This window comes from Pinus tabuliformis, chromosome 5_2 (assembly GCF_031772625.1).
Source record: "Pinus tabuliformis cultivar Carrire ecotype Pingquan chromosome 5_2, CPIR1, whole genome shotgun sequence".
Lineage (NCBI taxonomy): Eukaryota > Viridiplantae > Streptophyta > Pinopsida > Pinales > Pinaceae > Pinus > Pinus tabuliformis.
Window position 1 is genome coordinate 11,468,310 of NC_142306.1, and position 72,089 is coordinate 11,540,398.

Consider the following 72,089-nt stretch of genomic DNA (forward strand, 5'->3'; position numbering starts at 1 on the left):
TCTTTTTTATCTTTTTGTGAGCTGGTTTCATAACACACCGCATCTCAAAAGTTACCAGCAAGAGGTATGGAAACTAATCTCAAACTTCCAAGCATTTAACATCATTGTTGTACCACGTACACGTAATGCAGCTGCAAATGCTATGGAAAATGCATCTTCGATAATGTCACCGATTAGGGATAGATTTACTTCTGAAATTTTGTACAAACCATCTATCCCAGATAACATAACTAATTTATGCGTGTTTAATGATGATCAATAGATACTGCATTTCATGGCCAACACTCACACCTTAAAAGATGCAGTGATAGATGATGATGAGCACGAGCACTCTCTCCAAGCAGAAGTTATCGTTGTTGAGAAAGACCTGCATGAAATTGGAGTCATCAAGGATGACGAGTCAACAAAGGACTCCAAATATGCAAGAAGGAAGTCCCAAGTGATGATGAGCAAGGGTAGTGACAAGGAAGCAACAGATATTGATACCCTCACTCCCCTGGTCAAGAACTTGGCCACAGAAGTGTCTGAGCTCAAACAATAGAAAACAGACACATTTGCAAACAGCCATCTGCCCAGGCCAAGACAAGCAAGCTGCTCATCAAGCAGTGACCAAGCCACTTCAAAAACTGCGTAGATCTCTATCTTCCAAGTTGAAAAATGTGCGGATCATTAATTTTTTTCATACCATGAAGAACATCATCCCGAGAACTCTTGTTTGAATTGGAAGCAAGTCACAAACTCTGTATGCATTCATACTTATGATGTAGAGAACAGTATGCGGGAGTAGTCGGAAGACACTGATGATGACGAAAAAGCTGCACGTGAGGAAACATCACTTTCTGGGCATGTGATGAACGCATATTAGTGCTAGTAGGTAAGGTCAAAGACGAACAACGAGAAGCAACCCCTAAAGAAAACTGACTGATACAATCTCTGGAATAAAGGGGCTTCCCTTGCACTTGGGGAAGCACATGAAAAAATGAAACAATTATTGACGAAGGATGATCCACTAGCCCCCCCAAAGCAGAAAACAAAAAACAAGTCTGGGAAGACAGCGATAGACAAAAGTACGTCCATGAGCAGCAAACTACAAAGCACTTCGTCGGATGCCATGAACATATGTTCTATCGTGGACACCTCGTTGAGTCTACCACCTTTGGAATACTAAATTGTAGATGACATGAAGAAAAATTGAGCAAACATCAGTTTGTTCGAGCTAGCTAAGATCAAGAGACAGTGAGACCTTCTGTTGCATGCATTGGGACAAACAGCAATGGATAGTGCAACCTCTACAATAAAGGGAGCAAGCACACCTCCCGGATCACTTTCCACTCTCTTCAACACACTCTGGATGGAAGAAGTGGTCTCAGGTTTCCCTCCATTCCTACTATCATTCGAAGTATTTAATTGCAATGTTCACAACTTCTTGGTTTATTCTGGCGCAACAATCAAGGTTATGCCACTCTCCATTCCGAAAAATATCAATGCACAATGGAGGGAGACATCCGCGCGAATGATACAGCTTGATCGAACATCAATACAAGCCATTGGTGAAGTCCGAGACATGATCATCCATTTATCTCATGATGATTGAGTCCACCAATGTATCAACATAGTGGTTGTGAATATACCGAAAGCATATGGTCTACCACTCAGCCGAGACTGGTCTAGCAAGCTAGATGGATACTTTGCTACAGACTGGTCTCACATGTGGCTTCCGTACAGGGGAAAATGCAACTAGATCCGGGTGATATCTGAGAGGTATATGAAACATAATGTCACTCCGCTTAACAGTGAGAATGAACCGTTGGCCTTTGTAGAACTCATGTTTGGAAACTGCCTCCTTGAAACAACATTGGGGTATTATCCCGTGCGGCCAGCTCCAATCCCACCAGACACATAGTTGAGACTCCTTCCTTGCCAAACTAATGGTAATGAAACGTGTACAACATATTTTACCAATAGTAGCAGTAGTAGTAGCAGTAGCAGCAGTAGTAGTACTATCACATTAAGCGGCCCGTGTATAGACAAGTTGTGGACCATGTACTTTGACGGATCAAAGACACAAGACAACTCAGGAGCCAGATGTGTCTTGATCGACCCTTGTAGTAGGAAGCATCTGGTTTCAAGTCAATTGGAGTTTGAGTGCATGAACAATGTTTCTAAGTATGAAGCACTTGTGCTAGGCTTACAGAAGGCCATCAACCTCAACGTGGTCATGCCTTAAGTGGTAGGTGATTCAGAGATAGTGGTACGATAGGTATGCAACACCATTCACTCTTTGTCACCGCATCTCAAAAGTTACCAGCAAGAGGTATGGCAACTAATCTCAAAATTCCAAGCATTTAACATCATTGTTGTACCACTACACGTAATGCAGCTGCAAATACTATGGAAAATGCATCTTCGAGAATGTCACCAATTAGGGATAGATTTACTTTTGAAATTTTGTACAAACCATCTATCATGGATAGCATAACTAATTTATGAGTGTTTAATGATGATCAACAGATACTGAATTTCATGGCCAACACTGACACCTTCAAAGATGAAACGATAGATGATGATGAGCACGAGCACTCTCTCCAAGCATAAGCTGGCGACAAGAAGGGCCACCTTATCACAAAAAATGTGGCAACATTGGAAAAGCTTTATGACTTGCAAGAACATTTTCAGGGGCCAGGGAACAACAAGATGCACAACTCCACCTTGAGGCACGAACTAATAAACCTAGGAAGAGAGAAAGATCGAAAGTTTGTCAATCTTGGTACATGTTGTACACAACAAGAGTGACAAGTCTTTGTTCGCTTGTTCAAACAGTACCGAGATGTGTTCACGTGGACGTATGATGATCTGAAAAATTATGACACGTAGATTATCCAACACATCATCGCTATCAAAGAAGGGGTCAAGCCATATGAACAGAAGCTGAGGAAATTACATCCGTTGCTTGAAACCCTCATACTGAAAGAGCTCACTAAGTTGTTGGATGCATGGATCATATACAAAGTTCATCATTTCACATGGCTTTCTAATCTTGTTCCAGTACGTAAGAAGTTTGGGGAAATTCACTTGTGTGTTGATTTCTGGAACGTAAACCACGCCTCGGACAAAGAAAACTACCTCGTGCTATCTATTGACCACATTTTTCAAACAGTATCTAGGGCATTAATGTTTTCTCTCCTTGACGGTTTCTCAGGATAATCAGATTCCAGTAGTAGAACCTGACAGGCTTAAAACTACTTTCTCTACCAAGTGGGGTACGTTTGCTTACAGATGAATGTCGTTTTGGATTTTGAATGCAAGCACAACCTTCTAATGTGCCATGGACATTGATTTTCGTGGACTCATTGGATAGAGCATAGTGGTATACCTCGATGATTTGATCATGTTCTCAAAAAGATGAGAAGATCACATATGCCATTTGCAAAAAAAAATTGAGCAGTGTCGAAGATACATGATTTCCTTGAACCCAAAATAGAGTGTTTTCGCAGGGTTTGAGGGGAACCTTCTTGGACACATTGTTGCCAAAAGCGAGATGAAGGTGGATTTGGACCGAGTTCAGGCTATTACATAGATCCCTCACCAGTAAACAAGAAATCCATGCATTCCTTCTTGGGCAAGATAAACTTCCTTTGGAAGTTCATCTCGGATTATGTGCAGATAGTTAAGCCCATGTATGACATGATCAAGAAAGACGCAGTCTACAACTGGGGCGAGAGGGAAAAGTACACATTCACCTGGATCAAGAAAGCCATTGGAGAAACACCTACACAGTCCACAACTTGTCTATACACGGACCGCTTAGTGTGCTAGTACTACTGCTACTACTGTTGCTGCTCCTACTGCTACTATTGGTAAAATATGTTGTACAACTTTCATTACCATCAGTTTGGCAAGGAAGGAGTCTCAACTGCGTGTTTGGTGGGATTGGAGCTGGCCGCACAGGATAATACCCCAATGTTGTTTCAAGGAGGCAGTTTCCAAACATGAGTTCTACGAAGGCCAACGGTTCGTTCTCATTGTTAAGGGGAGTGACATTATGTTTCATATACCTCTTGGATATCACCTGGATCTAGTTGCATTTTCCCTTGTACGACAGCAATGGATAGTGCAACCTCTATAGGAAAGGGAGCAAGCACACCTCCCAGATCAATTTCCACTCTCCTCAACACACTCATGATGGAAGAAACGGTCTCAGGTTTCCCTCCATTCCTACTATCATTCGGAATATTTAATTGCAATGTTCACAACTGCTTGGTTTATTCCGGCGCGGCAGTCAACATCATGTCGCACTCCATTGCGAAAAATATCAATACATAATGGAGAGAGACATTCGCGTGAATGATACAACTTGATTGAACATCAGTACAAGCCACTGGTGAAGTCCGAGACATGATCATCCATTTATCTCATGATGATCGAGTCCACCAATGTATCAACATAGTGGTTGTGAATATACCGAAAGCATACAATCTACTACTTAGCCGAGACTGGTCTAGCAAGCTAGACGGATACTTTGCTACAGGCTGGTCTCACATGTTGCTTCCATACAGGGGAAAATGCAGCTAGATCTGGGTGATATCTGAGAGGTATATGAAACATAATGTCACTCCCCTTAATAGTGAGAATGAACAGTTGGCCTTCGTGGAACTCATGTTTGGAAACTGCCTCCTTGAAACAACATTGGGGTATTATCCCTTGCGACCAGCTCCAATCCCTCCAGACACGCAGTTGAGACTCCTTCCTTTCCAAACTGATGGTAATGAAACTTGTACAACATATTTTACCAATAGTAGCATTAGTAGCAGCAATAGCAGTAGCAGTAGTACTAGCACATTAAGTGGTCCATGTATAGACAAGTTGTGGACCATGTACTTTGACAGATCAAAGACACAAGACAATTCAGGAGCTGGATGTGTCTTGATTGACCCTTATAGCAGGAAGCATCTGGTTTCAAGTCAGTTGGAGTTCAAGTGCATGAACAACGTTTCTAAGTATGAAGCACTTGTGTTAGGCTTACAGAATGCCATCAACCTCAACGTGGTCATGCCTTAAGTGGTAGGTGATTTAGAGATAGTGGTACGGTAGGTATGTAACACCATTCACTGTCTATCACTGCATCTCAAAATTTACTAGCAAGAGGTATGTCAACTAAGCTCAAACTTCCAAGCATCTAACATCATTGTTGTACCACGTACACGTTATGCAGCCACAAATTCTATGGAAAATGCATCTTTGAGAATGTCACCGATTAGGTATAGATTGAATTTTGAATTTTTGTACAAACCATATATCCCGGATAACATAACTAATTTATGCGTGTTTAATGATGATCAACAGATACTGCATTTCATGGCCAACACTGATGCCTTCAAATATGCAGTGATAAATGATGATGAGCACAAGCACTCTCTCCAAGTAGAAGCTGGCGACAAGAAGGGCCACCTTATCACAAACAACGTGGCAACATTGGAAAAGATTTATGACTTGCAAGAACATTTTCAGGGGCCAAGGAACCACAATACCCACAACTCCACCATGAGTCACAAACTGATAAACCTAGGAAGAGAGAAAGATCCAAAGTTTGTCAATCTTGGTACATGTTGTACACAGCAAGAGAGACAAGCCTTTGTTTGCTTGTTCAAACAGTACTGAGATGTGTTCACGTGGACGTATGATGATCTGAAAAATTATGACACACAGATCATCCAACATATCATCACTATCAAAGAAGGGGTCAAGCTATATGAACAGAAGCTGAGGAAATTACATCTGTCACTTGAACCCCTCATACAGAAAGAGATCGCTAAGTTGTTGGATGCACAGATCATATGCAAAGTTCGTCATTCCACATGGCTTTCTAATCTCGTTCCAGTACGTAAGAAGTTCGGGGAAATCCGCTTGTGTGTTGAGTTCTAGAACATAAACCAAGCCTCGGACAAAGAAAACTACCCCGTGCCATCTATTGACCACATTTGTCAAATAGTATCTAGGGCATAAATGCCTTCTCTACTTGACGGTTTCTCAAGATATAATTAGATTCTGGTAGTAGAACCTGACAGACTTAAAACTACTTTCTATACCAAGTGGGGTACGTTTTCTTACAGATGAATGTCGTTTGGGATTTTGAATGCAGGCACAACCTTCCAGTGTGCCATGGACATTGATTTTCATGGACTCATTGGATAGAGCATAGTGGTATACCTCGATGATGTGATCATGTTCTCAAAAAGATGAGAAGACCACATACACCATCTGAAGAAAAAATTTGAGCGGTGTCGGAGATACAGGATTTCCTTGAATCCAAAAAACAGTGTTTTCGCAGTGTTTGAGGGGAACCTTCTCAGACACATTGTTGCCAAAAGCGGGATGAAGGTGGATTTGGATTGAGTTTAGGCTATTACATAGATTCCTCACCCAGTAAACAAGAAATCCATGCATTCCTTCTTGTTTAAGATAAACTTCCTTTGGAAGTTCATCTCGGATTATGAGTAGATAGTTAAGCCCATGCAAGACATGATCAAGAAAGATGTAGTCTACAACTGGGGCAAGAGGGAAAAGTCTGCATTCACCTGGATCAAGCAAGCCATTGGAGAAACACCTACACTCTACAACCCAGACTTCAAGAAGGATTTCCTGCTATACACCTTCGCCTCTGATAATTCACTAGCTGCAGTACTCACTTAGAAGGATGAGATGAATGATGAATGCCCAATATCCTTCATGAGGACAAGCATGCATGGACCAGAACTCAACTACCCCGCTGTTGACAAGAAACCTTATGCAGTTTACAAGGCGGTGAAACAATTTAGGCCCTACTTATTGAAGAACCATTGCAGAGTCTTCGTCCCTCACCCAGTAGTTCGCACATTTCTTGTACAACAAGAATTGGGAGAATGACATTTGAACTCAATGACAGGCATGCAAGAGTATGATCTAGAAATCAAATCGGTTCACACGATCAAAGGACATGGGCTCTACAGACTTGTAGCTGAAGCGGGGCATGCACCAGAGAGTGAAATAGAGCTCGTCGGCTGGGATCATGAAATTGAGATGTATGATATAAGGCATGCCATAGCCACTAAATAAGGAACCTCTTGGTATGCAGATGTGCACCAATACCTTGAGCACGACACCATACCTTCTCACTTTTCCATCAGACAAAAGAGTGCATTGTGCCTGAAATCCTTAGAATATCAGTTGGTGCACGGAGTGCTTTACAGGAAGCATAGTAATGGGGTTTTTCTTAGGTGCCTAGAGGCACATGAATGAGAGAAAGTTATTCAATATCTGCAAGATAGACCCGCTGGGGGGACTTTGCAGGAAACGCCACTACGCATAAAGTTATGCGAGCCGATTTCTACTAGCCCACATTATTCAAGGATGCACATGCTTATGCCCGCAAGTTCCCGTCTGTCAGCAATGAGTTGAAAAAACACGAAGATCAGTATCCCCACTGCACCCTGTTGTAGTGACCGAACCATTCCAACAGTGGACATCATTAGGGAAATACTCCCACATTTGTCAAAGAAACACCACTCCATTCTAACAAACAACAACTGATTACTTCACGCGGTGGACAGAATTCGTTCCGCTCAAATAAGTGAATGACCAGGAGTTCATTAGCTTCCTCCAGTAGAACATCATCTCACGCTTCAGCATTCCAGTATCACTTTTTTTTTAATAATTCAACTTACTTTTCGTCTGTGAAACTCTATGATTTTCCATTACAGAATGTTATTGTGTTAAAGCATTCATCTAACTATTACCCACAAGGAAACAGTCTCGTGGAGTCCACGAATAAAAACCTCATTCGTATAATCACGAAGATTGTGTTCTCTGAGCAGCGCAACTGACATGCCGCCCTCAAAATCCATTATGGGATAACCATGTAACACCCAAGCCTTCTCTAAATAGCTCACCGTACTTCTTGGTCTATGGAAAAGAAGTCGTCCTTCCACCAAATATCTACTTGCCTGCACTTTAGCTTTCCCAAGAATCCCAAGGCAAGCCTTGACAGCTAGTTCAGCGTAGGATGGATGCTCTCCATAAGCTTTAGGAAGAAAGGATGAATGAAAAAGAAAAATTCACACTCCACCAAAACCGTATCAAGAGATGGTTCGATATAACATCTACAGGGAAAGCTAACTTCAATGTTGGTGACTTAGTTCTAAAATGGGATAAGCCCCATGAAAACGAGGGAAAACATACAAAGTTCTAGTCCCTCTAGATTGTTCTGTACACAGTCCATGAGAAGCTTGACACACACACGTATCATTTACAATCACTTCATGGAAGGATTGACAACCTTCCTGTCAATGACCAAGATCTTAAGCATTATTTTCAGTAGGTTTGGCGTGCCCCATGCCATGCACATAATCTGCTTACTGCTTGTTATTTTCATCTAGTTTTCTTTGCTTACTATCTTTGTTTTACTCTGTTTGTTCATCTTACTATTTTTGTTTACGTTTGTTTTGTTTTCTTGATATATTATTATTTTTGTTTCTCGAAATAAGTTCTTCCAACTACTACATTGTGGTTTTTGAATAGATTATATGGCTGAAATATGAAGAGACTTGTGACACTACAACATTTGGCCAATCTTGTGTTTGTCTTCTATGTGCTTGGTTACAACCTTCGACTGATAAATTCTTGACGGAAAATATGATACATCTACAAGGGAAGTTTTGGTCCAACCATGAGCCTATGTCCACACTCGGAAGCCTCATGCCTGCACTCAACCTCATGCCTGCACTCATCCTTCTACTCTGTCTGTTCAAGCTCATCCAACTAGTAGAAATGGAGAAGGGGAAAACCTAAACGAGAAAACCTATGTCAGAGGTCTTACATGCTTCTCTGAAGGAACAACCTCTTCAGCTCTCAATAAGTCAGGATCCCTCTTCTGCCCCAAAAATAAATAAGTGCCTATGCACAATCCTCTTGAAAAAATACAAAGGCGAAAGAAGAGAAAGGCTTCCTGCGCAGAGAGGCGAAGCATGCAACTCCATCGGGGTACCGATCATGCTTGCTGATAGTGTAGAAATGTGTGTGTTCTTGCGTGACTATGTCATGGTACTATCCGGGCGTGCTGGCAGTGGAGAAACACAAAAGATGAAAACTTATACTCTGAAAATATTCAACTTGCGAGCTAAACTACCCTTCACGAATTCAAAACATTGTGATCAACTTGAAATTTTGATTGTGTTGTACTTATTTGGAAAAAGTTGAACAATGCATGTCCATGGGGTAAACGGGAAGCCGAAGTAACCCGCATAATGATTCAATACTCCCTGAAATACCAAGGCCCTATGCTATCAATGAACGAAAATAAAGAAGCTGGAATCCTACGAATTGCCAATTGCTGTAGTGGCTACAAACACCCTCCAAAATTTTGGCACCCAATTTCGGAGACTCCCTTGAGAGTTTCACTTGATGACTGCACACACTCGGGTTCACTCCATGAGCTCATGTGAGTCTTCGGATTCGCCTTGCTTTTTCATTTCACCAAGTCTTGCATGTTGATGTCAAAGTCATGCTTGCGTCCATGTTCTGGTTATGCTCAAACTCTTCTCTTTGTGTGTACTTGTTGTGTTCGCTATGAAAACATATGTCGCACTCACACACGAAGTCACATTCACTATCATGCAAGCATCGTCATGGTCAATCAACGATCAATCACAAATGTTGTGCTTGTTGCCTACACCGCCAGTCAGTCATGTTGTACATATGTGTCTGGATGGTTTGAGTCATCTCATCGTCGAAATATGCAAGTGTGTGTTGTAAGATCACATATGCATCTTTCACTCGTTCACACACTTAGTCATTTTGATGAAGTTCCGACAACCAGACTCCCCTCTGATAGTCAGACCATCACCCCGCCATCGATTCGATCGACTGTCACCCATAACAACGCAAAAGCACCAAACAAGTAATTTCAAGCTATGCTGCCAGCAAGAAAATCAATTAGTCTCCATGTTGGTGGACCAGAGAGTTTGATCCGACAACCACCCCGGGACTGACTCCCTTGAAACATTGCATAGAGGCTGCAAGCATTGCCTGCTCTGTTGACTAAGAAAATTACATAGATAGGCCAAACAGACACCCACTTCCTATCACTGTCTCTCTCAGGAAGCTAAGCATTTTTTCCATCTAGTCCTCCTAAAAGTTGACTGGCTTCCCATCCAGAAAATTACGCAGTTTTCATGAGCAGACCCTCTGCTGTCCAACAGTCCACTCAACTCAGAAATTGCGTAAAGACGATCAGTAGGCTGGCCTCCCAGTATCAGTGCAATTTTCATCACAACCATCTCCCAACAACAAACTACCAATCCCCTCCAGGAATTATGCAAATTCTATTACCAAGCAACTGGCACCTGACTGCTAGTTCTTTTCAAGAATTGTGTAGTTTCTGCTACTAGTGACCCAACAACCACTTGCGAGGTCCCTCAAAGAATTGTGCAGTTTTGGCTGCCAAGCTCCCAGCCAGTTCCTCCAAAAAATTGTGCAATTTCTATCTACAAAGCTTTCGTGCAGCTCGGCCTATTCCTCCAAAAAATTGTGCAGTTTTGTCGCCAAGCCCCGTTTCCCGCTCATTCTAGAAACTTCACAGATTTTGCCTGCCTGGCCTCCCTACAACGCATACTGTTCACGTAAAAAACTATGCAGTTTTGTCCTCTAGTTGGGCCGAACCTCGTGGAAAGTCATTGTCAATCCGAATTGCCCATCTCGATCACCCAGTGACTCTTCCGCAGTTTTCATCAGCAGTGCCCAGAGCATCCATCCCGCCTCACAACCTTCTCGCCTATTTCAGTGACCTGCATCCGAAATGACCATGTATCATGGTAGACTAGGAGGTTTTTGGATTTGATGTCATCTCGTCATGAGTGATTGTAGGAATAGTTATGCAAATGAACATGGCGTGAAGAAAAACGAGATCAACGAAGGGGAGCACATGAAAAAGGATAGGTTCACCAATGGACGAACAAAAGATGCATGCAAAGAGATGTTCTTGTGAACAGGCAATCATGCAAAGATGTGTTCGTGGATAGATGGATGAGTGAACATGCACCTTTCGCGAACAAATGAACCTGTCAAGCCTTCCAACATACAAGCAAGGAGGAATGCGCAAAAGCAACTTTATGTGAACCAACGACCATCGAAGACTCCACACACTTTGTCATGCAGAGGTGAAGCTATGACACACCATGAGGACATGCATCACCCATCAACATTACAGCTCGACATGCACATCAACAACAACATGAATGTACCATCATCGTCATGTTGATTCATGTCATGAGTCATGTCGTCTAGATCTCTACTGTGGGCCATACTACCTATCAATGTAATGTAACATGGAAGTCAAAGAGACCCACTTGTTGTACAAAGAGTCATGTAAAGTCGAATAGTCATAGAAGTCAAATAGTCATGAGGGTAGTCGAATAGCCACAAGGGTTAGTTTCACCATTGGCTATAAATACCCCCTCATTTGTACATGAAAAGGACCTTTCGCCTCAAATCCTCCCACATAGCCAAGAGAGTCTGTAATCTTTTCTTCGAGGAGTAAATAGTGGCTCCAACACCCCTCACATGGGGTTAGTGATGTATGGTGTAACGATGTGTTGGAACTTTCACTTAATTCAGAAGACTGCTAACAAGCCAACACGTTTTCACGCATGTATTACAACTATTGTAAGACTAATCTTGAACACTTGTGATGCATGTTTCTTTAACCTGTGTTTCACATTTGAACTATTTCACTCATTGTAATACATAATCTATTAATGAAAATTTGTTGTATATGTTGTTAATGTTGTCTCGCCCGTGTAGACTACTCTCCTGGACATGAGACAGACCCTTCACATAAAACTTGTTGTAAACAATCATTACACTCGTGTGGACTATTCCACTTAGAGTTATACATGTTATCTTCCCTTGTGTGTTGTGACTGCCGCATTCGTGTGGACTATTCCATCGAAAGTTGTGCACGTCCTGTTGTGTTATGTGTTCCTAGCAACATTGGGACTACTCCCAACCGACCTGGGACTCACTCTCACCCTCTCCCTCGACAGTAAAAGAACGATTGACACAAGTGACACTCACACTCACGAGGCACGTGAACCTTGAACCTCACTTCTTGAAGACAAAACAAACTGCTCTCTTGTGCTGACAAGCAAGAGTTGAGGCAAATCCTTAAGACAATCACAACTAGGCCATTGTACCAGATGGGACTCCCACACCAAACGGTGCGAGGTCTAGTTGTGACTTCATACCATGGTGATCCCCTAAATGTTGGCAGGTCCAACACCGTCAACAAGTTACTGCCACCACTGTCTAATAGACACACACTATCAGAAGTTTCATGGATGGTATGGAAATCTAGGAACATGGAGTTAGTACTCTCTGTAGTGGCGTTAGCTCGCTTGTTCCCTTGATTAGCTATCTTCTTCACGCAATCACGAGCATAGTGCCCAAATTTATTGCAATAATAACGTCTCAGCTTTGATTTGTCAAATATTTAATTATTGCTGAAGTTTTTGCAGTTGCTTCCACTTTCATGTTCATGCTCTTCTCGACCATCTCTCTGACAACCATATCTTCCTCCTCATTCTATGCCTCTCGATCTGCGTTTGCCTCGGCCTCTGACTTTTGAAATAGAAACATGACTTTTGAAAGCGATCTCTAAAGTGGAATCCTTATTAATGTCTATCCATGCATCATGCGATAGAAGTGATCCCATCAACTCATCAACTCTCAATGATGCCAAATCCTTGGCTTCTTTCATGGTTGCTACCACAACGTCAAATTTGGTAGACAAAGATCTGAGGACCTTTTCAACCATTATTTGATCTTTAATTTATTCACCATAAACCTTTAATTGAGTTATGACTGTCATGACCTGATTCGTGAAATAATCGATGTCCTATGTCTCCTTCATTTGTAGAATTTCAAAATCTTTCCTAGTATTCTGCAACTTAACAATATTGACTTTGGCCATACCTTTATATCTTGTCACCAAAGTATCCCATGCTTCATTTGCTAAAGACGTGATCATAATCTTTTGGAACACTGCTCGGTCTAATCGCTATTGGATGAGCTGCAATGCTTGTGCATTCTTCCTCTTATCTTTATTCCATTGTTCCCTCTCTTCATTAGTGAGAGCTCGTTCTTCTACTTCATTCTTAGATTCTAAAAACCCAAACTGGACATAATCTCAAACATCATGAGGCTGCAAAGTGGTCGTTATCTTAATGGTCAGCACATCATAATATTTCCGTGTAAACGGTAGGCACTGGGGCTAGAAATTTGAGAAAACTATCTTTCTTCAAAAATATCTTTTAAAAACCCAAATTTCTTTTTTTATAAACTTTGCAAAACTCCTCAAAAACTCTTTCCTTTTATAAAACTGTGGACCATATTTTCTTTTATATAAAAAAAAATGATATAAAGGATTGTTCTGTAGTAAAACTACCTTTTTAATAAGGCATAGTTTTTATTTAAAAAAAAAAAAAGTTTTTACCAACAAAACCATAAGGCGACAAGCATTAACAATTTTTTTCATAATGTTTAACCTATTTAATGTGACCACCCACGTGACTTGATGAAGCTTGAAAGTGGTTATTAAACCCACACGATTTTAGACTCATGAAGCTTGAAACTCGTTCAAGCTTGAAACTCGTGAATTAAACCCACACGATTTTACGTTTTCGCGTATTTAATATTGCAAGAGGTGTGCACACCCCCGACAAATAAGAAACTATGCAATTAACCCGATTTTTAACAGAATCGTATTTAAACGAAATCTGCGCGGTTATTATACTATTTAAGTGTGAAATTTGCGCGCTTTTTAACAGTTTTATAAATTTGTAATGCAATTTTTTTTTTAAATCGTTGGCTTTTTTTTCACTGGCTTTGCATCACCACGGATCTTCTGATTTTTCTTTAGTTCCTATATCAATTTGTTGGAAAGGCAAAGAAGCTAAAACACAAATTCATCCAAAACACACGAGTTGCGGATCTTCTATTGATCACACAAAAGTTGATAATTACACTGAATCCGGTGAAGGGTATTTAAATCTTTTCAACTAGCCACTCACCTAAAATATCTTGACATGCAACCATACAACTTGACATGTAACCACACACTATAATTTCGACTATGGATTAACTACTCTCTAACTTTAGCTAACTCCTTGTGTGGGAGTAATTAACTTATTTTAACAAAATTCTATACATTTTTTTTTAGATTTCTTATGTTGTTATATGATATTTTATATCATTATGTTTAATGGAATTATTAAATATTACATTTTTGTTTATAACCATTATAGACATATTATTATAATAAATAATTGTGACATCTTTTTATTTTTTCTTCAAATTCTTTTAAACCAAATTACTTCAAATATTGTTGATGTTCATGAATATGTAAAAGTTGATGAAATAGTTATTTGTTTTTTTAAATACCATGGCACTAGATGTTACCGAGATAAGAAAATAAACTAACTTATTCTTTAAGTCATAAAAAGATATAACCCAAAATTATCTATTAAAATATATAAAATGCCAAAATTGTTTGTTCCAAGAAAAATACCTACAAATTCGTTTTGTTGCGGCAAAAAAAATCTTACTTGGACTTTATATGAATCTAGAAATCAGACCTGTCGATAAATCTTCCACTTGTTCCATCTTCTATAGAAAAACATTCATTTATATTGATGTGTGTGTAGCCATACACTTCGCATATTCCTCTTATGAAATAAAAATATTATCATTCATTTGTCTCGAGTCTGTGCCAAGAAAAATAATGCATCAAAATTAAACAAGTCATCTCAAATTCAAGAATCATACTATGATTAATGTCTTTAACAAATTACTTAGAACATACATATATCAAATAATGTTCACATAAACAAGCAATCAATGTTCCATTACTATTTGACACTATATAAAGTGGGTTCATCTTCACATAGTTAAATCTATTTTTCATAAAATAATGATCAATTTTGCTATATCGTGCTCTTGGAGCTTGTTTAATACCACAAAAATCTTTTTTAATCTGTAAATTATGGATTCATGTCATGTACCTTCATATCCATAACATTATTGAATAATTATCTCTTATTTCAACACTTGTGGATTCGTTTCATGTACCTTCATATCCATAACATTATTGAACATTTATCTCTTATTAGTCGCTACCTTCGACAACATAGGGACTATAGTGATCGATGGACTTTTATCAAGCATAAAATTTCCACAAGTAACTATTAGATTCATCATTTAACCAATGTTTCAGCTGAATTATTTGATCAAACAACTTTTTATGCAAAGTTTTAAATTGAACCTTTATTGCAGGGAAAAGAGTATAATTTTAGTAAAACTTAGGATAATCAATTCAAATTGATTCAAACTTAACTTGAATGCTAATTTAATGCTGCCTTGTACTTAGCATTACTTGGAAACATTTAATGTTTTCCTTCTCAACCCATGACAAAACATATCCACACACCGCTCCTTCTCGACCCACCGCAAAACATATCCATGCTATCCATAGCTTTGTGGCAAGCTACATGTCATCACCTGTCTCGTGCTGGACACAAAACACATCCATGCAGTCCATAGATTTGTGGCAAGCTGCATGCTATCACCTGTCTTGTGCTAGACACAATACTGCCTCACAATATTGCCCTTCTGTTGCAGACGGATAACCTCTTTGCCTATGAACGGAAGCTCAAGTTCTTAGCGACTCGTCGTCTGCATAGATTAATCGCCACTACCTCACAATACTGACTTTCTATGTCCAAATTGCAGGCGAATAACCTCTCTATATATGAACAAAAGCTCAAGTTCTCACTGATTCACCCTCTGAGTAGATTAATCTCCCTTCTAAAAGTTGCCCGTACACAGAGCTAATGTTCTGGCACTAGCGTTTCAGTGCACTGGTCCTTCCAGACAAGACAAACCGAGCATGAGGAAAACTGTCGAAATGCTGTGGAATATCCACAAGGATCACCGCAAGCTGTTTGCATCAAAGGCCGATGCGCTTTCAACCTCTGTACCTCCTTCAAAGGTAGCAATAGAGGAAGAAACACTTGATATGGAAGAGGTTATTCATAAGATCGAAGCTCTTCATTTATGAACAGAAGAAATGGAAAAGGTAAAGGTTGATGCCTACGTTGAAAATCTGAACGGGAAACAGAGTGTTGCAATGTAACTTGTGGTTGGATATGTATTTTGCTATCTTTTGATTCACAGACGCGAACCTGGTCTACTGAGCTCATAGTCTGTATTTTTCATTTTGTAATATTTGCAATGGAGTTAGAGAATTTCATACCCCTTGAGATTTCAATTTTCTGTGAGTCAGTGTAACAAGACAAAGTGACCCGAAGGGTGTAATGGCAAGGTGTCCTTTAGCATGGCATTCAGGCATGGAAGGTTGATAATGTCCTTGTCCTCCACTTTCCTGTCACTTATGACATTGCATATCTCTTGGTGGAGGGTTTCTTGAATATGTTGGTGCATCACCATGCAAACCTACCCATTCCAACCTATTACCCATTCCAGCATAGTAGTTATTGTGTCAATTTTGGCGGTCAGGAGCTCGAAGCACAGGGTCACTAATTCTTCATTAGTGGCCTTCCCTCACCCTTCTCACAGCTCCAATTTCATCTGCAAGTTGATATACGCATTGGCGCCACTATTAGGGGACCTTGGCTGAGTATGAAGCCCTTGTTTCAGAAACACATGACGGGCATTGATGAGAGGGATAATGTTGTCCATCTGGATCCGCCGCAACTCGCTGACGCACTTCAATTGTTTGGCGAACATCACCTAACAATGGGAAAGAAATTGTGCACTCCCTGATGCGCTTCCATTGTTTGGCAAACATCACCTGAAAATGGGAATGAAATTGTGTATTTAGGGTTGCACAATTAGAAGAATCTCTTTCATAACCTTGTCCACATGGGTAATAATGTCTTCCTCTAGTTGCTTCCTGAAGCAATATATATGATGCACATGGGTAATAATGTCTTGCTCCAGTTGCTTCATGAAGCACATATAGATGATGACGACCGTCTGACTGGAAATTACATGTTGAAGATAATGGAGAATATCCTAGAATAGGTAGAGTTGGTTCACGTAACCTCATGATAGGAATTAGTTTCTATTTGTTAGGATGTTGTTCTAACTTCCCTAAAACCATGTATTCTATTTAATGTGTAATGTTGATGAATAATGTAGAGCGTTCTGTAGAGCCAGACTCTCCTGGTTCAGACTCTCTTTCATAGAGCTGACCAGTGGATTTCATTTTAATACAAACATTGCCATTTTTATCATCGTATCAGAGCGTCAGGGCTGAGGAACCGATACGCTCGCTGGTGGGTGGTTCTTTGAACCAAAATCCTCGCAGGTTTTGAGTGGTTAGCCGCGACGATAGCACTATTACACTTCTCGAAAGTTTTATTTTCAATTGTTGCAGTTTTTCAGTGTACAGCTACAACGGTCTCAGAAAATTGATGTAAAATTGCAACAGTCTCAGATATTGGGCGTATATCTATGACGACCTCTCAGAAAATTGATGTATATCTACGACAGTCTCAGATATTGGGCGTACATCTGCGATGATAGTGTAAATCAAAGAAACTGCATGGGGGAGCCAAGAACAAGGCTGTAGCTGTAAGAGAACCTGAGTGGGGAAGCCAAGAACAAGGTTGTAGCTGACAGTAGTGTTGTGGGGAAAAATGCCTATGCAGGACGATCCTATCCACCTAAGGTGTGACAGTACCTTAGCAACAAACGAGTACAACTATACTGGTTTCTTCCTTTATGAAATGTGAAAGAAGAGAGATCAATAGACTTACCGGTGTCTTCCGTTTGTCCCTCGATCCAATCTCCCTTCTCTTTGGGTGTTCACAGCTACTTGCCTTCTTGCTTATCCAGCTACAACTTCCTGCACGATCACAAGAGAACAGCTACTTGCGACAAGAGAACAGCTACTTGAGACAAGAGATGAACACTACACAAAGAAAGATGTTCACATTCATAACTAGTTTAGGATTAGAAATAAACCAAATACACTAATATATTCATACATCAAAATACATCAGCATATAGGAGAAACCAAGATAGCTTTATTGATGAATAACAAGGTTCAGGAAGAGATACAACCCAGAGGGCTCCAATCCAGCATCTCCTTCCCAGCAAATGGAATTCCTATCTTCAGCCCCTTCAAAGCATTAAGCACCCAATGATTCCAGTCTCAAACCAACAACAATTCTTTGCAATAACAAAATTCCAGCCTCTAGATCTCATGGAGGAGAGATCCATATATAGATGTTTGGAGAGAGGATGAGTCAGCTTGAGATCTGACTAGTGTTCTCTCCCTCTGTCAGTTCTTGAGTCCACTTGGAGGTTCTTGCTTCCACTAGGAGATTTGGAACCTCTTACTCATCACCAGTCGAATTCCCTGAGGCAAGTGTCATTTTGGAAGCTTCCTGGGTTTTGACACCTTGAGAAATGAGCCTGCCACTTGTCCACTCTCGTTCAGCACAGGTAGCCTTTGTTCCAGTTGACATTAAACGCAGGTAGCCAGTGTTGGCTTTGACATTCAGTGCAAACAGCTAGTGTAGCCACTGAAATGATCCTGAATTGACTTGTTTTGAGCAGTTTCAGGTGGAGAACTTCTGTGAATTGCTGTGGTTTGTTAGCCTTGTTCCTCTAGGGGTAGGAACAACATGTTTAGGGACTTTGGATCCCTTAGATTATGGACATTTCATGCTCAATGCTGTGAGGCACAAAAATGTCTATAACAGTTGCCCCCTAAAGTATGAGGTTGTTTATCGGGCGAAATGCTTTATCAGGGGGATCCGAAGTTCATCCAATGCTGGGAGGAGACCTGCAATAAGATACAATACAATACATTATTTTTCATACTGCTTTCATGATCTAGCTGAGGCGGGCATTCCCATGCTCAACTTTATAAATTCATTTTTCTGTACATAGAACAGACAATCGTCTGATGGTAGACTGATAATTTTGAAGAAATTATCATCCTTTGAATAGGATGATTATCTGCTGCAATGATGTACATGTCAATGTCTTTATCTTTCCTGAATATATATCGCAGCCCGGATGGATGAAACTAGATCCGGGGTCTTCAAACTCGTTCGATCTTCACTCTAAGTAAAATTCGATCCATGTGAGAATTGTTCTGAAGTCGAACATGGAAAGACATCGCTTGATTACCGGTCAATGATGTAAACCGTTAACAAGGGCGAGAGGAATCACCGATAATGATAATGACCCTCAAGGTACTGCAGTACAATTCACGTGGTGTGAATAAAGGACTTGGCGTCGAACACCACGCAAAATCTTTCGGTCGAAGGTCATTGATGTATACCTGTCGCCGGAAGTGAGAAACTTGCCATTGTGGCATGCAAGCTTCAAAGTACTGAAGGGGTTGTTCCTAGATCAACTTCTTGGATAATGAGCTGATGTCGACAAAAAGCGATCCGTCAAAGGAGGGCCTTAATGAATCCCACATCAGTGACACGGAACCGAGCTAATGATTTTAATGGAGGTGAAAACGATCTGTGACACATGATTCAGGGTGGCGGTCATGAAAGGATGAAGGATAATGTATGGCAGTGGATGGGACACGGTTGACTCTTCTGAACGACTTCTCTTGAACATATGGCGACACTGATGCGATGGATTGGTAGCATTACCCCAAATATGGATGGTATGGCGAGACCATGGATGTGACCGGTGAATGAAACAACCCAACCCGATTGTGGTACGGAGGAAAAGTGTCATGTTCAAGAGCGACTTGCTACCATCAAAGTTTTCTTTAGTTTCTCCCAATTTTTCCCCAGTCATTGCTGACCAGTACCTCTTTATTTTTGTCAAGCTTGAGGAGGATAACATATGCTTGTTCTATAACCTGCCCTTCGGGCAAGCCCATCGCTATGTTTTAACGAGCCTAGCGATAGTGAAACTCGTTCTCGTCTAAAGACAAGTTTGTCGCTATTTAATGATTTTAACGAGTCTAACGACAAGGATAACTCGATCCTTTTCATTTTTAGAGAGTCTGAAAAGGCACATAAAGTTAACTCCAAAATTCCTTTTTCGTCCTCTAATCCCTTAAGTCCGAAAAAGTATAAAACAATACAGAAGGGATGAGTTTTCGATAGTTTTAACGAGCCGAATAAAACAAGCGCTCGATCTTTTTGTGCAATAATCCCTCAGGTCCAAAAAGAATAAAATCTAGAGGAGGGATAGCTCTTCCTGTCCTTTAACGAGATGGAAGGCCAAGGACTCGGCAATCTTTTTATATTTTACGAGTCAATTGAAAAGAGCTTAAAGAAGACTCGTCTTTTGAGGAACGAGTGATAAACAGGGATAGCAGCGGATTCCAAGTACAGGTTGGAATTTTCCAATCACGGCAGTGTCACAAGGATGGGTAGATGAAATCACTCTTCGCAGCTGTTCCTCAAAATGGGTAAACAATCATATGGAGGTGAACGATTGGCCAAATGAAAAGTGGAGGTGACGGTGCAAACACGACCAAGGCTTTAATAGCTGATGATATTACATTCACAGTGGTTATTTACCGGTAGGTTCATTTTTTATTTTAAAATGAGCTTAAACACTGGAGGAAACTCTTCCTCATTGCTTATGTTTATTTTCTAACGAGCATGAAGTCCGCGTTAAAACTGCTCGGATCTTGCGTTTATTTTTTAACAAGCATGAACTTTGTGCTAAAACTGCTCGAATACCCAGTCATATGATAAGAGTGTCTCATCAAGATTCTATTTTTTATGGAGCTTCATCTCACTAAGCTTTGCTCCTCATCCTTTTTTATGCAAGTTAGGAAATGGTTAACCCAAAAAACAGATAAATAACCGCTCTTTGCTTACACTCCAAAAGGTTTGCATGTCCCCGGGTATAAAGTACGATTTCAAGGTTACTTCTACTTCTTTTCCTTCAAAACAATTGTTTTAAAGAGAGAGGCTTACCTCTTTCAGGTTACCCAAAGATTGTCTCGTTAATCTTTCAAACAAAACACTTCCTCGGCAGTGTCTACCGAAATAGACAAAGGTGAGTGACGACTCTTGTCAACTTACATAACTTTGACAAAAGAATCTTATTCTAGAATAACCCCTCTTCCTCTATGGACGGGGTACAGACTAGTCATATTCTCCCGCGGAAATCTACTCTATACCCAAAGTTTCCCTGCCGAAGCAGACCAGGACGCATGCCCCCTGGGTTCCAGTCATATCCTCCAGGATTACTCGCGCTCATCAGGAGGACGGACCGTGGGTTGAGACACTTCTTGCATGAATAGACCATTTAGGGATGGTACATGACTATTTGCGATGCGTGATCCGGGAAATGAAAGTTGGTCCACGAGCTTGACCACTCTTCCTTCATGCGGAAAACACATTACTCTAAAGAGTGAGGAGACTATAGCTCCCATGCAATATATATAGTCTTGTCCAAGGAGTAGGTTATAATCCAAGGGTCCTTGAACGACCATCACGTTCATTTGAATGGTCTTCCCTTTCAATGTTATAGGCACATTGGGGAGGATCCCTAAAGGTCGACTGGTTCCTTTATCAAAGCCCGATAGATTTCTCATTTCAGGCAAAAGCGCTGACGAACCAAGCGCTTTCCAAGCAATAGAGGAAAGGATACTCACAGATGCCCCCTCATCAATGATAGTGCCAACCATTACCATTCTGTATATTTGAACGATAATTCTGAATGGTATGCTTGCTGGCAACCGGGGTCTGCCTAGTTAGTTCCAGTCAAAGGACACAACCAGGTTGCTTGGTGGTAGGACCGAATAGATGGCCGGATATCGCTCTGACGAACTTCCTTCCTGCGATAAAGGAATGGGGGCATTGCCCCCTTGTTCATCAGAGTCAGTGTTGATGAAGAGAATTTGGACGGTGTCGTCTTTATTCTCCTCTGTGATGGTATCATTCGAAGATAGAGCCTCTGAAGGCAAAACCGGGTCAACTGCCGTATCAACCTTTTGACTTTAGTCAGGCATGGATCCAGACGGTTCATCTTCAATGATAGGTGCTTCGGCTGACCACCTGGGTGGGCCAGCCGGGTTCTCAACTAGTGAAGGACTTGGCAGGAGTTTTTGATATCCAGGAGGAAGTTGCACTCGTAAAATCAGGCGATCTTCCAGAACTCTTTTAGCCTCGTCTAAGAAGGGACAATGGTGTATGGCGTGATCGCCTTCACAGAGTTTGTAGGGAAATCTAGCTTTCCCTCTCTGTCCTGTAGCTTCACTTTCACTAGTTGACGGTGAGCAGTCAACATGGCTATCAGAGGTTGATGCTACTGAATTGTGCAAACGGGGAGACCAGTCCCTTAGTATTCGAGGGATACAGGGACAATCTCTGTGGAAATGGTCTCCCTTGCATATGACACATGGCGATTTAGGCCTTGTCAGTGCTGTGTGTGGATTTTTGTCAGACGACTCTCGTTTGCCCCCAGTCGCTTTTGGCTCCTTCTTCTTCTTCTCTTTCTTCTTCTTTTCCTTCTTCTCCTTAGGAACTTGGTTTTTTATTTTACCAGTTCTGTCAAGCGAAGAGGAAGGAGGAGAGGAAGATGAAGTAGAAGGCTGGTGGGCGACTCTGGTCTGATCTAAGTGTTGACTCGACTGTTCAGGAATGGTGGTGTTCTGAACAACATTGGTTGAAAAGAGCCAGACTGGCAGGCCAATTGTCAGTCCTGGAAGCGACAATGTGGTCATGTGGGGTGCACCAACATCTCCCCAAGAGGAGAAGGGACTAGGATTTCCACCAAGGGGAATCCCTTGGTTGGTGTGCTCCATTTTTTCAACCTAAAGATGAACGCAGGAATAAGGGGTGATTGTTCCGTTTAAAATAAATTTTAACGACGCTTTAGACACAACTTGCCTTTTTAGTTTTAAAGAGTCGAGAAAAAGCTAAAGATGACTCTAGTCTCCTTCGATGTTTTAATGAGCCCGAAGTGACAAATTCTCGGATGGACTTTTTCTGTTATAGAGTCTGAAAAAGGCCAAAAGGAACTGCTCTGGAGTTCTAGGCAGAGGGTGTGCCAAACTTTTCGCAAAACCGCAGAATACCTTTTAGGGTACGGGTGGTCGATCTTCCTGAATGATGTGTTCAGTGCATTGCGATCAGTAGGGCGGCCGACACGACTTTCTAAGGATAAAGGTTTTATGCCTATAGGGGTCTCCCAATATATACGCGACGGTACGTGGGAGCACAATCCGTACTGGTGCTATCGTCCCTCAGGAGGAATCACCCACCTTCCACGAGATCGACAGTCACCAGGCTTAACGACGCCGGAGCACGTCTCTAGCCTAGACCTCTATGTTGTGCGTTATGTTACAAAGCGTTGTTAAGTTCATTCAATTTATTTTAGGTTGATCTTTTTAAAGTTTTCCTTTCAAGGTTCACCACGAGATGTATGATACAAATTCCTAAATGCAGTCTAAAGATGATAAGCAAGCTTTATATCTTTTCAACTTTGAAAATCCTAGCTACTAAGGGAAAAGAAAGACACCATCTATTCTCAAAGATCAATCAGCACACTCTAATGCACTTTCCTAAATCCAACATGCAAACTATCAAATGCAAAATGCACAATGCAGGTGTTTGTTTTCCGCTTTCTTAGTATTGATGCCTACAAAGAAAGCTTTTTGTACAACTTTGAATTTGCTTTTAAATGATCAATACAAACAAGTTTACTTTTTCAAAATCAGAGAAGATAGAAGAGATTACAACACTTAACGATTTTCGAAATAAAGACTTGTTTTGACACTTAAAAGAGACAAATTCAAACCAATAAGCAAAAGTAAATATATAATCAATCTGCAAACAACCAATGAACTCTCTTCTAAGATCACAATGAACAGATCTGAATCAAGGGCTACAGGATGACTATTTCACTCATACAAAGGAAAACTGTAAATGATGCCACAAACACATAAAAACACTCACAGTCTTTTTGTACAAAAGGAGGCGGAATGTAAGCAGAGAAAAGGAGTTTTCAGACTGGTACCTATGCTGGTTACAGGCTGCAAAAATCAGAGATCAAGACAAGGCAAAACAGAGCAGAGAACCCCAGTTGCACAAGAGCAAACTGGTTCAGCGCAGGTTCAACACAGGGGTTTTGACATTCAGGGCAGGTATCCTTCACGGGACCTACGTTGAAATGCAGAATCCCTTCACTGGGTCTGCGCTGAAGGAGAAACTCTCGTTTCCCTCAGGTTATGGGTCACAGATTGCTACTCAATCAACTGTTTCAGGCCAAATAAAAGTAACAAGCAAGGTTTAATCAAAGGGATGCTTTGAAGGCTACTAAGATCTATCACAAGGATCATCAAATCATTTGTGAATCCATTGTTCAGATCATAGACAAGTCCAGTAACTGGATCAAAGCAGCAACTGTCTACTTTGCATCCGGGAAAGATGCAGTTCGATTGTTGTTGTCAAGTCTATGAAACCAACAATGATAGAAACACAAATAAAATGACTAAACAAATGTCCCCAGTTGAGTCGCCAATTTGTTGTGGGGAAAAATGCCTATGCAGGACGATCCTATCCACCTAAGGTGTGACAGTGCCTTAGCAACAAACGAGTACAGCTATATTGGTTTCTTCCTTTATGAAATGTGAAAGAAGAGAGATGAATAGACTTACCGGTGTCTTCCGTTTGTCCCTCGATCCAATCTCCCTTCTCTTTGGGTGTTCACAGCTACTTGCCTTCTTGCTTATCCAGCTACAACTTCCTACAAGATCACAAGAGAACAGCTACTTGCGACAAGAGAACAACTACTTGAGACAAGAGAAGAACACTACACAAAGACAGATGTTCACATTCATAACTAGTTTAGGATTAGAAATAAACCAAATACACTAATATATTCATACATCAAAATACATCAGCATATAGGAGAAACCAAGATAGCTTTATTGATGAATAACAAGGTTCAGGAAGAGATACAACTCAGAGGGCTCCAATCCAGCATCTCCTTCCCAGCAAATGGAATTCCTATCTTCAGCCCCTTCAAAGCATTAAGCACCCAATGATTCCAGTCTCAAACCAACAGCAATTCTTTGCAATAACAAAATTCCAGCCTCTAGATCTCATGGAGGAGAGATCCATATATAGATGTTTGGAGAGAGGATGAGTCAGCTTGAGATCTGACTAGTGTCCTCTCCCTCTGTCAGTTCTTGAGTCCACTTGGAGGTTCTTGCTTCCACTTGGAGATTTGGAACCTCTTACTCATCACCAGTCGAATTCCCTGAGGCAAGTGTCATTTTGGAAGCTTCCTGGGTTTTGACACCTTGAGAAATGAGCCTGCCACTTGTCCACTCTCGTTTAGCGCAGGTAGCCTTTGTTCCAGTTGACATTCAACGCAGGTAGCTAGTGATGGCTTTGACATTCAGCGCAAACAGCTAGTGTAGCCACTGAAATGATCCTGAATTGACTTGTTTTGAGCAGTTTCAGGTGGAGAACTTCTGTGAATTGCTGTGGTTTGTTAGCCTTGTTCCTCTAGGGGTAGGAACAACATGTTTAAGGACTTTGGATCCTTTAGATTATGGACATTTCATGCTCAATGCTGTGAGGCACAAAAATGTCTATAACAAGTAGGAGGTTGTCTAGAGGTTGAGAAGAAAGCCATGGTGATCTGCGCGTGTGTTGCGAGATCGAATAGCAGTGATCTGTCTCCATCACAAATCTGGGGTAAATTTAACATTTTTTTTACCTTTCGAATTTTTTTTCTTCTAAATCGCCAAGATGAATAACAATATATATGAAGCATGAATGAACAAGAATAACAAGCTCGATGGTTCCAATTATGCAAATTGGAAGTTTAAGATGCAGACTCTGCTAGAAGTGCATAGTGCTTGAACGATTGTGAATGGGGATGAGCCGAGGCCCACGGCTGGATCAACATTGATCCTAGATTGGGAGAAACGAGAAAGCAGAGCAAGGACAATGTTAAAGATTTTAGTGAAAGATTGTATTATACCGCACATCAGAGAATGTAAGTCAACTAATGACATCTGGGGAATTCTGAAGGAATTGTACGAGATCAGAAATTCAAGTCATCTTTTGTTCCTCAAGAGTAAGACACTGTCCATGAAGATGGAGGAGAATGAAACGATAGCTTCATTTGTAGAAAGGATCAAGGATCTGAAAAACAAATTAACAGATATTGGTCATCCAATGGACAATACAGATCTTGTGACCATTACAATGAATGATGTCACTGATGATTATCAGATGTTCATCACTGGGATCAATGCTAGAGAAATTATCCTGCATTTTGAAGAGCTGACAGGTATATTGATGCAGGAAGAAGATAGGAGATCAACTATGAAGCCCTAGAGTGCTGATCTTGCACTGATGGCAAGGAAAAACTACCACAAAGGGAAAGGAGGTCCTAGAAAAATAGAGAAAGTTCACAGAAACGGCCAAATATGACCCAAGGTATGCATCTGAATAAAAACGACTCTGAAACTAAATGTTTCTATTGCGGAAAATTAGGCCATATTTCGAGGGAATGTAGGAAAAAGAAATATCATGAAGAATAGCAGAAGCCAAAGAGACATACAGGTCATCTCGTGAATGGTGATCAGGTGCAAAATTTGGGGTTGTTCATGACAGATCGTGATGAAAATGTTGATGTAGACATCTAGTATGTAGATTCAGGAGCGTCAACACACATGACAGGGAATAAACACTGGCTGGAGGATTTTAAAGAAATCAACGAAGGTGCATAGATTTACCTAGGTGATGACAGAAGTCATCAAATCAAAGGATCTGGAAAAGTTTATGTTATTTTACCTGATGGTAATATCAAAGAAATTTATAATGTAATGTATGTGCCTAGCATAACAAAGAACTTGATTTCTGTATCAATGATTACAGATCAATATTTGAAAGTCGATTTTTTAAAATCTAATTGTTACATTAAGGATCTGCTAGATGGAATGAAGACAATTGCTATAGGGATTCGAGCAGGAGGACTGTACAAGTTGGATGTGAGACCTACACCGGTTCGAGCATTGACAACAACGAGCTTGATTACAGAAGAGCTTTGGCACTAGAGATTCGACCACATCAATTACAATGATTTGCTGTTACTAGAGAGGAAGGAAATGGTAAGAGACTTCCTATGCTAAAACAAGTACATAATGATTGTGACACCTGTACTTTAGGAAAAATTCATAGAGAAGAATTCCATGTTAGAGTAGAAAAGAAACATAGGGATATACTAGAGTTAGTGCACACAGACCTATGTGGTCCCATGCAGAAAAAATCATTAGGAGGTGCACTGTATTTCCTACTAATTATTGATGACTATACGAAGTTTACTTGGGTGTATTTCTTAAGTAATAAGAGTTATACATTTGAATACTTTAAGCATTTTAAAATATGATTGAAAGTCAAACATGGAAACAGATAAAAATTCTCCTCTCTGATCAAGGGGGAGAATACAAGAAAGATGAACTCATCAGATATTGTGAAGATCATGGAATTTTGCAGCAGTTTACAGTACCCCATACTCCACAGCAGAATGGAGTAACAAAAAGGAAAAATAGAACTTTAGTGGAATGTGCTAGAAGTATGCTTAAAGGTAAGAATCTTTCATATGGTTTTTGGGCTGAAGCAGTGAATACTACAGTTTATTTAAAAAATAGGAGTCCTACAAGAAGTCTTGAGTTTAAAACTCCTTTTGAAGATTTATGTGGATATAAGCCTGTAGTAAAAAACTTAAGAATATTTGGATGTAAAGCATTTTCCCACATACCAAAGGAAGATAGAAGAAAATTAGACTCAAAAGCCATTAGACGTACTTTTATAGGGTATTGTTCGTCATATAAAGCATACAAATTATTTAATCCCTCTACTCACAAGATCTTTGTTAGTAGAGATGTTAAATTCCATGAGTAGGATAGTGAAGAAACTGATGAGCACTATGATGGATGGGACATTCCATACTTTGAGGAAGAAGAAGCAGAGAACAATCAGGGTCAACAGCAAATAAAGGCAGAGGATGAACATCAATAATAGCAACAACTACAACAACAACAAAAACAACAACAACAACAAGAACAACAACAATAGCAACAACAACAACAACAACAATAGCAACAACAGGAAGAAATAAGGTTTGAAACCACTACCCCACCACTCACGAGATCAGGTAGGAAAGCTCAAATGCTTGCAAGATATAGGGAAAATGCTTTTATAACTAGTATGATGAATGTGCTTGAACCATCTAGTTATAAAGAAGCAAATGAAAGTAATGAATGGAAAATAGCCATGGAACAGGAATATGATTCAATAATCAGAAACAACACTCGAGAATTGGTAGAACTTCCTAGAGGAAAATAGGTCATAGGTTGCAAATGGTTATATAAACCGAAAATTAATGCAGATGGAACTATAGAAAAACTGAAAGCTAGGTTGATTGCAAAGGGGTACACACAAAAATGAGGGATAGACTATGAAGAAACCTTTGCCCCTGTAGCTAAATTGAACACCATCAGAATGTTAATCGCTTTAGCTACTAAGAAACATTGGATGATGCAACAACTAGATGTAAAGTTTTCATTTATGAATGGAGAACTGAAAGAAGAGGTTTATTTAGAGCACCCGGAAGGGTTTGTCCAGAAGTGTTGTTGGGAAAAGTATCCAATACAGAATGACCCTATCCCACTCTAAGGGTGATAGTACCTCAGCAACAATCAAAGCAAAGCTATTCGAGATTACTTCTTTATGAGATGTAAGAGAGGGGAGAAAGAGATCCACTAACCGATGTCTTCCGCTAATGATTGATCCAATCTTCTCTCTTTGCTGCTTGTTCCCAGCTCCTTGCTCTTTCACTGGCCCAGCTACACCAAGATCCTGCAAAATAACAAGAGAGGGAAACTACAAGAAGCATACATTCATAATTGATTCAAGGATTAGAATAAATCAAATACACAAGTATAACAACACATCATTGAGACACATGCATATAGAAGAACCTCAAATGCTTTATTAATGGAAGAAGTAAAGTTCAGGAAGTGATACAACCATAAAAGGCCCAATCCAGCATCACCTCCCAGCAGAAAGAAATCTCCTCTTCACCTCCTTCAAGCAAATCACCCAATAGTTCTATACTTAAACCAACAACACTTCCTTACATTCACAAGATTCCAGCCTCCTTAGACCTCATGAGAGAGCTCTATATATAGGAGTTTTGGAGAAAGGATGAGTCAGCTTGTAGCTGGCATGAAGCTGACTAGTGTCCTCTCCCACTTCAGTTATTCTTCAGTTCTTGAGTCCACTTGGAGGTTCTTGCTTCCACTTGGAGATCTAGACCCTCTTACTCATCACCAGTCGAATTCCCTGATCCAAGTGTCATTTTGGAAGCTTCCTGAGCATTGACACCTTGAGGAATGACTGTGCCACTTGTCCAAACTCGCCCAGCGCAGGTAGCCTTCTTTGCAGTTGACATTCAGCGCAGGTACACAGTGGAGCAGTTGACATTCAGCGCAGATGCTCAGTGGAGCAGTTGACATGATCCAGAATTAGCTTGTTTTTGAGTGTTTTCAGGTGGAGAACTGATATTCAGTGTTGTGGTTTGCTGACCTTGTTCCTCTAGGGGTAGGAACAACATGTTTAGGGAATTTGGATCCCTTAGATTATTGACATTTCATGCTTCATGCTGTAAGGCACAAAAATGTCTATAACAGTTGCCCCCTAAAGTATGAGGTCGTTTATCGGGTGAAATGCTTTATCAGGAGGATCCGAAGTTCATTCAATTGTTGAGAGGTGACCTGTAATAAAATACAATACAGTACATTATTTTTCATTCTGCTTTCATGATCTAGCTGAGGCGGGCATTCCCATGCTCAGCTTTATAAATTCATTTTGGTACATATAACAGACGATCGTCTGATGGTAGACTGATAATTCTCTGCTGAAATTATCATCCTTTGAGTAGGATGATCATCTGCTGTAATAATGTACATATCAAATGTCTTTATGTCCTGAATATATATCGCAGCCCGGATGGATGAAACTAGATCCGGGGTCTTCAAACTCATTCGATCTTCACTCTAAGTACAAGTCGATCCATGTGAGAATTGCGCTGAAGTCGAACATGGAAAGACATCGCTTGATTACCGGTCAATGATGTAAACCGTTAACAAGCGCGAGAGGAATCACCGATAATGATAATGACCCTCAAGGTACTGCAGCACAATTCACGTGGTGTGAATATAGGACTTGGTGTCGAACACCACGCAAAATCTTCTGGTCAAAGGTCATTGATGTATACCTGTCGCCGGAAGTGAGAAACTTGCCATTGAGGCATGCAAGCTTCAAAGTACTGGGGGGGGTGTTCCTAGATCAACTTCTTGGATAATGAGCTGAAGTCGACAGGAAGCGATCCGTCAAAGGAGGGCCTTAATGAATCCCACATCATTGACACGGAACGGAGCTAATGATTTTAGTGGAGGTTAAAACAATCTGTGAAATATGATTCAGGGTGGCGATCATGGGTGGATGAAGGATAATGTATGGCAGTGGATGGGACACGGTTGACTCTTTCTGAACAACATCTCTTGAACATATAATGACACTGATGCGATGGATCGGTAGCATTACCCCAAATGTGGATGGTTTGGCGAAGACCATGGTGATGAGACCGGTGAATGAAACAACCCAACCCGATGTGATACGGAAGAAAAGTGTCATGTTCAAGAGCGACTTGCTACCATTAAAGCTTTGAGGTTCTCCCAATTTTTCCCCAGTCATTTCTGACCAGTACCTCTTTATTTTTGTCAAGCTTGAGGAGGATAACATATGCTTGTTCTATAACCTGCCCTTCGGGCAAGCCCATCGCTATGTTTTAACGAGCCTAGCGATAGGGAAACTCGTTCTCGTCTAAAGACAAGTTTGTCGCTATTTAATCATTTTAAGGAGTCTAACGACAAGGAAAACTCGGTCCTTTTCATTTTTAGAGAGTCTGAAAAGGTACAGAAAGTTAACTCCAAAATTCCTTTTTCGTCATCTAATCCCTTAAGTCCGAAAAAGTATAAAACAATACAGAAGGGATGAGTTTTCGATAACTTTAACGAGCCGAATAAAATAAGTGCTCGACCTTTTTGTGCAATAATCCCTTAGGTCCAAAAAGGTTAAAATCTAGAGGAGGGATAGCTCTTCCGATCACTTTAACGAGCTGGAAGGCCAAAACTCGGCAAACTTTTCATATTTTACGAGTTAGATGAAAAGAGCTCAAAGAAGACTCGTCTTTTGAGGAACGAGTGATAAATAGGGATAGCAGCATATTCCAGGTACAGGTTGGAATTTTCCAATCACGGCAGTGTCACAAGGATGGCTAGGTGAAATCACTCTTCGCAGCTGTTCCTCAAAATGGGTAAATAATCATATGGAGGTGAACGATTGGCCAAATGGAATGGAGGTGGCAGGTGCAAAACACGACCAAGGATTTTTATGGCTAATAAATTTATGATCACAATGGTTATTTACCGGGATATGTTCATTTTTTAATGAGCTTGAATGCTCAATCTTATGTTTATTTTTTAACGAGCATGAACTATGTACTAAAACTTCTCGGATCTCGCTTTTCTAATTTTTTTTTTTAACGAGCATAAATTCTGCGGTAAAACTGCTCGATTATATGGTCAAATTTTGATTTTTTACCATTACTAGTTTTCCTCTTTTCAAGTATAGTACTGCATTTCCAATTGCTGCAACAAACTTTGTTAGAAATGAATAATATTTGCATGAAAATGAGATTATAACCCTAATATTTCACTTTGAACTACGTAAAAAACCATTAAAAGGTGTTTTTACCTCTCATTTACCATTTCATTTGCATTTTGTTTGTGGGAGCTCTGGAGGTGCCTCTTCCCCCTTGATTTTCACCAGCTGATTCCGGGAGATTCTGCGGACGATTTTCGGCACCGTCTGGACCAGGTAGGAGCTAAACCCTAGCTCTTTCTTTTCATGGTTTCATTTTCCAGTTTCATGCCTGTTTTTCAGTCTTTCTGGGCCTCAGGGGTTTTGCCAGAGCGCCCTAACTTCAGCGCAGGTTCCCCATTCGAAACCTGCGCTGAATGTCAAGCTGCCTTAAGGCAGCCTGACCTTCAGCGCAGGAGGGACACTCTCTGCCTGCGCTGGGCTCAGAAAACTGAGTTTCCAGTTCATTTTTTGATGAATTTTCGCCAGTTTTTCATCAATATCAGGAACTTACTCCTTCTCTTTGTTTGGTTTGCAGGGAAATTTGAACAAAATGTCCCTTACATGGCGAGAACGAGAACATGAAGAAGAGGACATGATTGCCCTCCATGACCCGGTCACGGTGAACGCGCTGCGGAACTGTGGCTTGCTGAAGTTTTTCCGTATCTCTAGCATGAGAGCACAGATTACTTTGCGGTAGTATATGCTTGATGCTTGGGATCCTGTTAACCAAGTATTCCAGATTAGGGGAAAGTCCATCCCCTTGACCATAGAGGACATGTACTTCTTGACTGGGTTGTCAAGACGAGGTGCCCCCATTTCCTTGTCAGGTACAGCCCGGGGGACCGATTCCACCAGAGATTATGTCCGCCAGTATTGCAGGGAAGGTTCTCAGCCAAGCAGAGACGGAAAGATTGTTATCCGTGAGATTACTGACAGGTCTCTCAGGTCCATTCTGTATACCATTGGTAGGATGGCCGGTAGCGCAGCTCTACATGTTGCCAACAGATCTTATATGCAGCACGGCTTGGAGTGTCTCCAACCAAAAGTATTCAACTGGTGTAATGCAGTACTTGTTCAGATGAAAAGTCAATTGACCAAGGTAAAGGACGGGAAGCTGAAGAACTTTGGATTTGGTTCTATTCTGACTGCCTTCGCCTTGGAGAAAATCCCACTGATGCAGCCTCAGTACATCATACTCGAGTTGCCTTCTCCGACCGAGCCATGCATGCAGAGATGGGTTGATCACATGTCTAGGCATGCTGGTCAACCTCAAATTACTTTTACTGATGCCTTCTTCAGGTGGTTCGAGCGCCAGGAGATGGTCTTTTCCGAGTATCCATATGTGGGTATGGATTTCCGAGGTGATCCGGATTTGGTGCTACCGGATGGCGAACAGTGGGGTGCTATTGGTAAATTCTTTGACCATATTACTATTTACTGTTCTTATTCATAATGTTGTTGTGCTTTGTTCTATCAAGACTTTTAATCATACTCTTGGGTGCATGTAGATGTTGGCCCTGTTCGTCCAGCAGTTCGTCCGAGACCGCCAGTTGCCGCCCCGGCAGCAGAGCCTGCTAGGAGAGCTATTCTCCGCGACCTTGACGATATTGAGACTCTTACAGCTGTGCAGGAGCAGGTTGAGAGCCTTACTCTCGACATTCCCGATGTGAGGATTGATGAGTTACCTTTACAGCTGCAGCGACACACTACTGGTGTGCCTAGACGATGGACTCGTCTCTTGCGCATGATTGCACAGGCCGTGACGTGCTATCATGAGCACCACTAGGCTAGGGTGCCCCCTAGCATCTTTTTGAGTTTTTAGGTCATATGACCCATTTTGTCCTGGTTACAGAACATTATGTATGAACTATAAACAGCTTATATATATTTTGATTTTCGAGTTTTATTCTGTTTGAGTTATATGATCCATATGTACAATCTTTGATGATGTGTCCTTTTTATAAATGTTGTAAATGTCTATCTAACACATAGTTTGCTAATGAGTCAGTTAATGTGTTTAAGTTTCTCGAAATATGTTGATATTGAATTGAATCAAATCGTCTTTCCAAGATCTTAACTCTTAGGAACATGCGATAAATAGTTGGATTGCGAACGGAGTATATACCATTGAGTTGTAGTATTACGAGCTGTGAGTCTAGCCTGACAATTAGTCGGCGTATGCCACGTGTGATGGCATCAGAGAGTAGTTCTATCAACGCGCTATACTCAGCGATTTTATTCGTTGATTGCCCAATACACACACCTCTGAAACTTACTAACTCGCCGCTTGGATAAAAAATGGCCCAGGCTGTGGAGGATAGGTTCCGCGAACTACGACTCGCTCCATCGGCATATCCAACACATGTCTCCAGAAGGTTCGACATCTGCAACAAATGGAAAAGGTGGATCACTCGACCAGAACAAAAACTTTTGCGAAAACAAAATACAACAAAAGCATGTAGGTTACTATTTAAGCATAGTAACGCTTGAGGTATAGCCCGTTACGGGGCTGCGCCAGTGGAATTCCGTCGTAATCCATTAACTCATAGGCTCCTTTTGCTAACACCCTTTTAACAATATAGGGGCCCATCCATAAGGACTTGAATTTACCTGCTCCCAATTTATCGGATTCTTGGTCATAAAGTAAGACCAAATCACCTTCTCAGAAGACACGGGGTTTGACACTCTTGTTGAACTGAGCCTTGACTCGTTTCTTATGGGCTTCGTTAGCCAAAGCGGCATCACGACGGGTTTCATCCAATTGGATTAATTCCAAGAAACGAGCCTCTTCCTCTGAAGTTCCGGGGAGAAGATCGATTGCGAGTTTAAGCGACGAAATTTCGCACTGGATTGGTAAGACTGCTTCCAGGCCATACACCAGTTGAAAAGGTGTGAACCCGGTTGCGTTCTTTACCGACGTTCGGTAGGTCCACAAGGCTGAGTACAGGATTAGGTGCCACCTTCTTTTATGAACCCCGATCATCCTTTGCAACATACGCTTCAGGACCTTGTTGATTGCCTCAACTTGTCCGTTGGCTTGCGGATAATATGGGGTAGAGCTGTCGTGAGATAGCCCTAGCTTGGCAGCTAATTCGACCATCATGTGATTGCGAAAATGCAACCCATGATCTGTAACTATAGCCTGTGGTACGCCGAACCTGGTGACTACATGATTGAAAAAGAAAAGGGCAGTTGTTTCACCAGTGTTATCCAATGTAGGCATCGCCTCGGCCCATTTGGTAAAATAGTCAACAGCGACTATAATATACCCATGCCCCCCGGTCGAGGTGGGGTTACATTGCATGAAATCGATGCCCCACTTGGCAAAGGGCCCAACAGCAACTATTGGCTGTAAAGGTGCGGGTGGTCGTCTGGTTTTGCTATCAAAAATTTGACAAGCATGGCAACTTCTGACTGCGGTTATGCAATCTTTGAACATGGTTGGCCAGAAGTATCCTGCTCGTAAGATTTTTTGTGCTGTTGCATATCCAGATTGTTGCCCCCCACACGCGCCTGAATGACAGTCATTCAGGTCTTTTTCGGCCTCCTCATGGGTAAGGCACCTCCTCAGAACTGTATTGATACCACGACGGTAAAGTGTATCACCGACGATCATGTAGTCTATTGCTTGGTATCGTATACGTTTTTGTTCGGAGCGAGAGGTGTTTGGCCTGAACTTTTGGGTTTGGAGATAAACTATTATATCTCCATACCACTCATCACTTACAGATATCAGAAACAAACTTTCGTCCACGATTGACTCTTCTGATGTTTCATCGTTGGACAACGATGGGAGATCGCACAATAATTCTGCGAAAACTAGAGCTTTCTTTGACTTGGATTTTACAAATTCCAGATCAAACTCTTGAAGGATCGCTATCCATTTTGAATATTTGCCCCCCAGCAACTGTCGTGACAGTATATAAGTCATGGGGTTGCAATCTGACAAGATGGTAGTTTTCCGAAAGAGGACATAATGTCGAAACCTTTGAATCGCTTGAACAGCTGCAAGCGCTAGTTTTTCAACATAAGAATATTTACTTTCTGTATCATTTAAGTTTTTACTTAAATAATAGATAGGATGTTCAATTCCATCGACCTCTTGAACTAAAACCATCGCAATGGTCGTATCCGCTGCAGCCAGATACAGGTTAAAATCTCCTTGATAGTCCGGGGCGTACATTAATGATGCTTTTACTAGACAATCTTTCAGAGCATCAAAGGAAGCTTGCGCCACCTGGTCCCAGACAAAAGGTACATCCTTTTTCAAAAGACGAGTATAACCTTTAGCAAGTTCTGTGTAGTTTGGAATGAACCTCCTCAGAAAGTTGCTTTCCCTTGGAGTTTCTGAATCTGAAGCAAATTTGAAGGTGGAGGCAAATTAATGATTGCCTGAACCTTGCAGGGGTCGAGACGAATCCCATCCTTAGAGACTACAAAGCCAAGTAGACGACCAGAACCGACACAAAACACACATTTGTGTGGATTGAGTCTTATCTTGTAGTGTTGGCAACGTAGAAATATCGCTCTTAAATGCTGCGGATGATCAGTCCGCTTTCGCGAATGAGCCGGGAGGTCGTCGAGATAAGGTTGAACAATGTTCTTGATGTCATGGAAGGCATAATTCATTGCCCTCTGAAACGTCGCCCCTGCGTTCTTTAAACCAAAGGGTAATTTTCGATAAGCGAATGTGCCCCACGGACAAATAAATGCAGTCTTTGACTGGTCCTGTGGGCAGATATTTATTTGATTATACCCGGAAAATCCGTCCATAAATGAAAAGATTTCACATCCGGCGCATTCATCAATTATCTGGTCGATGAAGGGTGTAGGGTAGTTGTCCTTCGGACAAGCTTGGTTTACATCCCTATAATCGACACACACTCTAATCGTCCCTTGTTTCTTCATAACAGGGACAATATTCGATACCCAATCGGTTAGAGGAACCGGGTAGATGAATCCAGCATGGAGAAGTTTTTCAACTTCTGCCTTAATGGCAGCGGCTTTCTTGGGGTGCGCCTGTCGAAGCCGTTGTCTTATTGGTTTGACATCAGGATACATTTTAATTTCATGTTCAACGATACTCGAGTCAATGCCTGGCATTTCATCATATGACCAAGCAAAGACATCTCTAAATTCGCGAAAAAGAGCGTTATATATTTCCAGTTCTGAAGGGGAACAACCTTTGCCGACATAAATATTCTCTACAACATTTGTTTTAGTCGAGATATTTATGGCTATAGTCTCTTCAATATTGGACAGGTTTCGCTCGGAATCCACCGTGTTTACAGTATTTTTTAGGAATTCAAAAACTGAAGGGTGATAAAGGTCACTCTGAGTATCTTCTTCATATTCCAGAAGAAGGGAACGATGGTGGTGATCATTCCATGGTGACCCCTCAATCAACATTGATTGTAAGATTCCTTCGTCAGTCCCATGTACTTTCGACCAAGGATCTAATGGGGTTCCATATTCTCTAGACCTATCTACCCAAACGCTTGACGAGCGTTGATTTGGGTTCGCCTCCCATGCTTGAAATATTGATTGCTACAATATTTCTAAAGGGCTTGGGGGTAAAACCATTGCACGATCCATGTCGAACTTCGTGGAAGATATCATGTTGCAGGTTGCTACAAACGATACATTTCCTATGTAAATAGGGGGTGGTAGCGCGAAAGTTCCCATCAATGTGGGGTCTTTCAATAATCCTACTCTGATATCTTGAAGCGAATGGTTGCTCTCATGGATCATGGGAATGCTTCCTGTAACTTGTGAACCATTAGGGAGGAAGTTCTGTTGGTAGACGACCGTAATCCCTCCTTCAAACGGGAATGCGATCTTCCTAAAATAAGTCGACACGACAGCTGCCATGGCATAAATCCATGGTCTTCCTAGTAGGATGTTGTAGTCAAGATTTCCATCAATGACCTCAACATCAATTTCTACTGTTTTTCCTCCTAGTTCAACCTTTAAGTTATTAAGGATACCGTACGGTGTATAGGTCCTTCCGTCGAAAGCTTTTAATGTTGTCGAAGATCGCGACAAGGTTGGAGAACCTAATGTTTTCCAGCAACTCATCGACATAATACATGTCGATGCTCCTTCATCAATAATTGTTCTGTGAACAGTTTTGTTGAGGGCTTTCACTTGAATAAGGAAAGCTAATTGAGCTGGTAACTGAGGATCGTATCCTTTGTGATCAAAGGATACAAGATTGGAATCCTTAAGATCAACCCCACCAATTGCTGATAACAATGCCTGCCTTTGGGATGGACAATTTTGTAATACTTCAAGATTCGACATACCGGATGGCGATTGTGCCAAATCTTCCACTATGTTATAATGTTGCGCCGCTCTGGCGCGAGGATTAAATGTCGACTTGTGTACTACACCCTTTGGTGGTTTTATTGTTAATTCAGGAATGATGGGCGGTACAACTTCTGTCGAAGTTGTTGTCGAACTACTTGGTTGATCTTTACCTTTTTCGTTCGACAGCTGAGGATTCCCATAATCTTTGTTCCTTGTCGAAATCAAAGCATCATTTTGCTGTTTTGAAACTGACAACATAAGCACTTGAGACGGGGAAGCATTTCCACTATCAACCAGATTTTGACCTGGGTTGGGAAATGGATCAGTTAACACAGCTGAGGTTTGGGAACTTTTAAAGAACCTCTTTAACTCAGCTTTGAATGGGCAATTATTTGTGTTATGATCCTTATCATCACATATTAGACATGGATAATTTTGTCTCCCTTTCCCAGGAGGGTTTGAAGAATTTTTTCCAGGGGACAAATCACCCTGTTTCTTCTTCTTCCCTTTGTTTTGCTTCTTCTTGCTTCCTGGTTGATTGGTTTCTTTGCCTTTATCTTCTGATACGGTATTTACTTCCGAAGCAAGAATTTATTCTTTTGCATTTTGATCCGAATTCTTACGGGCTTTCTTTGACGAAGCCTTTATCGATTTCGCGTTTGCTGTGCCAATCACACCGTCACCGGCGTGAGAGTCACTATTTGATTTAGGAGGAGGAGGAATTGAAAATTCCGGTCTAGGAGCGTCAGGTATTTTGTCGTAGAGCGTGCCAGACTGAGTATAAACTAAGTCCAAATACTGTGCACGAGCGATAACTTGCTCCTCTGTTACGACTCCCCCCTTGGCCACATCTTCCGTTATAGCAGGAAGTAACGACTTTATAAACCATTCAGCTAACAGCTGATCGGGAACGCATGTTTTCACCATCCTACGACGACGACGCCACTCATGTATATGATCGGATATATGGGTGGCAGTTGTCTGCTTGAAGTTGGTTAATATTTCTGTTCCCGTTTCATACCTTATCGGTAATTGAAAATGGGTTAAGAAAGTCGTGGCTAGGGAACTAAAATTGTCGAAAGAGGCTCTTGGAAATTCAATATACCATTTAGCCGCTGGACCTGTCAATGTCCTCTGAAAAAGGCGAAGCCTTATCGAATCGTCGTTTAGGGTGTTCGACGAACACCACAGATGAAAAGTCATCACGTGATTCGATGGGTCTTCACCTGGATTTCCATTGAATTTAGGAATGTCAGATGGAAGTTTATGAGGAATCGTTGGCCACCAAGGGGCATAAGCAATCGGATCGTTGGTTAACCGGTGTAAATCGGGTAACTCTAAAGTTGCCACGAATGGTAACTGTTGATTCAGGTTAGGCGAAGCGTAACCAGGGTACGATGGAATCGCTTGAGCAGTGGGCCTTTGCATAACAGCATAATGTAATTGATGTTGGTATGACTGATACGGTTGGTGGACTTGACCACTGTAAAGTGGTTGGTTTTGACCATTTTGGATATACGGTTGTCCACTATTCGCAAAGATCTGCTGCTCAGAACCTTGGTATAATTGCTGGAATTGCGGTTGCTGGTATTGCACAAGCCATGGTTGTGAAGCCATGTTTTGTTGTGCTATGCTAACCGTTGGACCAAGGTGTGGGGTAATTGTACCCGTTTGGATCTGTGTCGCCCCACCAGTTGGCGATTGTGGTTGTGACCCATGTTCAAGGGGCTGTTGCATTACAACCTGAGATATCTGAGGTTGACATGCAACAGGCATTGCTTGAACTTGTGACACTGTTACAATAGCCGGTGTGGTTGGATGTTCGTCATAGGTGCACACTGTTGCATAGAATATACAACCCTTGGTTGTTGAGGTAGCATAGGTACCCAACTTGTTGATGCAATTCCAGTATAACCTGAATACTGTTGTGAACTTACGTATGGGTACCCTCCCGGAGGGGGTAATGAAAGGGCATACTGCCCCCCATACGGTAGCAATCCGGAACTCAAGGGAATTGATTGTCCTTGGGGACTGGATTGCCCAAATTGACCTCCATGAGGATCAATCTATCGAGTTTCAACGTAAGAGTTGCCAGATATTACTCCGGATGAACAAACTGGAACAGACCATACTGTCGAAATAGTCCCTTGGTGGAATCCCTCTAGCTGTTGTGAGCTAGTTGGGACAGCTGGTATGCCGGCAAACATTGTCGGAGTGACGGCAGGGGCTTCTGCTGTCACTGTGTCATTTGACACAGTCCTAGATGATGACGGTTGTTCAGACATTTTAAGTCTATCCAATAGATTGCCTAGCGATTCTACAGGAACTTCCACTGGTGGTGGATTAACTTCTGATGAAGGAAATAGAGTGACCCCGACTCCAAAATGAGTTGGAGTACTTACTTGCGGATCCTCTGCAATTTCCTCTATCGCAATCAAACCTGGTGGAAGAGGAAGACCGTCAGGTCCGTAAAATATTTCTGGTGCTGAAGAAGTGGTTGTTTCGACAGCGATAGCGGTTTGAGGAACAAAACTCTCTGGACCGGTTACAGATGGAACTAGTTCAGTTATACAAGTATTTTCCCCCATACTAGGATCAGTATTACTGTCCTTCTGTGGCTGTTGAACTTCTTCTATAGAGGCAGGGTTTCCAGAAATGTTAGGAGTAACCGGAACCTCAGATGTAGTCGGAACACTTGTTCTAACTTTTATAGGAGATTTTGAACCGGTTAAACGAGTTCGCTTTGTCCGTACTGTTTTCGATTTCGGAGATAAAGACGGTTGACTCGTAAGCCTCCGCGAACGACGGGGTTTCAATTGACTTTCTTCCACGATTGCGGATTACTCGATCAACCAAAATATTAAAGGGGAAAATTGTGTTTCCGAATTGAATGAATTTTATTAGACGCTTTTAGACACAACTTGCTTTTTCACTTTTTAAGAGTCGAGAAAAAGCTAAAGACGACTTTAGTCTCCTTCGATGTTTTAACGAGCCCGAAGTGACAAATGCTCGGATGGACTTTTTCAGTTATAGAGTTTGAAAAAGGCCAAAAGAAACTGCTCTGGAGATTTAGGTAGAGGGTGTGCCAAACCTTTCGCAAAACCACAGAATACGTTTTACGGTACGGGTGGTCGATCTTCGTGAATGCTGTGTTCACTGCATTGCGATCAGTAGGGCGGCCGACACGACTTCCTATGGATAAAAGATATATGCCTATAGGGGTCTCCCAATATATACGCGACGGTACGTGGGAGCACAAGTCCGTATTAGTGCCACCGACTCTCAGGAGGAATCACCCACCTTCGTCGAGATCGACAGTCACTACGTTTAACGACGCCGGAACACGTCTCTAGCTTAGACCTCTATGTGTTTGCGTTATGTTTCAAAGCGTTGTTAGGTTCATTCAATATATTTTAAGTTGATCTTTTTAAAGTTTGCCTTTCAAGGTTCACCACGAGATGTTTTGATACAAATTCCTAAATGCAGTCTAAGATGAGAAGCAAGCTTTTTCAATCTTTTCGACTTATGAAAATCTTAACTACTGAGGGAAAAGAAAGACATCATCTTTTCACACAGATCAAAGAGCATACACTAATGCACTTTTTCCTAAATCAACATGCAAACTTATCAAATGCAAAATGCACAATGCAGGTATTTCTTTTCTCTTTCTTAATGTTGATGTATTACAAAAAAAAAGCTGTTGTATAATTTCGAATTCAATTTCAAGTGAAAGCAAACAAGCTTGTCCAAAATCAAAAGACACCTTAAGATTTACTTGTTTCGACACTAGAAATATATCAATTCAAACCATATGACGAAAGCAAAAGCTCAATCAGCTATGAATAGCAAACAAACTAACTCTTAAGATCAAACGACACTTATCACAGGTCTAGATCTAAGAGGCCACAACAAGACTAGTTCACTTTCGTTATGGGAAACTACAAAAGGTATAAGAAATACACAAAGAACAAATACAGTTTCTTTATACAACCGAGGCGGAATAGTGGCAAGGAAAGTTGGTTTCAGATAGGTACATTGACTGATAACAGGCTGCAAAAACAAGGGTGAAAACAGGGCAATAAACAGGAGGGAACCCCAGTAGCACTAGGCAAAACTGGTTCAGCGCAGGTAGTACACTGTCAGTTTGACATTCAGCGCAGGTAGCCCCTTCGGGATCTGCGCTGAAATGCAGACTGCCTTCACAGTGCCTGCACTGAAGAGATAAACTTTCGTTTTTCTCAGTTTCCGGGTCACAGATTGCTCAAAAATTCACAATTTTGGCCAAATCAGAAGCTATCAGTCAAGTACACACTAAGGGATGAAAAGGAGGATGAAAAGCTATCACTAAGAGTTGTTCAGAGTCCTTGTGGATCAGCTCTTCAAATCATAAACATGCCCAGAAACTGAGCTAGAGTAGCTGCCCTCTACTTTGCATTTGAAAGATCCAAATGCAGTTCGATTCGGTACTCCATGTGTTTATGAAATGAATAGCAAAAACACAAACAACCAACAAGATACGTTCCCCAGCGGAGTCGCCAATTTGTTGTTGGGAAAAGTATCCAATACAGAATGACCCTATCCCACTCTAAGGGTGATAGTACCTCAGCAACAATCAAAGCAAAGCTATTCGAGATTACTTCTTTATGAGATGTAAGAGAGGGGAGAAAGAGATCCACTAACTGATGTCTTCCGCTAATGATTGATCCAATCTTCTCTCTTTGCTGCTTGCTCCCAGCTCCTTGCTCTTTCACTGGCCCAGCTACACCAAGATCCTGCAAAATAACAAGAGAGGGAAACTACAAGAAGCATACATTCATAATTGATTCAAGGATTAGAATAAATCAAATACACAAGTATAACAACACATCATTGAGACACATGCATATAGAAGAACCTCAAATGCTTTATTAATGGAAGAAGTAAAGTTCAGGAAGTGATACAACCATAAAAGGCCCAATCCAGCATCACCTCTCAGCAGAAAGAAATCTCCTCTTCACCTCCTTCAAGCAAATCACCCAATAGTTCTATACTTAAACCAACAACACTTCCTTACATTCACAAGATTCCAGCCTCCTTAGACCTCATGAGAGAGCTCTATATATAGGAGTTTTGGAGAAAGGATGAGTCAGCTTGTAGCTGGCATGAAGCTGACTAGTGTCCTCTCCCACTTCAGTTATTCTTCAGTTCTTGAGTCCACTTGGAGGTTCTTGCTTCCACTTGGAGATCTAGACCCTCTTACTCATCACCAGTCGAATTCCCTGATCCAAGTGTCATTTTGGAAGCTTCCTGGGCATTGACACCTTGAGGAATGACTATGCCACTTGTCCAAACTCGCCCAGCGCAGGTAGCCTTCTTTGCAGTTGACATTCAGCGCAGGTACACAGTGGAGCAGTTGACATTCAGCGCAGATGCTCAATGGAGCAGTTGACATGATCCAAAATTAGCTTGTTTTTGAGTGTTTTCAGGTGGAGAACTGATATTCAGTGCTGTGGTTTGCTGACCTTGTTCCTCTAGGGGTAGGAACAACATGTTTAGGGACTTTGGATCCCTTAGATTATTGACATTTCATGCTTGATGCTGTAAGGCACAAAAATGTCTATAACAAGAAGGGAAAATAACATTTAGTTTGTAGGTTGAAGAAAGCACTCTATGGACTAAAACAAGCTCCCAGGTCGTGGTATGAGAAAATTGATTCATTTTTTCTACAAGCTGGCTACAATAGAAGTAAGAATGACCATAATCTTTACACCATGAAAGTTGAACAAGGGTGCGTAGTGTTGATTTCATGATATGTAGATGATTTGATAATTATAGGTGATGCTATATATCTAATTGATGAAATCAAACAGTAGATGTCATAGATGTTTGAGATGAGGCATCTCGGTGAACTCAGATATTGTTTAGGTCTCAAGATCTGGAGAGATTCAGGTCAAACATTTCTATCTCAAGCAAAGTATGTCAAAGGCCTGTAAGAAAAGTTTAGAATGGATCAGTGTAAGCCGGCACCGGTACCATTGCAGCAGAACATCAAATTGCAGTGTGAGGATGGCTCAAAAGTGGCGGATGCAACACTTTACGGACAGCTAGTTGGCAGTTTAATCTACCTAACCACCATGAGACCTGATTTGGCTTATGCAGTCAGCGTGTTAAGCCAATTTATGTCTAAGCCACTCGAAAGCCATTGGAATGTAGTGAAGAATGTTTTGAGGTATCTATAAGGTACTGTCGATTATGGAATTATTTACATTGACTCTTCTGATGTTAGATTGGTAGGATTTGCAGATTAAGATTGGGCAGGAAATGTAGATGATCACAAATCTATAACAGGTTATGTATTCAGTCTTGGATCCGGGGTGATCACATGGAGTAGCAAGAAGCAGAACACAACCTCCTTGTCCTCAGCAGAGGCAGAGTATCAAGCCATGTGTGCAGCAACGTGCAAGGCGGTTTGGTTGCAGAGACTTCGCTAGAATGTTGGGAAAAAACAAACAGTCGCAACAATAATCAGATGCGACAATCAAAGTTCAATCAAGCTGGCCAAAAATCCGGTGTTTCACAAAAACACTAAACATATTGATACTCAATCCCATTTTGTCAGGGAGAAAGTGCAATCTAAATAAATTCATTTGGAATATTGTAATACATGTGATAATGCTGCAGAGATTTTCACTAAACCCCTTGGAAAAGTAAAATTTCAAATGTTTAGGGAGATGTTAGGCATATATGTGAACCCATTCTCCATTGAGGGGGAGTGTTGAAGATAATGGAAAATATCGTAGAATAAGTAGAGTTGGTTCACGTAACCTCACGATAGGAATTAGTTTCTATTTGTTAGGATGCTATTCTAACTTCCCTAAAACAATGTATTCTATTTAATGTGTAATGTTGATGAACAATGTAAAGCGTTGTGCAGAGCGAGACTCTCTTGGTTTTTATTTTAATACAAACATTGCTATTTTTATCATTACACTCACAGGTACCTAACCCTTGCCGCTTGCGATGTTTGTACAAAAAACATGGTAAAATGGTAAAATGAGTTGCATAACTTTCCAACTGTCAAAGTAAAAATATGAATGGCATGGCATTGAAGGCAAAACCAACTGTTATGTTTCCACTCTTCAACACCCAACACCAGATGTTATGACTGGGGAGTTGTGCTTCATTTTGGCTATTACATAGAATTTTATAAGTTTAGCTAATTAAGTATACTTTTTTACATATATTTTGTGCATCATTTATGCAATTTTTACAATGTAAAGTGTTTACAAATCTTAAGATTCGACCACGCCGAGAAACTGGGAATAAATTAGTTGTAATTTGTACAAATCATGTATGATTTGAATTCACCGTTTCACTGCCTTGGACCACGGTGAGAAACTGGGAATCACTCCTTTGGAGCACATGCTGAGAAATTGGGAATAAATTAGTTGCAATTTGTACAAATCCTATATGGTTTGAATTCACCGTTTCACTCCTTTGGACCCCCTTGGACCATGCTAAGAAACTGGGAATAAATTAGTTGCAATTTATAGGGAATAAATTAGTTGCAATTTGTACTGATTTGAATTCACTGTTTCACTCATATAAATTAGTTGCAATTTGGATTTGAATTCACCGTTTCACTCCTTTTCGAATGCATGCTTTATAACAAATAATAAATACCACTAACACAAATTTAATTTTAATAAACGATGAAGAACTCATGGTTGGTTTTTTGTCAAATTTTCTCGATCACCTGTCAAATCGGCAGGCACTTTTTTATCAAATTTCTCCATCGGCAGGCACTGCCATTGCTTGCAACACACCATTTAGAAAGCTTGATTTCACATCAAGCTGACAACCAACCATTGATATTGAGTCGTTGATTCCAAAGGATTCCTTATTGTATCCAGTTTTTCCATGTAAATATTTGTAACTGGAAAAGAGAAAAGATGAGAGTAACTAACCGTACTACTAATTTAATTTTGCCTTTAGTTTCTTGATCTATGGTTGAAATAACTATATTTTAAAAACACTTGCAATTAGCTCCTTTCTTTGGAACGTTCAGAGTTTCCTGTAACTGTAATTTGTTTGAGTGCATCGAGGAGAAGGTTAAAGCCATTATGTATGGAGTGGCCTACTCCAATTTGTAAGAAAACTCAAGAGAGAACTGTACTCTCGTTTAGATGTCGTCCTCACAATGCCAGACCTGCAACTTCACCGCCCGCTCAGCAATGAACCCTCAATAAAATTGAACATATATATAACCTTTGGATAACCAATGTGTTTTAATAAAAGGGACTCGGCCCGATTCCCTCGAGAGTAAATTATTTAAATATTTCAACAAACAATTAAAAATAGTATTAATCCTTAACATATAACCGTTAGAGCAAACACATCTTTAAATGTTCTAAATATATTCATGGTTGTACCAAACATGGCCGTAATTGTTAGGGAAATACCAGTGGTATGTAAATTACTTTAAATGTTTCAATAAACAAGTGGAGTTCAAGAAATTTTAAAATGTTATAAGAATATCGATATGTAATTATGTTGAGTTCCATAAACAATTGGGCATAACCGATCTTAAAATGTTATTGGAAACGCAATCTATTTTAGTGTAATGATTTCTTAAAAGTTTTGATATAAAAATTTATAATAAATATATGGTTTATTAATGAAAAAAAAATATCATAGTTAAATTAAAATATTTAAGAAAAAATATGGTGTTTGTTTTGCATTTTCATTCATAATTATAATGTATAATAGGTAAAGATTTGATTTTTTATGTAAGATTTAAATATTGTAGTTGATGATAAGTTATCATCAGTATGGATATATCTCAATCACAGATCTACCAAATGTTTAAAGGGACCAAAACTTATTATATGCAAACTTCTATTTAAAATAGAAAACTTGAAAATGATTTACACTTCAAGAGATTTAATTCATTCTAATGCTTGATAAATTTGTGATAAACATAGATTGATAGTAGTTTTTGTCTCTCTCTGTATAGGAAGGTCATGCGTATTTTTTCATTGTTTAAATTGTATTTTGAATAATTTCTTATTATTAAAATTTTATATTAAAAATTCAGTGAGTTACAAATCTTCATATTATTAAGAACTAAATTCTTTTACATGTGATAACTTTTTCTTTTTTAACATCCAAATATTTATATAAGTCTTTTCTTTTAACTACTTTATCTCTTTAAAGTTATATAAAATTATATAATTTAACACAGAAAAAAGAAATATTTTATTTATTAGTCCTAGAGTGAAAGTGAAATATCAAAAAACCAAATGAGAATGTGATTATTAATAATTTATAATGCTTTTAATTTAAGCTAACCAAATAATATAATCAATATGCTTTTATTTTAGCCCATAATACTTTTTCATTTAAAATATTTCAACATCAAGTTGAGCACAGATAAAATTTTCACAATAGAGAATGAGAACTTTATTTTTAGTGTTCAATTAATTATTAAATATCTTTTGTTATATCAACATCACAACTATATTTGTAAACTTATATAAAATTACGGTTTTTAACATAGACATATAAATATTTATTTACTAGTCCAATATTTGATCACCACTTTGTGATGGTTTCTATGGACACATGTAGCCACCATCTCTCTCTCTATAGAGGCAACGTTCACCATTCTATCAAGTTTGTGTTCTACAATATTATATTATTTTATTTATTAATATAGTCAATTTTTAATATATTATCATGCTCTCTATTATATTTATCTATATGTGTTTTTCATTCCTTTCCTTTGATTCATTTTACTCCTTATACAACTTAGAAATTAGGTTTCATTATGACTATTTATTGAGTTCATTGGTAGGAGTAATATGGTTGACTCTTTTATCTAACTATTATGCAGTACATTTTTTTTGAAAACATGTATATTGTTAAATACTCTTATTGAGAGCATGCAACCTTTTTCATCTATTGCAAAAACATTTTAGTTACTAACTAATACATTGAGCATGTTTTTAGTCTCGTATTTCTTCTCTCAAAAGTTTTTTCCCTATGTTAGGGTTGTTGAAGTAAACTTGACTCTGTCAAGCTATGAATCATTTTCCGACTCTAAGTATATGACACCCATGGTTTTTCCCATGGTATTTTATAGGCCAAAAATCTCCATAATTGTTTTTCTTGTTGGCTAGTGAGGTCAACAAATGATTTCTTTAGAGAAAACCACATCTCTTTGTGCTATGTGATCCTTGCACTGCTTTAAGAGCTTGAAGTGGATCATGGAAGTAAATTTACAATATTTTCAAGAGTAGTGAAATTTTGGGCATGGTGCAAGGTATGGATCTATGAATATATATAAGCCAACAAAGTTGTCTTATGGATAAAAAAAAATGGAGGTCGAGTCAAGTGTCTTGAAGCTTAATGATGGAGCCAGTGTGTAATGAGTGAAAACCCTAAGGGTTTTGTTCCAAGGAAGACATTTCCCTAGGAAGTTGTAAAACCTGATGTTCATGAAGACATCTTGCATGGAGGCATGCATAGCTATAAAGCCTTAAGATATTTCTCAAGCATACATGTAGTCCATCAGTGCATGGAGTCATCAAGCTATGGAATGGACCACTTGGAGAGGTAGAAGGGTAGCGGGTTTACTACTATTGTCCTTTCTTGAGGGGCAGGGTGTGATAACTTAGATGAGTAGGTTGATGAATGGGACCATTGAAATCCCTCATAGTCAAGTTTAAGAGGGAGATTATTAGGTTTGTCTGACTAAACTTAACTTGGTCAATTTATCAGTTCTTTTCCAACCCCATGTGTATGACACCCATGGTTTTTTCCATGATATTTATCAATCGTCTAGCCTACTGGTAGGCCAAAATATCCATGATTATTCATCTTAATGGGCAATGTGATCAAACAATGGTGTCATTAGACACCACCATTTATCTTGGTGCTTTGTGATCCTAACAGCATAGAAAATCATTATGTAACGACTTTTTATTTCTTTCATTTTATTTTGGCAATCATCTGCAATGATACATTTGAATCTCATTACACATTCTTCTATAACTGGTTAATGTAGGAATCATATTTTTCATCTCTTGTTCCTTTCATTTTGTATGAAATATCGATTGCCTTGATTCTACGATGTTCGAGATAGCGATTTTTTATTATTGAATTTCGGTTTGAGTTCAATCTTGCACACAAGGAAAAACTGATGTGGTGATGAGTTGTAAACTGTTATGTATATTCCACTGGAAATTTCTCACAACATATAAATTAATATTATATTAGAAATATGAAATTATATACTACTGTGCTTTTTACTATATTTATGGATCTATAGATCTATTGTTAATAGTGAATGGATGCGAATTAAAATTATGTAGAAAATAGAGAATGTAAAAATAAAAGTTGTCACACACATTTGAAATAAGATATTCTTTGGAAATCCCCTTTGAGAGAAAAAACCAACTAGAAGGTGAGGTTTCTCCACTCTTTTTCTCTAAATGGAAATATGACTGCAAGTACAAAGAAGTATGGTATGTCACTTGTGATTTTCTACAATGCATAAATCCTATTTGTGAGCTCTACCTCCTATCCCTATTGGCAATTCTTTCTTAGCTATGGAAAAAATGCACTCAAAGGAATGGAATCCCTTTTTGTCCTAGTTGTCAAGTTATAACACAACCTGATAACCTACTAGTGGTTAGGTTTCACTACCTCAACTCTTGACTAGAGTTACAATATTAAATCATCTAGAGTCTTCAACATCATAATCACATGGATAGCCAATTTTCACAAATATTGGGGGATGACATTGCATCCTCTTGAGTTACAGTGGTGGAAATAGGAAAGTCAACTTCTGAGTGGCATAACATTCGCATGAAAAATCTGATTGGTGTGATTCTTATATCGTTGGAATGGCCTTTGTGTGTAGAATAGGATGAAAAGTTGCTATGCTATAGAAAAAAAATTACCCCAAGAAATATCATTTGATGCCTTAAAACACTCACACAAGGTTTTGACCTAGTTTTTCCAAAATGGGTCCCATTGGTAAAAATGGTCCCATGAGTTGATTCCTTCATTTCTTTCCGCTCTCAAAGGGTTAAGATGTATGAAAAAAAATATAATGATCAAATCCAGATCATACCTCCACATTTTTGGAGGCTTTTATTCACCAAAATATTTTAGTGGATGAGGTGAGGAAAGTTTCCTCCTCCTTACCTTTGGTGTACCATTTACCTTTGCCTCGAAGTTGTTCTTTCAACCCACCGTCAAAGGCCATGCTACCCCCATCTTGTAGTTCTAGACCTCCTCTATAAAATTGTATCTTTTGTTAACTCTACCTAGGCATCTGGTGCCAACTCCTTCATAGAAGGTAGGACCTGTTTCTTTTCTTGGTCCATCATGGTAGGCTCGTAGAGTTTCAGATTATCTATATTTAGAACTAAGTAAATGAACATATATTGTGGTAAACTGAGTCGAAAGGAATTACCACCCATTGTTTCTAGTATCACGAAGGGACCATACCTTAGAGCCTTGATTTCCTTACCAGGTCATTGTATCCTCTCCTTGTTCAACTATATCCATACTTTGTCTCCCACTTTTAATGATTTTTATGTCCAATGTCGATCATGCCTAGCATTATATTTCTCATCTTACCTCTAGGGTGTCTCTTGTACCTCTAGATGGATATGCTTGATATTTTCTACAAACTTTTCAGCACTCAAGTTATCTTTTGTAAGATATCCCCTCACTCTTCCTTACTACTGATATGCACTTACAAAAGTGAAGGCGACAAATATCCAAATAAAGCCTCAAATGGGGACTTTCCTATAGAAGTGTGGACTAATTTATTGTTATAATGATGTATATATACAAAATTTCCATCCGAGGTCTTTGTATGCTTCTTTTCATATCCCCTCAGAAGCTGCACTAAAGTCTTGTTGACTACTTTTGTTTACCCATCTATCTCTGGATGGAATGTTGTATATTTCTTCATCTTTGTTCCCATATTATCCCATAATATAGTCAAGAATGCACTAATAAATATTGTATCCCTATCCCAAACAATTCTCCATGGTATCCCAAAGTGCATCCAGACCTGTCAAGAGAATAAGTTTTCTTCTTCTTTCCCATTGATGGTATTTTTATAGGGCATCATAACACACATCTTGCTGAACCTATCAACTATTACGAATAGGTAGTCATGTCCCTTCTTGGTTTTTGGTAAACCTCCCACAAAATCCATGGAATGTTTTTTCCAAGGATGAGCAGGAATAGGCAACAAAGCATACATCCTCTTAGCCAATACCCATACCTGTTCAAGTTGTTCATGGTCTTCCCTATACCAAAGTTCCCTACAACCTTAGAGGTGTGAGCCTCTCTAATAATCTACAATCACTTACCTTTAGGAAAACATATATCATTCATCCTGTAGAGTAACCCTTTCGAGAGATGGTAGTCTAATGTGTTGTCTCCATCGTGCACATGAATCTGAATCTCAACTACTGAAACACCTCCTTTAAGCCTCATCTTCTAAATATCCCTTGTTATATGCGTCATTGGTAAATGGCTCCATGTGCATACAAGGTTGTGATGTTTGTTGTGGGTCGCCTTAAAAGCATGTTATCCAACTCATTTATGTTTCCCTTATTATACTTGATCACTAAATGAAACTGTTGTAGAAACCCCATGCCCTTATAATGCATAGTCTATTGTAGCTTACTCTTTGTTTGCAAGTACTGTAGTAGTTGGTGATCAACGTGGATTATTGTCTCCTTTCCCATCCGATAGTTCTTCCACTTATTCACAACTTACACCAGGGCATAAAGTGCTATCTGGATCTTGTGCTCCACTTCCATCTTAGGAGGTAACCCTTTAATATTTCTTTGTACACCCCTTCAGGGATGCATTAACTCTTACTAACTATTCTAGAAGCAAATTGTTGGGTTGTGTTATATTCTTTCCACGACTACCCCATGCACCGGGGGGGTAGCCCCCCCTCTACGTTGCGTTGGGTGTTGTCAGGTGGTCATAGGGAGTATGTCGGGGGGGGCGGTATCCCCCCTGCACGAGGTCTAGGGCAACGCCCCAAGAATTGTTTTTTGAACCTATATTAGGTGGGTGGACTTACCTATGGATTTTTGCATGGATTTCACACATGGTTTTGGGCATGTGTGTTTTCCTTCCATGGTAATTTGTAGATCCTGTAAAGGGAACTACTATTATGTTTTAATCTAGGGTTAATGGAATGCGTTTTATGGATGTTTCGACATGTGTATATATATATATATATATATATATATATATATATATATATATATATATATATATATATATATATATATATATATATATATATATATATATATATATATATATATAGTAACATTGAAAGGAACATAACGAAAAATCAAGTTGGTAATCCCGGTTTTGGGATCTAGGGAAAACTTTCTGTGTATAACTATTTTATGTTTTATGCTCTCATCATTGTTTATTTTTTGTTTTTAGAACTCGTATGTAGGTAATTCTTATATAGGTTTAAAACCTACATTAGGTATCAGAGTTTCTTTGACTTCAAGGGGACGCCTTTGCTACTGAGGGGTTTTTTCTTGGGCCTATTGTAGACCCTGTTCAATGGGAGATCCGCGGGATCGATTCTTGTGGTGAAAGAAGATGACAAGCAGTGGAAAGAGAGAGATTGAGAAATTTAATGGTCAAATTTTTGAGTTGTGGAAAATTAAGATTAAGGATCTGTTGGAGGATAAATATCAGTGGATCACGGTAGAGATGGGTACTAAACCAACAACAATGTTAGCTAAAGACTGTGAAAAGTTGGATCGGAAGAAAAAGAGCACAATATGATTGTGTGTCTCAGATTTAGTATTGTTGAATTTATCAGGGGAAGCTTCGGCGAAGGATCTGTGGGACAAGTTAGGGACTTTGTACTAATCTAATTCTCCGGTGAATAAATTGTTCCTACGGAAAACGTTGTATAACTTGAGGATGAAAGATGGAGACTAGGTGAAAGAGCATCTGAACGTATTTAATACTGTGGTAAGCCAGTTATTATCTATTGAGATTAAAATTTCATATGAAGATAAGTGCATCAGTTTGTTGTGTTCTCTACCAAATTCATGGGATAGTCTAGTTGTTGTTGTTCAGTGATAAAAGGTGTCTTTTTAACCCCTATTTATCCTACATTAGTTATCAATCTAGGTAAGATTTTCTATAACAAGAGTGTACACAGTTTGTGGCGGCTATTTACTCAAGAGTAATGTTTCTAAATTGCAGTACAATGCTTTCAAATACAAGAGTAAACAGATGCTTGAAATAAAACTCACTTGCAATTAAAAGAAACTCAATGCTCTGAAACTAAATCATTCATTTAGGAAATTAATAACAATTATCAGTCAATGATATAGTATCAATAACTCATACCCTATTTAACTGATGTAGACTAAATCAAACATAAATAAGATCCTCAATCTGAGAGCTTTGACAGTAATAGCCATTGTTCTTTACAGTTGCTGATCTCACACACACCACACTAAATAACCAATTTGAAATGACAATAATGTTATTGCAATTGATGGAAATAAAATGATTACACTAACTATAGGAATGCTAAAAGGCAAAGCTAAATGATTATAGAAAGTAAATGAACAACACTGCTATAGAATAGAAATTAACAACAAATCTATATAACCGCAATGAACAACAAAGTTAGGTTGCTGGAATGAACAACGAGGCTTAGTAATTGAAATGAACAACAAAACAATATATTTGCAGAAAATAGTAATATTGTTATGATGAGAAGGAACAACAACGCAATTCAGTGACAACATATAAAACAGAGCAATTCATTAAATATGGAAATAAGAAATAGTAAAGCAATGCGACTAGAAACCAAACCAAACCATCACAAGGTAGAAATCGTAAAGGAATGGTACAAGAACATCAAGTGAATTCACTAGGGCTGGGCCCTTAGCCGCTAGTGAAGCACCGCTGGTTTACTTCAGTATGAAAGAAGGAACGACAACTATATTATGTATTAATCATATGCAAAATGGTTACAGCCAATTTGTACTCGGTTTCAACAACGAAAGTCGATGATCAAAGTAAAAATACAATATTAATTTCGGAATAATGATCTCCGTTTCTTTACAATCGTTGTCCCTTTTATAATGACAAAATAGTAACAAGGGATAAAGTGGTACAATGATCTCTTAGGATTAAGAGATCCTGAGAGATCTGCTAAATATCCATCTTTAGTTAGCTCTTTTCTGCCCATATCCATAATTGCACGTTCCACTCTTGGCCTGTTGTCTGGATACTGCTTCCTAGTGAAGGAATAACAGTTAATTCACTTTTTCTTTTTCCCGGGAATGGTAATTTCCATTTTATCTCTTTCCTGCATGAGAAAAGACAATAATTAGCTAAATTTCAATAATCAATACCTCCCTAGTTTTTGCTAGAATTCTTTGATATATCGATATCTTAGAATACAAAGGGAATATGATTAAAGAAAAAGATAACGAAATAAATGTCAAATTCATACCTTTTCCATAGCTCAACACACTCCCCTGCTTACCCTTTTTCATGCCCTCATGAAAACCATGTAGTTTGTGTGTAAAGAAGTCAAAGAATAGGATAGAGAGGGAATGTCATGAGGTGGTCTAAAACCATGATTTTTAGCCAAAACTTCAAAGATGGGCCCTGTCTGCCCTTTAGAAAATTCATATATAGCTTTATACCCTTCTGTAGGATACCAGATAATAGGGCTTCAAAACCTACAACCTAGCCAATACGGGCCTTCCCTCAAGATGAGGTTACTATAGGTAACCAGGTGATCTACAGCTAATTTAAAATTTTTGTAGTTGAATGGCTCTTTGTCCTGTATATTCCGATTGGAAGTCTTCCATCTGAATTTAGCTGCTGCCAAGGAATTGTCTTTGATAGAGAGGAAATATTCTATCCCTTGCTGGACAATTCCTTTGTGGATGGGTCCCAAGGTCTGGATTACTCCTTCCTTTTGCATTAGACTTTTATGTTTAGCCAGCAGTTGTAATGGGTTTTTCGGTTCACCCCTGACCCAAAGGTCTAACCCATTTTCTTGCCTCTGAAAAGTGTTATGGGCTTTGAGCCACTTCAACTGGTTAACAACAAATGAAATGAACGCTTGAAACTGTACGTCACCCACAAAAGGGCTGGGATTCTTCTCCATTTCTTCTTCCAATATAAAATTATGTAAATAAACTTCACAGAGTAATCGTTGAACTTTTACACCATGGTGCTTACAACAATTTATAAAATCCTCAACAATTTTTAATTCTATGGGTTTCCCTACCCTAACAACCCTAATTTTTAACTGTAAATACCTTTCTAATAAAAATAAAGCATAGTTCTTGGCAGGGGACCTACATGCTAAAACATCTGTGTAAAGGGAACAAAGAGTATCCATCTAACACATGACTGTTTCCAGTATGCTCTTTATCTTTTCAACTCTTTCTTCTTCCCTTTGATATTTATCGAAGGCTTTGTTTTTTGATGCATTGATATCCCTTAATTGTTTTTGTAATTCTTGGTGTCTCTGCTGAGGAATAGTCTCTTCCTCAAGCTTTTCTATAGTGAACTGAGCCTGTGTGAGGTCCTCTTGGAGTTTTGTTATACCGGGGTTGTTGCCTATCAAAACATATTTGGCTTGGAGATCTATCTGAGTGCTTCTATTACAAGACTGAGTGCCTATAGTCTGCGTCCCCTTATCATGGAATGGAATGTGTGAGGTTTGCATTCCTTTATTATGGACAAGCGGATTTTCTATCTGGGTGGCCGCATTGTTGGAGGATAGTGCCTCCGTTTGAACAGATATATTGCAGAAATGTGCATTTTCTATTTGGGCACCTGCTTCTGTAACAATTGCATGTTGTTCCTTATCGTTTTGAATGAGTATGGGCTTGGTTTGAATCTCCGTGGCCCTTGTATCATGGAATTCAGTTTGAATAGCTGAATTCATTGTTTTCAGGGTTCTTCTTGAGATTTCCCCCCTTTTTAGTGTCCTTATCTTTTGTCTGAGTTGTTTCACTAAATTTTGCATCTTTTGCTATTCCTTTCGCAACCTCTTAATTTCACTCTTCTTCTTCTTGGGAGGAACAACTATTTCCCTAACCGTTTCTATTCTTACTGGACTTGGCTACTCAGTTGGGTTTTGTTCTCTAAGGGTTGTGTCTTTGCCCTGACTAGCTTCCATTTCCTATGTTTGGAACATATCTTCTATGTTCACATTATCCTGATTAGGTTTCTCGGGAGAGGTAACGCTAGTTTGGTCTGCCACTTCCTGAGTGGCTTGTACTCCTGCTTCTATTTCATCACTTATTTCTTCTGATATACTCTTGCTGTGGGCAGAGTTTTCTTGTGATTGCTCTGATTCAATATTAAGGTTGAGTGGACTTTGGTGCTGAATATATTTAATCATATTAGCCAAAATCTGGGCCAATTCGTCCTCTTGTAATGGGTTTTGTGGTGGAATTGCATTGGGGGTTAAGGTAAGTTCCACTTCCTACCTTTATTCTTCACTAGTATGCTCTGTTTCTTCCTCAAGTTCTAATTCTTGGTTGTCTCTTCATTCCAGCTATAAGGGTTGTTCATTTTTAGGGCTAGATAATTCTAAGGGTTGGCTGCTGCTACCTTGGAAGTTCTTAGCTATTCCCCTGCTTGTTTTTAATCTGGAAGGGTATCCATGTTCTTCTAGTTTGCTTGTTGTGCTGGTGGTTCTTTTTATTTTTTGGGCAGGTAAGGCTAATCTCCCGTTTATAGAAAACACTAATTCTTCCCAACTGGTTTGTTGCTGGGCAAGATTATAGCTTACTATCAACCGAATTAGACAATGGTGACTCACAACAGTATCTATATGGCGCGATTTCTTTATGCTTTGAGCAGCATCATGTAGCAAAAAATTCAAATATGCAGGCAAATTTATGGCACATTTCTATTTTAGAACTGCTAGTAATTTAAGGTGGTGTGGTCATACCACATCCTTTCTTCCGTCACATGTAATGTGGCTCTGAACTATTCTAGCCAGCTCTATCCATGGTTCTCCCAGAGGTGAAGAATGGACTCCTTTGCCTTTGACAATCCGTCGTCCCGAAAGGTGGCCATGGCGTCTTGAAGCCTCAATTTTTTATGTGTCCATATGGGTCCGACTGCTCGTAGTCCAAATACCTCAACTATTATTGTATCCATCACTTTTATTCATCTTCCTCTTGCTATGGAATGATCATCCTGCAAATTCTGCAAAAATTTGATAGCCACAGTTTCATGGGGTTGTTGCAGTCGTGTAAAATATGTGACCCATCTAGCCCTTACTAAAATTTCTCGTGCAGCATCAGAAACTGCTAGTACCTATGGCTCGCTACGTATTGATCCTCTTCCCATTTCATCTAAGTTCTGCACACTGTTATTTTTACACAGTAATACACAGAGATAACAATGGAACATCAAACTACGTATATCGGATAATACCCTTTTTTTTTAACATCAATACCATTAAAACTTTCTATTATGGGATCTAATGCAGTCTAGTACACCCAAATAAAAGACTGACACGTATGCAGGAGTATTTTGGAAGTCACCCGCGCCCCCCTGAAAAATGATAGGTCGTCCTCGACTGGTTAAATGGAGGAGAGATGTACTTGACAGCAATCATACAGTGTAAAAAGGGAAAGGTGAACATATTCATGACAAGATCAAAAAAAGTATCGAGTTGCTGAAATCAAGGCATAAAATGAAAATTATGAATAGATATGGAGATGCTATGGAGTGATGTGTAAAAGGGAAAAGTACAGCTGACGTAGGTAAAATTCTATGTGGTCATTATTCCACTTAAATTGTTATGATTTACTTTTTAAATGATATTTCATGCATAAAAGGTTCAAAAGGAATTGAGAACATAATCTCTTTTGAAATAAAGATAAAGAAATAAGAAAAGGGTTTATAATTACTATTTATGTTGAAAATTATGACTCCAATACCATCAGCAGAGCTCTGTTTCCCACATGTGTTTATAACGTTGACAAAGTTGCTTTTTCACCTTTTGGAACCATAATCCTTTATGTATGCCTAGGAAAGTGCCTTGTGATGTCAGAATGGAGGCCATTGTGCTGGCTTGGTAACTAGATGAATCACAATGCCATTCACCGGGAAGGAGTGAAAGGTGGACAGGCCGGCTTGTGATGAGACCTCCTGTTCCAAGGACTTCACTGTTTCCTTATGATCATGGTAGGCTAGCTCCTGATGAGACCCCCTATCCTCCATCTACCAAATCATAGAATTGTTAGTGAGCATATAAATTTTTTTCTCATCTCTTTTTTTCTTTTTTTTCTTTTATATAACAATTCCTATTTATATATAGAGGATGGTTCAACACTCCTTAAGAGTAGGGATGGTGGAAGAAGTTTGAACATATCAATAGAAGAAAATATGCCCTTATTCTTATTTACTAATTAATAATCAAAGAGAATTATGAGAATTAGGGAAGAACCAACATGATAAAAATACTCAATCAATTTGAGTTCTAGTGAAGATAAGGAAAAAAAAGTAATATAGATAGTTGTGTCCTTCCCTTTTTCTAATCAATAAAAAGCAATCTCATTAAAGATGATAATTTTTCTTTAATTTTCTTATTCCAACAACCTCTAATTTTGTATCCTTGCATACATTTGTATTACTACTTTCAAAGGATCATGAAGAGTGAAACATTATTCACAAAAAATGCACAAAAAAAAAGGCGTTGTCCCTTAAATGGGACGGCTGCTGTTCCTTAAGAGTAACAGCAAAAAAACAATTGCACGCAAAACTACTATTCCTTAAGAGGAACGGTAGAAAGATAAAAAAAAATTGCACATGAAACTGTTATTCCTTAAGAGGAATAGTAGCTGTTCCTTAAGAGGAACAACAACTGTTCCTTAAGCGGAACAACAAGTAAAACAGACACAAATAAAAGTGTTGATCCTTCGGCAGGACAACAAGTAAAACAGACACAAATAAAAGTGTTGAGCCTTCGGCGGAACAACATAAAAACAAACCAAAGTGAAATTGTTGTTCCTTAGAAGGAACAACAAGAAATGATGAAACTGTTATTCCTTTTAAAGGGACGACAGTTGTTCCTTAAGAGGAACAACAACTGTTCCTTAAGAGGAACAACAACTGTTCCTTAAATGGAACAACATAAAGCACACGCATACCAAACTGTTGTTCCTTAGATGGAACAACTGCGGTTCCTTTTAAAGGGAACATCAACTGTTCCTTAAATGGAACAACGTAAACAAATGTGATCGGGACTGTTGTTCCTTAAATGGAATGGCTACTGTTCCTTAAGAGGAACAACAACTATTCCTTAAATGGAACAACGCAAATGCAAGCAGGCGAATATTGTTGTTCCTTAAATGGAGTGGCTGCTATTCCTTAAGAGGAACAACAACTGTTCCTTAAATGGAACAACAAAAATACAGTCACGCAACATTGTTGTTCCTTAAATGGAACGACTATTGTTCCTTAAGAGGAACAAAAACTGTTCCTTCAAAGGAACAACAACTATTGCTTTAAATGCAACAACAAAAATAGAATACACGTAGAACTGTTGTTCCTTAAATGGAACGGATGCTGTTCCTTAAGAGGGGCCGCAACTATTCCTTAAGAGGAACAACAAACATACGACATACGCAAAACTGTTGTTCCTTAAGAGGGATAGCTGTTGTTCCTTAAATGGAACAACAACTATGCCTTAAGAGGAACAACAAAAATAAAAACACCCGCAATTGCTGTTCCTTAAGAGGAACGACTGCTATTCCTTAAGAGGAACAACAACTATTCCTTAAGAGGAACGACTGATGTTCCTTAAGAGGAACAACAAAAGTATAAACACCCACAACTGTTGTTCCTTAGGAGGAATGACTACTGTTCCTTAAGAGGAACAACAAAAATATAAACTCACGAAACTGTTGTTCGTTAAGAGGAATGACTGTTGTTCCTTAAGAGGAATAGCAGCTATTCCTTTAAGAGGAATAGCAAAAATAAAAACACGTGCAACTAGCATTTCTTTAGAGGAATGACTACTATTCCTTAATAGGAACATTAGCTGTTCTTTAAGAGGAACACCACAAATAAAAACACGCAAAGTTGTTGTTCCTTAAGAGGAATGCTTGTTGTTCCTTAAGAGGAACAACAGGTGTTCCTTAAGAGGAACAACAATTGTTCCTTAAATGGAACAACACTAAAAAAAATCTGTACAAAAACAGTTTATACAAGAAAATTTTAAAAAAGAAAAGTTTATATACAAAATTCAAAACAAAGGAATTGTTTAGTGGATTGATGTTGAGGATGGGTTAACCTCCTCAGCGAAAATTTGCATGGTGGAATATTCCCATAACTATTGGTAAAAGGACTCCCTGGTAAGCGGTTTGTGATAAAGTCACACTAGATGACATTCACTTTGAAAGAATGTCCAAATCCATCAATGGTTGTCAATATAATGGTGCCATTATCATGCACTTTTTGTATCTCATAAGGTCCAAGCCATCGTGTCTGGAGTTTTCTGGGGAAATCCTGGAACCTTGAATCGTATAAGAGTGCCCATTCTCCTTCATGGAAGATCTTCTTTTTAATAAGGGCATCGTGCCACTTCACCCTCTGCTGTTGAATTAATGCCGTGTGTTGAAGAGCTGAGATCCTGATTTCATCTAACTCGTTGATTTGTTGTAATCTATTGGTCTGGGCTTCATTTAAATTCAAACTCACCTCCTACGCTGTTCTTAATGTTTGAATCTCGAATTCGATTGGGAAGATGGGTTCTTTGCCAAATACGAATTGATATGGTGAGTATCCCATGGTATTTCTCCACGTTGTGCGGTATGCCAACAAGGCTTCTGTCAATCTTGAAGCTCAGTCACATCTGTGTGATGAAACTGTTTTTGTAAGTATTGCCTCAATCACCTTCTTAGTACTTTCTACTTGGCCATTTTCCTATGGGTGGTATGGAGTTGTAATTTTGTGCAGAATATGGTAATTCCTCAATGTTGCAGCAATCTTGTTACCTATGAATTGCGATCCTTCATCTGTAATTATGTCTCCCGGTAGGCCATATCGCACAAATAATTGGAAAAGAGAATGTATCACTGAATCCTTTGTAGCTCTTAGTAGTGCCTCTGGTTCAACCCATTTAGTAACATACTCTGTTGCAACTAGTATGTATGTTTTCTGATTTGATGATGGGTTAATAGGACCAATAAAATCTAGCGCCTATCGCTCAAAAGGCTCGATTACTAATTTCGGGTTCAGAGGCATCTCATCAGATTGTCCAGGGCGTCCCGCCCTCTGGCAGCTATCACAGGCTTGAAATTTTTTTTTAGCATCTTTAAAGATAGTAGGTATGTAATAACCCGTTTGTAAGACTTTGTGACCGGTTCTATGGTCTGAAAAATGTCCACCACATGGCCCATCGTAGCATGCTTTTAGAATGTCAAACACTTCATCTTCCCGGATGCATCTTCTAATGTGCATATCTTCCCCTGTATGGAATAAATAACCTCCAATCCAAGAGAATCGAGTACTGCGCTGCACTATTTGTTTTTGTTCATTAGGCATTAGGTGCTTAGGTAATTTTCCCACTGCCAAGTAATTTTCAACGTCGGCATACCATAGTGTTCTAACAATAGCAACAAATAAATGTTCGTCAGGAAATTGATCCTCAATTGTTGCTACGTTCGTTGGCTTTGGCATTCGTGAGATAAAATCAGCTACAAGATTTTCTTTTCCAAGTCGATCCTTAATTGTGATGTCAAATTCCTGCAAGAGAATCAACAATCGTGTCACTCTTCCATTTGTAACTAGTTTATTTGCTAAATACTTAATGTCAGAGTGATCTCTATATAAAACTATAGGATATCCAATTATATAGTGTCTAAATTTATTTACAGCATATATTACAACTAAGAATTCCTTTTCAGTCATAGTATAGTTTAATTTAGTAAGAGATAGCTTTTTGTTGATATAATATATTGCATATGGCTTTTTATCTTCTTCCTGTACAAGAATTGTTCCGATTGCTGTGTCTGAAGCATCAGATGAAATTTGGAATGGCAAATCCCAATTTGGGCCCCTTAGCACTGCGGTTGTTGATACAAGCTTTTTTAGATCCTCAAAAGCATGGTTACACTTATCTGTCCAAATAAAATCAATATTTCCTGTTAGTGCATATAAAGGTGTAGCAATCTGAGAAAAATGCTTTATAAATCTTCTATAATAACCAGAAAATCCCAAAAAACTACTACCTCTGTTTGTGTGGTAGGGGTAGATATTAACAAAATTATCTGAATTTTAGCCGGATCTACCTGTATTCTAGCTGCTGAGATATAATGACCTAAGATGAGTCCCTTGGTCATCATCATATGACACTTTTCATGGCTCAAATAGAGCCTGGTGGCAATGCATCTTTGCAGCACTTTTTCTAATGTTTGTAATGCTGGCTCAAAATCATCCCCATATCCATATCTACTTTGAGCCCTTTTTTTATTAAATCTGAAAAAAATGTTGAGTACAACCCTCTGAAATGTGGAAGGGGTATTGCATAGCCCAAAGGGTAAGACCCTGTAAGCAAACGTTCCCCAAGGACAGGTAAAAGTAGTTTTATCCTGATCTTCAAGGTCAATTTGAATTTGATTGTATCCACTGAAGCCATCTAGGAAAGAAAAGAATTTCTTTCCTGCTAATGTGTCCAATACCTGATCGTAATCCCATGCAAAGGCTTCTTTATATTTTCTTAGGAGTTAAACTAGCTTTTCTTCATGTTCAACAATCAGGTTTTTGTTAATGTTCAAAGTTTTTCCTGGCTCAATTTCTATGGTTTTGTTGTTGTAAACTAAGGTGGTAGGTATTGATTGATCATTAGTATCTTTAAGGGGATCTTCTTCTACTTCATTATCGAATGCTACTTCGATCATGTGACATTTTAGATGGGATCTGGTTTCTGGTTGGTTAATGAAGCTGTTAACAATGTCATCCTCCGTTTGGTCTTGTAATTCGAGGGCATCTTCTATGGTTAGTGGTGATCTAATGTTTTCAGTTAGGTATGATAGAGGTTGTTTTTTTGTTTTGATTATTGTTAAACTAGGCTGGGATGGAGGATACAAGGCTAAATTCTTTACATTGCTTCCTCTTGCTATAGTCATGCTGCCTTGTTGACAGCCAATGTAAGTGTCAGCAGTTGCTAGCCAAGGTCTACATAGAATTAAGGGGTGTCCATCCAGACGGTTTTTAGGATTAATGATCAGAAAGTCTACAGGGTACTCCTAGGAGTCTACAGATACCATTACATCATGTCATGTGCCTTCTGGTCTGACTACTGATCGGTCAACCAACTCCAATAAGGTTGTGGTTGGGTATAATGATGTAATGTCAAGTTTTTGAGAAGTGGTGGTTGTAAGAATATTGATTGCAGCTCCTAAATCAACTAAGGCATTAGGGAAGGAGAATCCATTGATTTGCACCGTGACTATAGGATTTCCTGGGTCCTCATATTTTATAGTTGCTTCCTTTCCTGATAGTAAGTCAGATAGGGTATCGACTACATGGACAGTTGGATTAGTTGTTATTTTCCTCTTTGGCTTTTTTATACATAATTCTTTGATAGTTTTTGCGTAAATCGGGATGTCTTGTATAGCCTAGAGGAGTGGAATTTTTATAAACAATTTTTTTAGTTCTCCCAAAAGATCAAAATCAGGATGTTTTATTGGGCGAGGTATGATCAGTCGTTCTGGGAATGGAGGAGAAGAGGTGGTTTCTTGTTCATGAGTTTTCTATCTAAGAAAATTCTCTTCTTGTAATGTTTGTTCTATAGATAACAGATTTTCAGTTTGATCGTTTTTATCTCCCTCTGATTCTATTATACGCCCAGATCTTAATTGAAGGTCATTGCACTCCCTTAACTCAGTTTCTGGTTCTGGTCCTTCGATTATTTGCACATATTGAACTGGTCTATTATTGGGGTTTGGGTTGGGTTGGGCTGGGATCTACGGTCTTAAGTTCGTCTGGGGATTTTTTTGCAATGTATAAGGTGCTGGCAGTGTAGGTTGAGGGAGAGGAATCATTCCAGTTGGCTAATTCATAGGTCTTTTCCAGTTTGACTGCCAGCTTTGACTCCGCGAGGTGGAGGGTGACCATTGTGTTAAATACACATTATTTGGCTAAAATGGTGGATAGTAGGGAATGCTTGGCCTACTGGTTTCATTTGTTTGATTTGGGCATGGTGATATGGGGAATGGCTATTATGACCAGCTGGGGAAAGGTGGCTGATTCTGCCACATTCCATTATACTACTCAGCATTATATTGAGCAGGCTGAAAAGAAGAGGATGGATTAATGGGCATACCTATTTGTCATGGTTGCCACTAGTGGCACTGATTTAGTAGGTAAACTGGTTCTGTTTCTTCTTCTACTTATTTGTAGACTGCTTTCAGTCCTTGGAGTGATGGGAAGCTTTATGTGGCATGATCTTTTGTAAAAATAGAGTATATTTTGACCATATCTAGCGAGCACTCTATGTGGCTATGTTTCTTTCTGCATCTAGGGCAGAATATCGTCAAATTTTGTTCTGCTTCTGCTTGCTTTTGTTTAGCTTGCATAATGTCAAACTACATTGTCAGAGACCCTAGAATATTAGTTTTGAAATCTTCTAGTAGATTTCCAATTTCTACGCGGGTTATACCTCCAACGAAGATCTTATTATCCCTTTTGATCATGTCATGTTCTGCTGGCTTCAGTATTGTGCTACCTCTTGAACTTCTGATACACAAACCAATGATGTCAGCAAAATTTTCCTGATATATGTCACCTTTGCCCATAATGTTTAATGTTTCAATCCATTGTTCTTTCATCCCCTTAATTAGTGTAGTTTTTAACACATGGTTAGACAAGGGTAAAGATGCATAAGGAGATCTATGGAGATTGTATTGAAAGCATTCTACATATTCTTCCTGTGTTTCACTAGGTCTTGCTGTCATTTGAAATATTTCATCCTTTAATTCTCTAGATCTGCAATAGTCCTGATATTTTTTTAGAAAAGTAGTTTTCATCTGATCCCAGTCATTTATAACACCTCCACCTAACCCCATAAACCATCGTAAAGCTGCTCCTTTTAATGTGGAGGGAAATAATTTTAGTTTTTGGGGATCGGTGGTATAGTCATACCCCCGGAATAATACATCAAACTCAAACAGAAATGCATTTGGATCCTATGATGTTAAACCATGGAATGTAGGAATATTCTGGAGAGGAATCGCCTTCATAGGTGCATTAAATGTAGTGTCCACGATGGGATACTGCAGTGTGGAGGTTTGAGGTGTTTGTTGGTTCTGGGCCATTTTATCAAATATGTGCCAATACCCTTCTGGGATTTCCAAATGGTTATTCCTAGGATGACTAGAAGGAGTAGGAATGAGCTTAACAACACTTCCCTAGTCTGGGATAATGAGTGTTCCTTGCTAAACTACGATTTGGGGGGATCTTGTCTCCTCAAGTTCTTCTGCTTTGTTTTGGATAATCTTGACAATGCTCCCCTTATATGGGTTGTTGAGTGTTTGAACTATTTTTAGAGGGGATCTTGGCTCTTCTGTTTCCCCTATTTCTCCTCCCCCTTCATGGAGATTACTAGAATTCCCTTCTTGTAAAGAAATTGGGCGAGAATTCTCAATTTCTTGAAAATCTTGCTCAGTCTCTTCTGTTTTTTCTGTGCACCTCAGCAAAGGCTACAGATGGTGAGCTTGTGGCCTGAAGGGAGCCAGTAGGTTGTCTAGAGGCAACTTTCCTAGGGCCCACTGATGGCTGAGATTCAACTTTCTTAATGATATCGTCCATGAAGGTTGATCAACCAAGGGTCACCAGTCCCTTAGCTTTGTCAAGTTTGGCTAGTGGTTTTGGATTATTTTCAAGTTTTTTCTTCTTAGTCATACACACAACTCAAATATTTATTTCTGCTCTAAGTCTTTAACACTTCTGTTGGAAAGCGGGCGAGGGAGCAAGGATTTTACATGCTCCATACGCAGGTTCTTACCTTCTGTTTTTAATACCCAATTCTCTCCTAACAGGGACTCATCAGATGCACACTACTCTTTTAAAAATGGCTACAATCTCCCCGACAATGACACCAAAATGTTGAGTGATAAAAGGTGTCTTTTTAACTCCTATTTATTCTACAATAATTATCAATCCGGGTAATATTTTCTATTTCAAGAGTGTACATAGTTTGTGGCGTCTATTTACTCATGAGTAATGTTTCTAGATTGCAGTACAATGCTTTCAAATACAAGAGTAAACGGTTGCTTGAAATAAAACTCACTTGCAATTAAAAGAAACTCAATGCTCTAAAACTAAATCATTCATTTAGGAAATTAATAGAAATTATCAGTCAAGGATACAGTATCAATAACTCATTCCCTGTTTAACTGTTGTAGACTAAATCAAACATAAATAAGATCGTCAATCTGAGAGCTTTGACAGTAATAGCCAATGTTCTTTATAGTTGTTGATCTCACACACACCACACTAAATAACCAATTGGAAATGGCAACAATGCTACTGCAATTGATCGAAATAAAATGATTATGCTAAATGTAGGAATGCTAAAAGGCAAAGCTAAATGATTGTAGAAAGTAAACGAACAACATTGCTATAAAATAGAAATGAACAACAAATCTATATAACCACAATGAACAACAAAGTTAGGTTACTACAATGAACAAGGAAGCTTAGTAATTGAAATGAATAGCACAACAATATATTCGCAGAAAATAGTAATCTTGTTATGATGAGAAGGAACAACAACACAATTCAGTTACAACATATAAAACAGAGCAATTCATTAAATATAGAAATAAGAAATAGTAAAGCGATGCGACTAGAAACCAAACCAAACCATCACATAGTAGAGATCGTAAAGGAATGGTACAAGAACAGCAAGTGAATCCACAAGGGTCTGGCCCTTAGCTGCTAGTGAAGCACCGTCGATTTACTTCGGTATGAAAGAAGGAACGACAGTTGTACTATGTATTAATCATATGAAAAATGGTTACAACTAGTTCGTACTCTGTTTCAACAATGAGAGTCGATGATCAAAGTAAAAATACAATATTAATTTCGGAATAAGGATCTCCATTTCTTTACAATCGTTGTCCCTTTTATAATGACAAAATAGTAACAACGGATAAAGTAGTACAATAATCTCTCAGGATCAAGAGATCCTGAGAGATCCACTAAATCTCCATCTTCAGTTAGCTCTTTGCCTTTTGCGCTGATGTTGTGATCTTCTCTACCCATATCCATAACTGCACGTTCCACTCTTGGCCTATTGTCTAGATACTACTTCCTCGTAAAGGAACAACAGTTACTTCACTTTGTCTTTTTCCCCGGAATGGTAATTTCCATTTTATCTTTTCCCTGCATGAGAAAAGACAATAATTAGCTAAATTGCAATAATCAATACCTCCCTAGTTTTTGCTAGAATTCTTTGACATATCGGTATCTTAGAATACAAAGGGAATATGATTAAAGAAAAAGATAATGAAATAAATGTCAAATTCATACCTCTTCCATAGCTCAATAGTTGCAATAGGTAGAAATGTAACTGCCTTGCAGTTTGATGAAATAGTTTCATCCTTGCTATGGGAGAAGATGAGACAGAAAAATATGGAGGGCCAGAATAGTGATGCCTTATCTATATGAGGGTGGTCCTAGAACATAAAAAGAAAAATAAGTCCTCGAATTAGAGACCTAAATCTAGAGGGAGATCTAAATCTCGAGGAAAACCTATAAAGGTGTGCTAGAAATGCGGAAAGGAAGGGAACTTTAAAAGGGACTGTAAATCTAAAGCTCTTGAGAAAGGAATGGATCTGACGATGCTCCTTCTGTAGAGGAGAAAACCACCTCACATGAATGTGGGGATGTGTACTTGGATTCTTCTCCAAGTACACATGTAGATCATGAGGCATGGTTGATTGACTCAGGTGCATCCTTTCACTTCACTACCCATAGAGAGTGGTTCTATGAGTATGATAAATATGATGGTGGTGATGTCATATTAGGGAATGACAGGAAGGCTAGAATAATTGGTCACAGAAAAGTCAAGTTGAAGTTGCAAGGTGGAAGGATTAGAATACTTCTGGGTGTTCTGCATATTCCTACATCAGCCAGAAATCTGAGTTCTGTAAGCAAGCTAGATAATGCAGGTGTAAAAACAATGTTCGTGAAAGATCCTTGCAAGATGGTTTAGGGAGCACTAGTATTGATGCGAGGATTTTGTATTGGAACTCTGTACAAGCTTCAAGGTAGCATTGTTATTGATGGGTGCAATAGTTGTATGGTTCTAAAAGTGAAGCAGAAAATCTAATGGTCTCTGGAGAAAAGGCCATGCTATGGCATCAGATGATTAGACATACTGGAGATAAGGACCTTTAAATACTTCATGGTAATGGTATGGTAGACGGTATGTCTAATATCTCTCTGGATTTCGATTTCTGTGAAAATTATGTATATGGGAAGCAGAATTGGGTGAGTTTCCCCTCTGGTGGTAAGAGGGTGAAACATATATTAGAGTTTGTGCACATTTATGTGTTTGGACTTGTGTTGGTTCCATCACTAGAAAATTTTGTGTACTATGTATCATTTATAGGTGAATTCTCAAGGAATACATGGATATATTTCCTCAGGAAGAAATATGAAATCTTTGATAGGTTTAAATAATTTAAGGCTCTGGTGGAAAATGAGACAGAGAAGAAGATAAATGTGTTGAGGACAGATAACAGTGGAGAGATTTTCCAGAAGGAATTTGAAGATGTCTGTAAGAAGGGTGGTATAGCACGGCAGAGGACTACTCCATACACACCTTAGCAAAATGGAATTGCAGAAAGAATGAACAAGACTTTGATGGAAAGGGAAAGATGCATGCTTAGTGGTGCCCGATTAGGATAGGAATTATAGGTAGAGGAGGTGGAGACTGCATGTTACTTGGCCAAAAGATCACCTTCATCAACATTGGAGGATAAGACTCCCCAAGACGTATGGATTGTATTAACAGTGCTGGACCTGCCAACATTCAAAGGCTCTCACCGACTATACCTCACACCATTTGGTGTAGGAGTCCCATCTAGTACGATGGCTCGATTGCCATTAACTTAAAGGTTTGCCAGAGCTCTTGATTTTTAGCTCATAACAGTAGTATGCTTTGTCTTCGAAGATCAAGGTTCACGTGCCTGGTGAGTGCTTAGTGTTACTTGTGTCAAGGTTCTTTCACTGTCGAGGGAGAGGGTGGAAGAGAGTCTCAAGTCGAAAGGGAATAGTCCCAACTTTGGATTTCAGAACTTTGTTAGAGGCACAGAACACAATAGGACATGTGCAACTTCTGGTTGAGTAGTCCACACGGATGTGATAGTCACAAACACACAGTGAATGAATAACATGTACAACATCGAGTGGAATAGTCCACATGAGTGAAACGGTCGTTATAAGAAGTTTATGAGAATGGTTATATCGAGTGTTCGTCGGGATAGCCAACACAGGTGATACAATGTTAACAACTTATATAAAACATTTTCGTAAGCATATGTATTAGAACAACCAAAATATCTCAACTATCTTAATACAATTGAAAGAAAAATGCATTACAAGTGTCCAAAAAATAGTCTTACAAACAAATACAATACATGTGTGAAAATGTGCTGGCTTGTTATCAGGCTTCTGAATTAAGCGAAAGTTCCAAGACACATCAGTACACCATTACATCACCAACCCTGATAGTGAGGCATTCGAGCCACTGCTGTCTCCTCAAAGAAAAGACTACAAACTCTCAAGGCTATGTGGGAGGAGCCAAGGCGAAAAGTCATTTGCATGTACAGATGACAGGTATTTATAGCCAAGGGTGAAACTGGCCCTTGTGACTATTCAACTTCCTTCATGACTGTTTGACTTACACGACTCTTCCACTTTACATGACTCTTCATATTTACATGTGGGTCTCTTGGACTTCCACGTTACATTACATTGATTACAATAGTATGGCCCAGAGTAGTGATGTCGCCAAGATGACTCATGACATGGCTCAACATTACAAAGTTGGTATGTTCATGCTAGTGATGGTGTCCATGTCGAGATGTAGTGCTCCTGAGTGATGAAAGTGCTCTCGGTATATCATAACTTCACCTCCACATGGAAAGGTGTGCGGAGTCTTCGATGGTATTGGTGTTCGCTCGATGTGGCACATGAATATCTCTCCTTCGCTTGTACTTGGCATGCTCCATGTGTTTACCAGTTCGTGAACAAGTCTCCTTACATGTGCTTCATGTTCATCTCGTTGGTTTTCATGCCATGTCTCATCCATGTACCTATATCTGCAACCACTCATGATGATACAAGATCAAATCCAGAAATCTCCTAGTCTACCATTATGCATATTTTTTCTCTTTCGAATGTAGGTGACCGGGAGAGAGGACAAGTCTTTGAAACTGCGCAGAGCACATTTTAGGCTGGGATGCGGGCTCCAGGCACTATTAATGAAAACTGTGTAGTGGTCACTAGGAGGCTAAGATGAGAAGTCTGGGTCAGTGGTGACTATCTACGGGATCTAGCTCGATTGGAGGGTAGGTCTGCGCAATTTTTTCAGGGAGATAGTGCAGGTAAGGGAAGTCTCACAGTGAAAACTGTGCAATTTATTCGAGGAGGTTGACAGCACACTGCAGGAGGCTGTTGGCCAAAATTGCGTAGATCTGGGCGGCTACCCTGTAGGACATCCCTACATAGTTTTTAGTCTAAGTGGGCTGAAACTGCACAGTGAAGCTCAGTGAAGGTCCAACTATTAGGGTTGGTCCGGTCGACATAGTTTCAAAAAAATGACTAAGTTTCTGAACGAGTGACTTCATACATGCATGACCTTGCAAACACACACTCAAGATGACTTGAGGACAAGACAGCTTGAACCATCTAGACAACATGCACTGATTGTGACTGACCGATGGTGTGAGTGACAGGCGTGACACTTTTGATGGATTGTTAAATGACCGAGAAGACACTTGCGTGACAATGCATAAAAATTCATGTGTGAGTGTGACAGATTCTTACATAGCGAATACAACTTGTACACCCAAAGAGGGACTTTGTGCATAGCCATAACATGATTGCAAGGATGACATCGTGACCAAGATGGTAAAAGATGTCCGATGAATGGTCAAGCGAGGATGGTGAAAAGACTCAACATGAGCTCATGCGATGAGGCTGAGTGCTTGCAAACATCAAGGAAAAAACGAAGGAAGGCTTCGAAATTGGATGCAGGCCAAAATTTTGGAGGGTGTTGCAACCACTACAACACTTAGTGACACACTAGTTTCGGTCCATTGACAACATAGGGCCTTTGTCTTTCAGGGAGTATTGAATCCCTATGCGGGTTACTTCGGCTTCACCACTTACCCCATGGACAAACATGGTTAACCTTTCACCAACGCAGTCAAATTAAAAAACAAGTGTCATCTTGATCGTAGTGTTTCGAAATTAGGAAGGGTAGTTTGGCTTGCAAGTTAAAAAATTTAGAGTATCAGCTTTCATCTCTGGTGTTGCTCCACTACCAACAGGCCTGGACAGTACCTCAACAAAGTATCACATGAACAAACACATTGCTCCACTTCTAGCGAAGATGATCAATACCCCGGTGGAGTTGCATGCTTCACCTCTCTGAGGAGGAAGCCTTTCTCTTCATTTGCCTTTGTATTTTTATTAGAATTGTGCATATGCACTTATTTATTGTGAGCAGAAGAAGTTATTCCTTCAAATAAAGATGTAAGACCTCTGACATAGGTTTTCTCATTTATATTTTCCCCTTCTCCGTTTCTATTAGTTGGATGAGCTTGAACACAGAGAAGAAGGCTGACTATAGGCATGGGGTTTCCAAGTATCAACACAGGTTCATGGTTGGACCCAAGCTTCCCTTGCAGACAG